The sequence below is a fragment of the Triticum aestivum genome, chromosome 1B, assembly GCF_018294505.1.
Source record: "Triticum aestivum cultivar Chinese Spring chromosome 1B, IWGSC CS RefSeq v2.1, whole genome shotgun sequence".
In the NCBI taxonomy this organism is placed as follows: Eukaryota; Viridiplantae; Streptophyta; class Magnoliopsida; order Poales; family Poaceae; genus Triticum; species Triticum aestivum.
This window is the reverse complement of record NC_057795.1, coordinates 235,544,731-235,616,819: the sequence shown is the minus strand read 5'-3', so window position 1 is coordinate 235,616,819 and position 72,089 is coordinate 235,544,731. Positions and strand designations below refer to the sequence as shown.

The 72,089-nt window shown below is 45.9% G+C and overlaps 1 protein-coding gene and 1 long non-coding RNA gene across 3 annotated transcripts; both read right to left on the bottom strand.

The window, feature by feature from the left end:
- Window positions 1–5,369: 5,369 nt before the first annotated feature.
- LOC123089802 (uncharacterized) lies at window positions 5,370–8,238 on the bottom strand. Of its 2 annotated transcripts, XR_006442379.1 has the most exons (3): window positions 7,614–8,211; window positions 6,401–7,541; window positions 5,370–5,868 (listed from the first exon to the last, which is right to left on the bottom strand). It is a non-coding gene; the product is annotated as an uncharacterized lncRNA (long non-coding RNA). The 2 variants fall into 2 exon arrangements; XR_006442378.1 differs by lacking the exon at window positions 5,370–5,868 and having other exon boundaries at window positions 6,919–7,524; window positions 7,614–8,238.
- Window positions 8,239–43,074: 34,836 nt separating this feature from the next.
- Window positions 43,075–48,942, bottom strand: LOC123117455 (uncharacterized). The gene is made up of 6 exons (XM_044538207.1): window positions 48,575–48,942; window positions 48,326–48,482; window positions 48,012–48,119; window positions 47,018–47,135; window positions 46,267–46,359; window positions 43,075–45,398 (listed from the first exon to the last, which is right to left on the bottom strand). The coding sequence occupies exons 1-6, from the start codon at window positions 48,613–48,615 to the stop codon at window positions 45,388–45,390; spliced, it is 528 nt and encodes a 175-aa protein (XP_044394142.1). The 5' UTR covers window positions 48,616–48,942; the 3' UTR covers window positions 43,075–45,387.
- Window positions 48,943–72,089: the final 23,147 nt, after the last annotated feature.

Below are 72,089 nucleotides of genomic sequence, written 5' to 3'. Positions count from 1 at the left end.
GATATCGTTGTTTGACTACTTTTCTAAGAAATATAATGTTCCAATAAATTGGTATCCAGATTTAATTTGACTACTTCTCTAAAAAAAACTTACTACATATAGTGTGTAGACACTTGAAATCTGGAAATCGCAAGATCCTCCTCATCCTCGAAAATCGTGAGATCCTCTTCATCCTTGGAACACCTCACCGGTATATCATCTACACACCATGGGTCGCGGTCGGCGGTTCCCAATCTGTAGGAAGAAAGGCGGCCATGGTGAGCTCGCCATGTACTTTAAGCGGCTCCACTCTTCACATCATGTCATGAAATATCATTGTCAATTGGGGGAAATCCATTAGAATCTCGACCATCTCATTTCTTCTTTCAGCCACATCTCGCATAAACCAAAGCTTCAGAATTAGAGTACTGCATGGATTTTTAAACTCAGTAAACTGTGTAGAAGTGGTACGATGAGAACAGAGCAGTAAGGTGATCACCTTAGAAAGTTCCTGACTAATGTCAGTTTTTTCATAACCAAAAGCACCAGGAATAGCACCATGTTCCTTCAAAAACTAAGGGGAGCAATGCATCACGCACACGCTGGAACCATTTCAACATAGGTAAGATTGAGATTTAATGGTGTCGGATGGAAATGATAAAACAACATCTGGAAATTTTGGTCATGCAGGAGCAGAAACCATGATAAATAAAAACACACATTTTATTATGAAAATTGAACCTCAGGATAATTCGTAGACAACCTGTCCTATAAGAAGAGGTGTATCCACAGAACGAAGGTCTCTATGTAAGCACATGCCATGACTGCAGCTCAATAAGTTCCATGCATTAAGCTAGTAATTTAGTCCTTACAAAAGTCAAACAAATTAACTTTCTTACTTGAAGCATAGTAAATTCTTTTTGGATACCCTGATATTCCAACTCTAGTATTGTATCTTGCATACATAGCAACAATAGTTTTTCAAATAAAGGTAAGCAATGGTAGAAAACATGGGTTGAAGCATACTATGTTCTTTTTGGATGCCCTGAAATTCCAACGCTAGTACTATATCCTGCATACAACTCTATATTGTGTCCTACATACATAACAACAACAGTTTTTCAAATAAAGTTAAGCAGTGGTAGAAAACATGGAATCAAGGCTGTATTGACCCACTGGAGCTTTGTAAATTGCTTTCCCATGGAACCAAGCAGAAGGGTGACATGGGTGGTTCATCAAATTATTCTGAAAGACAATTGTCAGAGAGTCAGAAAGCATTGCATGTGCACATGGGTTAATAATGAAAATCTGACTTATTTTTGGAAATTTCAAAAGCTCACACTTTGAATATCTTAAATAAGTGAGTGCACATGCAGCAAGGTGCACAAAATCAGCTCTTGTGACCTTTGTCCTATCTATGTATGCGATAAAAAATTACTGAGCGGTACCTCAAGAAAAACAGAAAATTATGCAATGTTGTACAATGTAGGTCAAGAGTGATGTTTGTACCTGGTGACTATTTTCTGGACATTATGTCCCATTATGTATAAATGAGTCTGGTTTTCAGATGACAAATGATATAATCACATTTTTAATAGCTCAAATATATCTATAGAAAAGCCTACAAAACAATAATCATATTGTACTAAGTTTACAAAAATTGGTTCAAAAGATTGTATGGTAAGAACAGCTTATAGGATTTATTCTACGTGGTTAATGACTTGAAGCACGCAATGAAAACTCCATACATTTTCTTGAAACAACAATTCAACAAACATTTGGTGCATGATCCTTTTATCATGAAACCATAACTGGACATGTAGTAAAAGTTCCCCAGTAATCAACTTTCTAAACTGCACATCATGTAACTTTGGTGAGTATGTCATAGTAAAAAAATCCTATTTTGAAGACAAATCTCAAGAGTTGATTTGTAGGCTTTCATGTTGGAGCTGCAGATAAGAATCAGCAAGAGAGCACGGCCGGCCCAGCAGAGCTGAGAGCGCACACTCTCCAAACCAGAGGGGCAGAAGTAGGCCAACATGGTGTTAGGCGGGAGTTGCGCTATAGAGCAAGGGAGACTGACCTTGGGCTGGTGGTGCGGGTGTAGCAGCAGCATCCGCGGCCTCACGGCACTCCGCCACGCGTTGTAGCAACGGGAGGGCGCTGGGCCGTCGTGCGCCTAGCCGTCGACGCCAATGGCGTCGTAAGGGGTGGTCCTAGAAGACCAGCGGCTCGCACCTGTGGCAGGATTCGCGCCGCAGCACCGGATCCCTCGTCTCGCGCGCCCGTCCGTCGTCGCTCGCTCGGCTCCGGCAAGCTCCTTCCTAGGTCGCGGCACCGCTCCTCCTTTGTCCCTTCTTCTCTCCCTCACCTCCTTGTCTCCTCTCTGCCCAACAGCCCTCGACGCCATGGATCCGCCCGGAAAACCACGCTCCGGCCTTCCTCGTCATCACCGGCGATAACTGCCGCGCCGTCCGCCTGCGGATCCGCCTCCCTAGGCCCTGCCGTGCACGGATCCGGCCCCTGCAATCTCCATCCACCGCCCCCGTTCTGCATCGCACCGCCGCGGCATCGCATTGACTTGGTCCTGACTAATACTAATAAAACCAGACGCTTGGACTCTAGACCGCGGGTTGAATATACAAGTTACAGGGTCCTCTTTGTAAAAACGAAACGTTTTCTTAAATTAGTCACGTATAAAAAGGACCGCGGGTTGATTGTCAAAAACCGCATGGACCTTTTTATAAAAACGCCGCGACGGTGAATCCGGAGACCCAATCCGTGCTTTATTATTAGGGAGAGACTAGATCAGGAGTGGCGCTCGTTGCTGCGCCCGTCTATTATTACAATAGAATGGTAGAACTTTCAATATTAAAAAAAGCAAATGGTTAAAACCTTTAATTATGATAAAACATATATGTTTTGAACAGATATTCTAGTAGCTTGGAGTTCTTTTTATAGATGGCTAGGTCTCTCTACCTTATTATTTCTGAAGTCTTTTTCTAATGAATGATTTTTCTTCATTGCAATTTATGGTTATGTATATCTAGCACTCTGCAAGAAAGCTTTTGGTATTGCAGAAGTTGTGATAAATGCAAGGATTTTCGGTTTCATATAAGATCGTAGAAAGAGCCATGATTCTGGATAAAACAACAACATTACTGTTGTTCATATAACCATAAATTGCATGTAAGGAAATATTGTAAAATAGAAGCGAACAAAGGATTTTTTTAAAAACATTAGCAAAGAATGAGATTTCAGATCAAAAAGTAGACCAATATGCCAAAGGAGAATGATTTTCTTGCCACTCTAGCTGAGTATCTAAGAACAAACGCATTGTCCTAAAACCTGAAAGCACATATAAAATGAAACTCTAAGGACATCTATAGGAGCAGAAATATGACGAACATCTCTTGCGCTAGGCCGAGTAGATGATTTGTTAAATGAATGAACAGTAGGATAAACAATATAAATGCAGTAGAACTAACTTATATTGCCTTATATTGCCATAGAAGAGAAAAACAACTAAACAAACACACTTACAAGTATGGGCATATGAATTGACAACGTTAATGAACCTTAATCGAGGCAACACAAGCAAGAGCATTAACAAAATAACAACCCACTCCCAGCCCATGTAAATCTACCATGGGCTATAAGTAATACATTTATCTTTTGTGTAAATTAAATATCATCCCTCCAGACCAGAGCTTATAGTGTCTACATCAACATAGTACATGGATGGAAAAGGGGGAAGATACTTCAATATTATTTCAAGTATATTAAAAGAAAACATATGACCGTCATATCATAATTTATTAAACTTGCAAGGCTACAAACCTCAAGTGTTATCCCTCTGGTTGTGTGCTAATCAAAGCTTCGAACCATATACCCGATAAGCTGCAAAATAACAAATTTCATGTTATAAAATTTGAAGTCTAAAATATCTGAATCTAGCTATTTTGTGGTTAGCACAGAGTCCAAGATGATTTTTTTAAACACTGAAGTAACAATCATCTGTGCATCGTTTGTATTTGGAGAAGGCATGAGTAATTATCCTGAAATCACATTCTTAAAAACCTAAAACCTTAGTAAGTAATGAAGCAAAATCCAACACACACATTGTTGAGAATTATCATATAAAAGATTATTATTTTTGTTAGGATATCTAAAACATCATTAAGTCAACAAAGAACTAAACCTAATGGGGACATGCAGCAAAGTCACATTATACCAGGCGAGTTTTTGTTATACAAAACAAAAACATCATCATCATCACGCACTGCAACCGACCCAAATTTCCACAAAATAAAGAGACTGGATAAAAAAATCGAGTTCATGAAAGATATGTAGCACATAATTGATTACAAAGACCTTCACCGTGGACTGCTGGAACCTTGCCATAGTCATCCCGCTGCTGGCCAGCACGACACCACATCCATCTCTTCCTCTCCATGCCACCCCTTTCAGCTACCATGAAAATCTTCTTGCAGCAGCGTGGTGGTGGGGAAGGCTACTGTGATGCTTGAGACATGCTAGGACTTGGACTCCCTACGGCGCCCCCATGAACAGCCTACCAATCATTTCAACAAATACAAAATCCTAGAAATCAGGGCAGAAAAAAGCAAGCTGGAGAAGGAGTTACCACGATGAGATCTTGCCTTCTTGCCTACCCTCGCGATGAGATCTTGCCTTCTTGCCTACCCTCGCGGCTGATGAGGCACCGGCACCTGCGAGGCTGCGACCCAGGGTGGGCTCCGTTGCGGCAACCTTGGCAGGGGCGTCATCATCATCACGGTAGACGCGCTACCAAAAGGGCTAAACAGGACCTATCGCAGCTCGCCGCCGCCATCGCCGCTGGATTTGGTTAGGGTTCGCGAGCACACCAATCGCTCACGGAATACTCTATCGCTTGGGTCGGCGGCTATGCTAGTTGGGCTGTTGGGCCTAATTAACCAGGTTGCTCCAAAAAAGTTACGAGCGTAGCTGCCCTCACGAAGCTGCCGGGACGGAAGCGTCAAGAAAAATTCACTGCGCATCCAACGGCTAGAGATGGCCATAACAAAAATCAGACGGCTCCAAAGGCTGATAGCGTGAGGGAGCTCCTAGGGTGCCCAATTATAATGTCTTAATATATATATATATATATATATATATATATATATATATATATATATATAGGGCTGAACTATTCTGTTACCCATATTAGAATATTACTAGCACAAATGCCCGTGCGTTGCAACGGGAGGCTACAAAACTTACCTCCAAGCATGCGAGCTGCAAGCCCAAGAGCCTCCAGCACCCTGATCGCAGTGGACCGGCATTGAAAATTCGCGCGATAGGTGAGGAAGAAAAGATGTGGCATCCACGTGTAGTGGGTCATCGACGGCTAAATCTCTACTATGAAATTTAAAAAGAAAACTAATATGTGATTGTGTTATTTCTAGTTCAGTCCATAAACTAATTTGGGTTTAATCTATCAAACTAAACCAATGATTAATTTTATGAAACAAATTCAGATAGAAGACGTTACATGTCAGCAATTTGGGGTTTAATATATCAACAGAATAAATGTCAGCAATTTGGGGTTTAATATATCAACATAATAAATGCTTTGTCCTCCAAATTTATATGTAGTAAGAGAATACCTATTGGATAACAGAATAGAAGGAGAAATAATCAACAGTGATGGTGAACAGTAACATAAGGAGCCTAGGGATGTGCATGTGAAGAACGGTGCAAACATGGTGATAACTGCATTGCCATTATCGCCAAGCAAAAGCAACTGGGGCAACAACCCATATTATAAACCCAAATATACCTGTGTGTCCCAATGGGAGAAGGAAAAAAAATCCTCATACGCACCATCCCCACAATCATGCTCACTATCTGAAGTATATCAAATATAATCAAGAAGTAGACATTAATTAATGCTAACAGACAGAACAAAGTAGATCACTATGCATGATACACATGATATCCGGTTGTATATATACAACCCCCAAATTTGAAATGTTAAAATGATTTTGAAACTCAAACAGTTTGACCATTGATCATATCAACTAATCCGCACAAAGAGTTTTACAGAAAGGCAATTAGCTATCACAAGAAAATTTGAAGGGCAAATCTCTGAAAAGAAAATACGTTAAACAGTACATCAAGAATATGATTATGAAATAAAAAAACTTCCGTACTATATACCTTACCAAATCAGGTGACAAAGGAACCCCTCCATATTAATATATTTTATTATACACCAAGATCTCCTAGCTCTGTAGCAACTAACTGCAGTTTTGCTTCAATGCATGAATAGAAAAATTATGTTGAAATACTACTAAGCATAAAACAGCATGATATATGTTGGCATATAGAAACTACAAAAGTAAGTTAACACATCACACAATAGTACGAGTAAGCTCACCAGGTCTCAACTCTCAGCATGCAAGCCGTAGCATCGGTGTTGTTACCGAGTGAATTTCTCCTTCCCGCACATTGTCACATACCTCTTTGAATAGATACTTAATATGAGAATCTTGTGAAATTATTTTCCTCGCGTGTTAGGATGGTGCAATGTTACGGTAACAGAGCTAACGACCCATGTGGTAGATTTAGCCTGCTGATCATAATATTTTTTGATATATAAGCAAGAATAGTGCTAAACTGCTCATATCTATCAGTTGTAACCAAAAGTCTACAAATGATGAATCAACATGTAAGTCTAGCATTGTTTCGATCATTATTAGTTTAACACTGAATAATATTAAATATATACAGAAAATTTAGCAACACAAAATTAGTTTCCTACATATACATGGGATGACATTTAGGTGGATAGTGAAATAACTATACAGAAAGGAGGAAACTTTATAGCAGCTCCGCATACTTATTGAGTAATCCCCTATCATCTGCCCTTTACATCGTCGTCCTTTTTCTCAACACTTTATCTCCCTGCCATGCGCTACGTCTGCACCAAACATGAGCAGCCACATTATAAGATGGATTCAGAATAGCTTACCATTGCAGCAAGAAAACATTTTCTTGCATCAGGAAAAGACCTTGATTTTATTGAAGTCGTACAGTGAGCAGTCAAGTAACATGCACTATAGCAGATCCTGTTCTGCCCCAACCAGGCAAGTCTCTTCAAGTACTAATGATGAATGTTCTTCTTTATTCCCCATGCAAATACCAAAATGGCAAATTGTTTAGGAGAATAACACTGTCAGTTGGAGAAGGTTGTTCTTTGCTTATTGGTCATCGGGACCCAACTTTTACACAGAAAACACATGAAACAGAAGATATACTGTACTAAGGTGAATGCATCAATCATGAGACAAACTAAAAAATTCATACACACACACACAAATTATGGTGCTGATACTGAGACGTTAGTGTGCGCCTACCTTAAATTGCATGTATCTTCCTATTCATTTCTTCAGTTCAAGGGATCCTACTGCTCGAGTGTCAGTGTGTCCAGCCCGCTTGAATGCCTCATCTCAATTTGTGGTGATTCTATCAGTCCCGAAGTAACTTGCCGTCAAGGGTTTCCTAGTTAATTTGGTCAACTGCTCAATTTGAAAAGGGGATTTGGCTTTACAAGGAGTAGCTGGGTGACTTTCAGGTGTGCAGCACAGTACCTTGTTCGTGCTTGGGGCTCAGGGAGGAGGCCGGCAGGAGCTTCGGGAGGGCGCCGGCAGCAGGAACTTGGGGAGGCCGACAGCCCGAGGTGAGGTCGAATTAAATTTCCGCCTCCACAGACATCCGCGTGCACCAGAGGCCACCGTTGCTGCAGATCTTCCCGGGACAGGCGGTCGTGTGACCGTGTCCAGCAGCTCTGCCTCGTCGTCATCCTCCTCCTCCCTGAAGTAATCGAGCTGGGATGCACGGAATTGTTGGAAGAGAGTAGGTGTGTGGCGGGCCTGCGAGACTCGGGGGTCGGGCGTTGAGGCGACGCAAGGCCGGCGGCGGCGACCAGGGCGGCGCGCGAGGCGGTGGTGGCGGCACGCAGCGGAGCGGCAGGTGGTGGCGGCGCGCTGGAAGTTGAGATAAGTACCTGCTCGCCGGCCCGCAACGACTCCGTCTTCTGCTCATCCTCCGGCGCGCTGGCAGTTGAGATAAGTTGAGGAAGCGGCGAGGGATGTGGAGCTCGACTGGGTCACAGTCAAAACACCGTAGTATGAAGGAAAAACCAATCGTTTCCGAATTTGAGTCTTTGATAGTTTTATTTTTTGATAGTCCAGCCGCTGATTCGTTGCAAGTAGAAAAACGGGTCCAGGCAAGCCCAGCAGGGAAGGGAGTTGGTGCGATCGTTCGACGCACACGACTTGATTTCATTAGTACCACCTCGTGTATATTACAATTGTTTCCATACAAATTGTAAAAGCGTATTATGACATGAGAAGAAAGTAAACCCGGAGACCCAATCCGTGCTTTATTATTAGGGAGAGATTATTACTAGCAAAAGAGCATGTGCGTTGCAACGGGACAGAAAAACACACACGCTCTTAACCTAATAACCACGACTTGAGACCTTGATACATATATGTTCTTTATTTTAAAATTGCGTCACATTTGTGTTCCCGATGGTGGTCTCAATGCTCACACAACGAAAACGCATTTAAATGTCATCAATCCTAAGGCGTCTCTCTCTCACACACATACACAGAAACACACACACACATGCGCGCGCGCTCGCACGCACACAATCATTGAGAATAAGATGAGAAAAATGTTGTTTTCCCCGTGAGGTTTTTTGGAGCTGTGCGTGCGTGGCTATCAATGTTTTTTTCCCTCTCAATCTGGTTTTAATGTGTGTTCATTTGCAATTTGGATCGCCGTCAGTGCGGAAAAAAAACCCAGATCGTGCACTAAAGATTATGTTTGCATCCAAATTAATAATTTAGAAATATTTAATAGCTAAAAGTAACAACATATTTGGATTCTACACATTTTTCTAATCAAATTTCATATATAATATGTTAAAATCGGAGTTACGATTTAAAAGATATGGATACTTTTGTTTTAGATAAATTGCGGATTGATTAACCGAAAGGTCAGGGGGTTTTCTGTTAAAACACAAAAAAATGATTCGTTTGACTTAAAAATGTAAGGCGGGTTGATTACCTAAAATCTCAGGGGGGGGGGGGTCTGAGAAAACTAAAAAACGGTTCGGTATGACTTAAAGATGAACTGCGGGTTGATTTTAACAAACTGCAGGGACTTTTTTACAAATAAGGGTGACGGACGACAGAAACCCGCCGTGCTTTATTATTAGGTAAAGACTAGCAAACATGTCCGTGCGTTGCAACGGAGGAGAAAAAAATTACACGCTATCCAAATAAGTTTGAATCAATACCCTGACATACGAGCGTCATCTATTTTAACACAGTGACTCGCCATGCTGCGAACATGTTTTATAATTTGCGAACAATTATAAAATTACTAATATTTTTTAAACAACAACAACAATAGGCTAGAGGTGAAAGTCATAAAATCTCGCGACTAACTCATGGCTCTGGCACATGGATAGCAAGCTTTCACACACCCCTGTCCATAGCTAGTTCTTTGGTGATACTCCAATCCTTCATGTCTCTCTTAACGGATTCCTTCCATGTTAAATTCGGTCTATCCCGACCTCTCTTGACATTAAAATCACTAATATTTTTTAAAAGTGCGAAAATTTTATGATTTCCCACACATTTTTTAATTCACAAACATTTTATGATTTCTCAAACATGTTTTTCAAAACTCACAATGTTTTGAAATTTGAAAATCTCGAATTGATTTAAAGAGGGGGGAAATATGCAGAACCTGGGGATAAAAAATTACACTCTAGCCAAATAAGTATGACTCAATACCTTGACATATGAGTGTTAAAAAAAATACCTTGACATATGAGCGTCCGCTTTTTTTTTGCGTCCTCTATTTTGACACGGTGACTCGCCATGTTGCCACTTATCTTTCTTCCCATCCTTGCTGATGATGGATCCAATGTCCACGTGATCGCAATATAGTCGACTTGGTAAATCCCAAGGCAATGAGCTCGCCACTGCACGACACACTTTAAAAACAAATCTCATCGACCACAAACTTGCAATTTTTTGAGTTTTTTCAATATTTTCTAAAATCTCATGGACATTTTTGTCAGATTCACGATTTTGTTTTGAATACACGATTATTTTTTCAAAAATCATGTACATGGTTTTATTTCCCGATATTTTTTTCCAAATTGTGCTTTTTTTAATAATTTGCGAACACTTTTGAAAATCAATTATATTTTTGAAACTGCAAAAAATTTATGATTTCCTACACATTTTTGAAAGCACAAACATTTTATGATTTCTCAAACATGTTTTTAAAAATTCGCAATCTTTTGAATTTTGGGAAAAAGGAAATGAGAAAAAAAAGCAGAAGACGAAATGTAAAAAAAAGAGGCGTCAGGCCCTGCAGGTCGGCCCACTTAACACGCAGTGGGTGGGTAGGGGAGGTGCCTGACAAAAAAGGTTGGGGAATATGCGGCACCTGGGGATCGAACCCTGACAAAAAATAGAGAGGCTTTAGACACTGCGCTGCCTCCATGAATTTGATATATATTCAGCATCATCATCTTATAAATAACTCAGCGCTGCGGCAAATTTGGTGGAACCGAATCGTTGTTTAACTTATGGGTTGCATTGGTGGGTAAATTTTATCAACTTATGGGGTAAATTAAATGACGTACCACCAGAAGCAATAGGTGCTTTATTAATAGGTAAAGACTAGCAAAAGAGCCCGTGCGTTGCAACGGGAAAAAATCACACATGATAGTTTTCAGTTAAAGCATTATCGACTTGGGCATCTTGAGTAGCATTGTATATCATTGGGGGAGGAAACATCATCAATGTTTATTCCTTTTATCAAGTCTGTCTTGTAGCCACTTTATATAGCCACACAGTCTTTTTTATTGTCGCGTTATAGCTACATACATCAACCCACATAACGTTCATTCTTTTTTACCGGGTCACTCTTATTGCCACATTATAGCCACACACACCTCAACACTGTACACAACCCGCATTCCTTCTTTACTGGGCATGTCATTGTCAAATTATTGCCACACCTCACTTTATGTTTTGTTTATTTCTAAAGAGTTGACCTACCACAATTTGCCTTCCTTGGCCCAACACCGGCCTACCCGGCCACCCTTTTTAGCCGGTCCACGCCCAACGAACCCTAGCGCAGCTTGACCCCCTCCTCCCTCCCTCGTGCCTAAGGGTGAGCATAAAAACCAAGAACCAAAGACCAGAGCTGAAAAACAGGAACCAAAGCGAAAAAACCGAGGACTGAAACTTTGATTGTTCAATCGGTTAGAGAACGACAAAAACCGAAATTATTTCGTTGAGATCAGTCGTTGGAATCTGCTGACGGAATTTCCAAATTAACTACAAGGAGCTTTTCCCCACCCTTTTTCTCAGCCACAAATGTAATACCCACACCACCTAGAATAAAAGAACCAAGAATTAAAGAACACAGCTCTCGCAACTGTCGCACGATTTTCTACCTTCCCGATAGTGGAAAATCCCTTCTTTTCTTTTCTTTAAAAATCGACCGGCCCAATTATTTTCTTTGCGGGACATTTTCCAGCAAATCCCAGCCAGCCCAAGGCCCAGCCGGGCCTCCACTTATCCCCGCCAGTAGAGAACCCTAGCCCGATTCTCATCGCTTTCACACTCGTCTGCCTCCCTCCTTCGATCCCTCGACCTCACCTAGCGCCGCCAGGACAGAAGCAGCACGCGACCGACCCCCTGAACCGGCCGGCCGCTGCCGCCGGCGAGGTCCTCCACCGCAGCCACCCACATCTCGTGCACGTTCTCCTCCTCCCTCTGCGCCCCATCGTCCCACTCTCACCCTTTCTCTGTTCTTCCTTGCTGTAGCGCTGAAGGAAGCCATGGCCGCCTCCTTTCAGTTCGCGCCGCCGCTGTCGGTTGCCCTCGCCGATGCATTCCCGGTTGCCCCGTCGCCGGCACCCCCCATCTCCGACGCTCCCCTCTGCTAGTCTTCTTGCTGCCCCCTGCAAGATTGCGCCGTCATGGTCCGTGGCGTCGACTCCGGCGAACTCCTCGCCCCCGGATGACTCTCCATTTTCTCCTCCATCTCCGTGCGTGCCTCCTGTCTCGCTGCCGCTGTCTGATGCGACGCCCGAGCGCATCAAAAAGGATTGCGGGCTGAATATTTTAAAATGCAGCGTGTGCTTTATAAAAACGAATCGTTTTTTGGATTACAGCCACTTAAAAAAGGGAGTGCGGGCTGATTAATAAAAACTATAGGGGCTTTTATGCAAAAGCGCTGCGACGGTGAACCCGGAGACCCAATCCGTGCTTTATTATTACTAGCAAAAGAGCCCGTGTGTTGCAACGGGGTAATAAAACCGACGAATTGTACTCATGTGACTTGAGCTTTGCTTGGTTTCACACGCTTATACTTCTTAGTTTTCTTGTAAAATAATATGGCGGTATTTATACTATTCTGGGTTGGTTATCCATCCGTCAGGTTATTCAGGGCGTAAATTTACGGAAAGAAGTATATTGTGACGGTGAATGCGACGGAGTCAATCCGTGCTTTATTATTTGGAAAAGAGAAATATGCCCGTGCGTTGCTACGGCTCTAGAATAAACCTATACATGGTCAAAATACAGGACAGCAACATGTCTTCTTTTAGTTTTTTTCAAACCATTAGAAATATGTTAGATTTTACTTAAGTTTAGTTCCCTTATTCCACCATAAAGCATTCCGGTTGAAAAGGAGATGGCGTCTGTCATTTACTTTCTAGAAAAACATAGAGTCGATAAACTTTCCTGTATCTTCAGCCATAGGTCCTTTACTCATATTTAAAAAATTGTAATATTTAATCCAAGCAAAATTATATGAATTACAGGACAAATTGTACTCATGTGACTTGAGCTTTGGTTGGTTTCATACGCTCATACTTCTTGGTTTTTTTGTAAAATAATACGGCGGTATTTATACTATTCAGGGTTGGTTATCCATCCGTCAGGTTATTCTTGTAGCTAGCTAGTAATCACCATGAGTTCAGTTGGCGTTCCAAGTAATCACCAAGCCAATCGATCCTGAGCATCCGGACGTTAGCTGCGAATGACAAACAGCTGGATGGGCTAATGAAGATTAAACCTCAATTTTGTACGCGGTAGTGCTGCAGACCTTCTGCAATGAGACTTCGATCAGAAGGACTTACCAGACAGGGGCACGGCGGATTTAGATATCCTACTGCAGCGGCAAGGAGTTGCTCCCGTGCCGCTCGAAGGTCGCCAGCTCGGGGCAGAGCAGGAGCTTAAAGGCAGGGACACACCAGACCTGAAGGACGGCAGTGGCAAGGGTGGCGCAGGTAGGCGACGTTGCTCGCGCTCGCGGCGGACGCCGGCGGCGCTCGATCTTGCCTAGAGCACGGAGGGGACAGGGGAGCAGGGGAAGAGGTAGGCAGTAAACCAGATAGGAATGGCACATGTATCGCATCTGCCCTCGGCGGAGCTCCGCTCTGTCGTCAACATCCGCGATGGACCCCACGAAGCCCATCATGTCGGCGTCCTTGAGGAACCGCCCCTGCTTGCCACGGCCGACCGCAATTTCAGAGAAATTGGAGACGGGGGATCGTCCGCGGTTCGGCAACGGGTACGGGGAGGAGTCCGGGGCAAAGACTGTTCCGCTCGACCGGCCGGAGGAGCGCAGCCGCTCCAGTGGCCGGAGATCGAGGGGGTGGCGGTGGTGTCCAACCCCCAACAGGCTGTGTTCTTTTTCTGACGGGACGAAAAAGGGGAATCCCTTCTCTGGAACCGCTGTCGTTGCTCGACTGTGCTCCAAGCCGCTGCCGCCACCGCCGTCGCCTGATTGCTCTCTCCCCGTCAACCCCCCCTCTCTCTCGATCCAGCGACGCGTGTTTAGATCGAAGCCCCCTGAATTCCACGACCGATCTGATTCTATCGATCGAGGCAGCTCTGTTTCGATTTGTATATGTACTTTTTAGGAGGAGTGTCCGTGTTTGTTTCTGATAGCCATCTATTTGTTTTATGCTCAACAGGCCCATTAGCCCTTGATCTGGCCCAGGGAGTCTAGCGACCCAGGGAGTCTAGCGGGGAAGAGAGCGGGTGCGATCGATTGGATGCACACGACGTGGTTGGCCATCTGAATTAGTACCACCTTGAATATATTTTAAAATTAAAATTGAAAGCGTAAAATCACGGAAAGAAGCGCATTGTGACGGTGAATCCGGAGACCCAATCCGTGCTTTATTATTAGGGAGAGATAATATATATATATATATATATATATATATATATATATATATATATATATATATATATATATATATATATAGGGAGAGACTAGCAAAAGGGCCCGTGCGTTGCAACGGGAGGTAGAATTTAAGCCTCTCATCAACGTGCCTATGTCAAACCGGTGTAGATGTCCCCGCATGGATTTGGTGACAACAATGAATGCTTCACAAGCACAATATCCTGTTTTGAGCCGGATACAGATCCATGAAAGACAAATATTTTATAAGAGGGGTTGGCCATGCATGAAATGCCCTTACTTAAGATCTAGCTTTACAGAGAACATCCTTTTTATCACTCTAACTATGCCAATATTATGGTGTTAATATGCGGGCAGTTTATTGTGCCTCTGTTGTGATCATTTTTCCAACCAACATAAACATGCCTTGTAAAACATTGATTTTGATGGATAGAGAGGATGCAACAACCTGGTGAAGAAAACATATAATAACATTTAAGGTTTTTCTTTCACAAAAAATAGGAAGAGAAATTTATCTCTACAGGCTGATTAACTGAACGGAAAGATAACTCAGGGCGTCCTGCCATTCTGTCTCAAGGATGGTTGTGACAGTCTCGCAGCAATTGGAACTCATGGACTGTTTTTTGTAAGCATGCCTTAGCTGCTTCCTGGAGACCTCATTTTTTCTTTCATATTCTTCTAGAGATAAGCAGGACCGAGTCTTCATCCTCCGCTTATTAATTTTTGACACAGCTCCTTGATGCCCAGCAAACCCGAAGACATATATAAATTGAGCGAATTTGGTGTAAAAAAGCGAGGTGGGACAATTCAATATGCGAGTCAACCTACTTTCGTGCAAATAACGGGATGTAGCCCAACGGTAGCAACGCTAGTTATTTAGCATGAAGGTTGTGTCTTCAATTCGTTGCATCGGCACTATTTTTGCTTCCCTGTGTCTTAAATGGGCCAGGATAGGTGGGCGGCTCCCGAGCTCGGCCCAGGCGACGCGAGCGATGGGCCGTGGGCGGCTCACGAGCTAGGCCCAGACGGCGCAAACACGAGTGATCGCTGTTGGTCTACACGAGCTAGCGTGCCACGTATCAAATTTTATTAGTACCATCTCGCGTATATGTTTTAAATTTAAACTGAAAGCATAAATTCACGCGAAAAAGCGTATTGTGACGGTGAACCCACGGAGTCAATTCGTGATTTATTATTAGGGAAAGACTAAAAAACATGTCCGTGCGTTGCAACGGAAGAAAAATAATAATTCAATTTTAGTATAAAAAAATGGTTCAAGACCCCACACAGGCACATGCCCGCCACCATTTCAACACGGCAGAGAAGCATTAATAGCATAAACCGTGAATATGAAGTATTACTAAAGCTTAATTTCCCAAATCCAGTTTAATAGTGCCAACAATAGTTACAAAGGCATGCATTGTTTTCCACTATAGAGATAGCTATAGAGTATCTACTTCTAGTGTAGATTTTCTAACTTGTAGTTGTATTTTTTACATGATCTTCCTTGGTCTTTGTACCCAAATATCGCTATGTTTCTGGGAAAAAGAAATCAAAAACTCAAATGTGTAGTTATGTCTTTTTCATGCAGAGCATACATGTTTTGATTGTTTGAACCAATTTTTTAAAAGATGTTTTGATTGTTTGCACCTAATTTTATTTTTAGAAAAGAGAAAATATACTCAAATTGTTGCTCCAAACAACAATTTTGTGAGTGCCCGTGAGTTTTATACAATTTTATGTGGGTGTTCGGCTCGGCTCCCATCCCCATCGACATATGTTAACGTTCATGTTCTTACAAACACTGATAGCCGGTGGCAATTGCTGACGTGAATGGTGGTATGTGAGCATGGCGTGGTGGTCTTGGCTCCCACTCGCCGCCGACCATGCTTCTTGATAGATTGGTCCTGGAGTATTCCTATGCCTATCCTCTTGAAGCTAGTGTTTATCATGTGTTGTTGGAGGAACAATCTGAGAAGCATGGCGTGCTTCCTCGTTGCATCACTCGTCGGCTGAGTCCACACATGGTTATTCCTCTTTTTATATTTTGCCAGCAACATACACGATGTGTTCTTTTAATCGAAATCAGTTGATGTACTTGCGGGAACTTCGGGAGTATTTTTTCCGTGATGGAAATAAATTGGTGAGTTTTTCCTTGTGTATACGACTTGCCCATCTACTATTTCTTTGTGTATATTCGTCATTTTACCAAACTTTTCCATCTTCTATAGATTCCTTTTCAGACTTGGAATGAACCGCGTTCAGCTAGCTCTAAGGCATAGTGATCCGTGTACATTTGTTCTGAATAAAATTCAAATTCTTCCATCATGACCAAATCCTATATGGTCCTGGATTAAGCACATTTAAATTTATCCAGGAGAAATATCCTCACTTCAAAACTCGACGGGAATTTTCCTCACTTGTTTTAGTTCTCTGTTTATTTCTAAATTAAAAAGTCATAAAAAATAGCAGAGAAAGAGAGGGAGGAGCAGCGCAACACCGGGTTGCCTAGGCGGCCTAGAAAAGGGCCCAGACCAATCCTGATTCTCAAAAAAAAGTAGACCGATCCCAAATTCATCTCCTCTCTCGATCCACCAACGAGCGCCCGCACCCCTTCGCTGCCTTAATCCCCGCGTCCTCAAGAAAAAAAGAAAAGGAGACGAACGGAACAGAGCGGTGACCACCAGGGAGCTCGGCGGCCACACCCAGGTTCGATTCGGTCCCTGAGGGAGTCCTAGACTAGGGGGTGTCCGGATAGCCGAACTATCATCATCGGCCGGACTCCAAGACTATGAAGATACAAGATTGAAGACTTCGTCCCGTGTCCGGATGGGACTTTCCTTGGCGTGGAAGGCAAGCTTGGCGATACGGACATGTAGATCTCCTACCATTGTAACCGACTCTGTGTAACCCTAGCCCTCTCCGGTGTCTATATAAACCGGATGGCTTTAATCCGTAGGACGAAGAACAATCATACCATAGGCTAGCTTCTAGGGTTTAGCCTCCTTGATCTCGTGGTAGATCTACTTCTGTAACACACATCATCAATATTAATCAAGCAGGACGTAGGGTTTAAAGAGGGCCCGAACCTGGGTAAAACATCGTGTCCCTTGTCTCATGTTACCATCCGCCTAGACGCACAGTTCGAGACCCCCTACCCGAGATCCGCCGGTTTTGACACCGACATTGGTGCTTTCATTGAGAGTTCCTCTGTGCCGTCGCAATCAGGAAGGATGCCTTTTCCCGTCTTTAAAGACGGCACCGTCGTCAAGGGAGCTTTAGCCGCCGGCCAAACTATCCGGCTAGGTGGTTTTCTTATGACCGCCTGTTCGGCCACCGCTCTGACAATGACCTCTCAGGTCATCAAAAGTGATCTTCACGTCAGCTCGGAATTCGCCGAGCAGCTAGATCCGATGGAGCTCTCCTCCGTAAACAAGCTCTTGGATCGCATCGCCGCCCTGGGAGTCGCTACAGACTACGATCAGATTGGGCTTAAAACCGATCTGAGAGAAATTAACTCTCCCCAGGCTACCCCCCACGTTGTTGTGGTAGAGGAACAATGCGACGACTCTTCTTCTATGTTAAAAACCAGCTATGTCCGGATTCCCGATCCCTCCATGCCGGATTCCCACGGAGGGACGGACGTCAATCAAATACTGAACCTAAAGTCAGGCATCGGACCAGATTTGTTGGAAAACATCCAACAACCCAAGCTTCCAAATCCGGAAACTTCTTGGCCTTTGAGCCTCAGATCGGGCGGGGTTCCAAATTTAATTCCACCCGCCCACCCAAACATAAGCAATCTATCTCAAATACGGCAAGAGCCCGATGAAACAGTACATCATTACTGGGCCAGATTCCTCCTGGTTATGAACAGGATAAAGGACTGCCGTGAAGAAAGCGCGATTTTAATTTTCTGCAACAATTGCACGGACAAGGGAATCATGAACGCCATAAGTCGTTGTGAAGTTACACGCTTCGCCGACCTAGCGACCATTATACAAAAATATTGTGCGATGGAGAGTGCCTGGAAAACCGAAACCAGGTTTTGGGACAATCCGGCCCAGAATACAACCCCAGTCCAAAACAAAAGGGTGTGTCATACTCAAGCACCTGGGTTAAAAACCAAAAGGCAAAAAAAACCTAAAGGGCACGGAACCGTACTGGAGGGATGGCTCAACGGACCCTGTCAAATCCACAGTACGGAGGGCGCTACTCCAACACATAGCCCTCAAGCATGTTGGATACTACGGCAGGTGGCTAAAAGTGGCGAAGGCTTTCTAGCCCCGGGCAACCAGCCCAACAGTACTAGTACGGTATTAACAGTCTTCGAGACTTTCGCATCAAATAACATGCGGAAACGAACAATCTGCAGCCTCGCCGAAGTCTACCAAGTACCAACAACAAATCCATGGAGCGACACGGCTATCACCTTCAATGCCAGCGATGAACCTAAATTCCGAACAGCTCGAGCACCAGCCGCATTGGTCCTCAGTCCGATAGTGGACGGCTTTCGTCTTACCAAGGTACTCATGGATGGCGGCAGCGGATTAAACCTCATCTACGAAGAAACCCTTCAAAAAATGAAAATTGACTGGAGCCGCATTGAGCGAAGCAGCACAACCTTCAGGGGAATAATCCCTAGTCGAGAAGTACGCTGCACAGGAAAAATCACACTAAACGTAGTGTTCGGCTCGCCGGACAATTACAGGTCCGAAGAGGTCACGTTCCAAGTGGCCTCATTCGGCAGCGGATATCACGCCTTGTTAGGGCGAGAGGCATTCACAATCTTCCAAGCTATACCTCATTACGGTTACATGAAGCTCAAAATGCCCGGGCCCAATGGAATAATCACTCTTGTCAGTGATCTAGATATAGCACTTCGCGCTAAAAATAAGACAGCCGCACTGGCCCTAGAGGCATTATCCGAAGCCCTAGCGGCAGAGGAACTCACTGCGCTGCACTCCACGGTGGACAGGGACGATGTGATACTCGATAAGAGGTCTAAGTCCACCTCTTTTAAACCAGCAGACGAAATAGTCAAATTCCAGGTCCATCCAACGGACCCCACAAAGACGGCCTCCATTGGGGCACAATTAAATCCTGATGTAGAAGCCGCACTACGAGAATTCCTACGGGAAAATTGGGACATTTTTGCCTGGCACCCTTCTTACATGCCAGGAATCCCACGCAGGCTGGCAGAGCACAGCCTAAATATCCTAAAAGGATTCAAGCTAGTCAAGCAGGCTCTTCGGCGATTTTCCGAACCCAAAAGACAGGCAATGGGAGAGGAGCTAGCCAAACTCTTAGAAGCCGGATTCATCAGAGATATAAAACATCCGTACTGGCTATCCAACCTGATAATGGTACCAAAAAAGGACAAATCCTGGCGCCTTTGTGTCGATTTCAAAGACCTTAACAAGGCCTGTCCAAAGGACCCTTTCCCTCTCACTCGCATCGACCAAATCATCGATGCTACCGCAGGGCACGATTCATTGTGCTTCCTCGACGCATACTCCGGATACCATCAAATCAAGATGGCGGAAAAAGACCAGGCTGCAACGGCATTCATTACTCCATACGGACCATTCTGCTTCAACACAATGCCCTTCGGACTCAAAAACGCCGGCGCAACATATCAGCGCATGATTCAGACATGTCTGGCTACCCAGATAGGCAAAACAGTAGAGGCATACGTAGACGATGTGGTCGTCAAGACCAAACACGTCGAAACTCTAGTAGACGACTTGAGGGTGACATTCGACAAACTCCGAGCATATGACATTAAGCTCAACCCGGAAAAATGTGTTTTCGGCGTACCAACCGGAAAGCTCTTGGGCTTCATTGTATCCGGTAGAGGAATTGAAGCAAACCCAGCCAAGATCCGAGCTCTGTCACAATTGGATATCCCAAAAGACCTCAAGCAAATACAAAAACTAACTGGATGCGTGGCGGCTCTAAGCCGCTTCATCTCCCGTTTGGGAGAAAAGGCACTGCCCCTCTATCGCCTCCTCCGGCACACCGAACACTTCGAATGGACGGATGCTGCCACGGCCGGACTCAAAGAAATTAAGGCCATATTGGCAACAAATTCGGTCCTGGCAGCGCCCAACCTGGGCGAACCGATGTTATTATATATCGCAGCAACACATCAAGTTGTCAGCGCGGTACTCGTCGTCGATCGAGAAACAGAAGGGCATAAATTCCCTCTTCAAAAACCAGTGTACTACGTATCCACTGTCTTAACTCCATGCAAGTCTCGGTACCCACATTATCAAAAGATAGCGTATGCGGTGTTCATGGCATCCCGGAAGCTGCGACACTACTTTCAAGAGTGTTCCATAACGGTGGCCTCCTAAGTACCTCTCAACGATATTATAAACAATCGCGACGCGACGGGCAGGATTGCAAAATGGGCCATTGAGCTCTTACCATTTGACATAACCTACAAACCACGGCGAGCTATAAAGTCGCAAGTTCTGGCTGACTTCATCGCCGAATGGACCGAAGCCGAACTCCCTAAAGAGTACGGCGCATACTCCAATTGCATCATGCATTTCGACGGCTCCAAAATGTTGGCTGGCTTGGGGGCTGGCGTCGTCTTGATGTCCCCAACCGGAGACACAGTCCAATACGTGTTTCAAATAATGTACATGGACTCCAACAATGCAGCCGAATACGAGGCCCTTCTACATGGCCTCCGGATGGCAATCTCCATGGGTATTCAATGCCTAGAGGTGCACGGGGATTCAAACCTCGCAATATCCAAAGTAAATGGAGACTTTGACGCCAAGGATCCGAAAATGGCAGCCTACCATAATGCCGTCTTAAAAATGTCAGCCCGGTTCGAAGGACTCGAATTCCACCATGTAGCCCGGGATAATAACCAGGCAGCAGACGTGTTGGCACGCATCGGCGCAAAACGCGACGCCGTCCCTCCAAACATCTTCCTGGAGCGGCTCTTTAAGCCATCCGTATTATGGGAAGAGGAGTCCGGAAACGACAACCCGGAACCAACTGCACCACCCAACACAGAACATTCTGACACAATCGGTGGCTCAGCCAATGAAATAACACCTTCAGCCCACGAGATAATGGCAGCAATTGCCCCGTGGACGGAACCATTCCTAGCCTACTTAATCAGGCAGGAACTCCCCGAAGACCAAAATGAGGCCCGCTGCATAGTTCGGCGATCTAAAGCCTACAAGGTCCATGAGGGAGAACTCTATAAGAAAAGCACAACCGGAGTCCTTCAAAGGTGTATCTCTGAAGAGGAAGCGCGAAATCTCCTGGCTGAAATTCACGCCAGACTCGGCGGGCACCACGCTGCAGCCCGGGCCCTTGTAGGCAAGGCCTTCCGTACAGGATTTTATTGGCCGACAGCCCGGGCAGATGCTCAGGACTTAGTCCAACGATGCGTTGGTTGCCAGCTCTTTGCTAATCAAAGCCACATGCCACCCACCGCCCTCAAAACTATACCCATCACTTGGCCGTTCGCGGTCTGGGGGCTTGACATGGTCGGACCCCTTAAAGGGGGAACCCACAAGCACAAATACTTATTGGTCATGGTGGACAAATTCACCAAATGGATAGAGGCCAAGCCGGTTAAAACGGCAGAATCAGGACCTGTGATAGACTTCATATCCGGGGTAGTACACCGTTTTGGCATCCCCCACAGCATCATCACTGATAACGGCACGAATTTCACGGCCGACGAGGTTAAACTCTGGTGCAAAAACATGGGCATCAAGCTCAACTACGCTTCAGTCTACCACCCTCAAACTAATGGTCAAGTGGAACAAGCAAATGGTCTAATCATGAGCGGCATTAAACCCAGATTAGTGCGGTCCCTCACGGAATCTAACACGCACTGGGTAGAGGAGCTTGACTCCGTACTCTGGGGGCTACGGACCACGCCAAACCGCACTACCGGACTCACACCATTTTTTATGGTATACGGCGCTGAGGCAGTTTTGCCCTGCGATATAATTCATGACTCACCTCGCGTGCGCATGTACGAGGAAAGAGAAGATGAGTTGGATCGGCAGGACAGTTTGGACGCCTTAGAGGAGGAGCGCGACATGGCAAAATCCCGTTCCGCATTCTATCAACAGCAGGCTCGAAGATATCAAAGCAGGGAAGTACGGGCCAAAACTTATAATGTTGGCGAGCTAGTTCTACGCCTGCCGGACAAGAAAAAGGACAAACTTAAGCCCAAATGGGAAGGTCCCTTCATCATCGACCAAGTCCTTACCGCGGTGCATACCGTCTACGCAACGCATCTGACAACCGACTCGAGCCAAACCCATGGAACGCAGCCCGTCTCCGAAGATTTTACGCCTAGCGCCGGACTCAGGGTTCGTCTCCTTCCTCCGTCCATCTTTCATATTTTTCACTGTCTTTGTTTTCCCTCCTTTTTCCTCCCCCTCTCAGTACAAGCCTCTTGAGGGCTGATCTACGCTTTGTTCGCACTCACTCGATGTGCTACTCGCACTCGTTATACCCGGGGGCTTCTTTAACAGAAGCTTATTTATACGGGCTTCATGCCCAACACATGTGTCACACTTCCGCATGTACCTTTTGATCACCATTATATGCATCGATATGACTTAAGTTTTGGCCAAGCCGGGTTGCCTGGCTCTTGTGCTTACCCCTACGTTCCCGATTGTTCGGCTAGGAGGTAAAGGGAGCACCTCTGTGATTGTTACTGCCGGGTCAGCCGGACGTGTACCTCAGACTGGGTGAAGCCGAAGGCTAACGTTCTTAAGGGAGTATTCGGTCGGTGACCTGAAAGATGATTTATTACTTACCTATTTATCTGCCCCCAGATGCTTTTTCTGCTATTTTCGCAGTCTCGACATGCACTTTAGGGCATGCCTCCCAGGGAAAGGAACCCTTAACGGAACTATTCTCCCTGGAAGATGTTTCTTACTAACCATGTAATATAACATAGCTAGTTGGGCACTTGTCTGATAAAGCAATTATGACCCCTACGCCTTGTCTCCATGCATGCCCCGGTTCTTTTATAACCGTAAGGGTATTCGGACACACTCCGGACTGTTGGGTCCCGAGGTTGAAGCGAAACGGTCCGCAAAGACAAACGATCTACAATCCGGCTAGAAGGCATTTTACATGTCATTTTAAAATTACATCGTCAAACTGACTGATTATACTCCTCTTCAATCCCATCTAACAGGCTGTCTAATTTACAGTCCTGTTGGGAATATTTCGCGGCCAACTCTACTTGGCCATACATCAGGCTCATAGGGATCTCCTTCCCATCGGGCCCCACAGGCCCGACCTCGGCCATGTGGTTTGGGTCAGCCTTCGGGTACCGCGTCTTCACCATGGCCCAGGCCTCCCTGGCGCCTTGACGGCAGGCCGATATCTTCCACAGACGGAGACGCCGCCGTACTCCCTGAAGCTTCTCAGCAAGCCCTCCAAGACCCTCGGGTAGGGAGATGGAAGGCCATAAGGCCTGAACGACGCCGCTCATCGCCTGCCGAACACGTTCGTGCAGTTGCAGCAGCTCGGGAAGAGGGTCTCCCGTGGAACCAGGCATCTCCTCCGCCGGACGACCCGTGAGCACACCTACAGACACATTTCTGTCAATCGACTTTCTCGCCGAACTCTTCTTTTCAAAAGAGTTTGCTCAAGCACTTACTATAAATGCCGCGACGAAGCCGCCGATTCTCCTTTACGGAGTTAGACAGCTGGACCCGGACATCTTTTAGTTCTTCGCCCAGCTGGGTGTTGGCATCTTGGAGTTTGTTCCTCTCCTGCTGCACCCTCATAAGCACCTTCTCGCCGGCCTTCAACTGGCGCAGCAGGTGTTGCTTGTCCGGATCTAGTCCGGCACCCTCTGCAATATTATTGTCAGACTATACACACACGCCGCACTTCATAAACTACTTCTCTTTTCAAAATATGAATTACCAGAGGGGGTCTCCGTGGCTCCCCCGGCAGCGGCTAGTGCAGTCTCAAGTTGGGCCTTGCATTCTTGAAGCTCCTGGGATAGGTGGGTATTCTTCTCGGTAAGATCCTGCATAACAAATGATCCTTAAATCAGTTAGTTTAACTATTTTAAGTCTCGGGGGCTACTGGCATATATAACTATTAAAATTCCTCACCCGTATGTCTTTTACATACTGCTCCGTGGCTCTGGTTAAACCATCTTGAGCAGCACGGAGGTGCGCGTCTCCCGCATTAAAGGCATTCAATGCCTCTAGGGAGAAACACGCATCACGAAGAACTGTCCGACGGCGCTTGTGATTCATGGCGCTCTCCACCTCAGACCTGGTGGCGGACAACCTGTCGGCATCCTTCGTTGGAGGAGCATCCGGCTCGCGCCTTGCGCTCGCCTCCCCCTCCAGACCAGGCGTTGGAGCCTGGCTGGCGGAGGCTTGGTTGGCACCCTCTCCGGACTCAGTCTGGCGAGCGCTCTTTCTCCTGGAAGAATCATGAGCATTAATATACCTTCCAGGAGTCTTTCCCTTAAAAGACAATGGTGCACCATACCTTTGCGGCGACGTTTCGATTCGCGCCGCACTCCTGTTCCGCCTGCTAGGCCGCACTAACCTCGTTTGGTCAGTCGCCGCGGTCTCGGCTTCCCGCCGTAAAGGCACCTCCTGCGAAGCACCATTGGTACACAGTGGTCAGAAATAAGCATTAAAAAAGTAACGGTGTCAAGACTTCGGTCGTACTCACCTGGGAAGACGGACATAAACCGGGGTAGTCAGCCGTAATGGCGACTAAAGCATTGTCTATGCTGAGCTGGTGGAACACCCCGTCAATCAATTCCACCTTTATGTCTGGATCCTCTTCAGAGGCCGGATCAAGGGATCTTCCCGGATCCTCGGGTTGTGGAGTTGGGCTTTCTATGCCCTCCACATCCCGGCGCAGTTCCTGCGTCGAAATCATAAAGTAAAACACTTATCTTTGAAAGCACGGATCAGATATATAAATGTCCGCTTACCCAGCTCCGAGGGTTATTCATGGAGAATCCATTCAATGGACTCATGCGGAGGAAGTCCTCCTTCTCCCCCTTGTAAAATCCCGGCCCCGTGCGGCCATGACGGGTGGCGTCATTCTCCCCGTTGAAATCCCACATGGGGTGGCCCCTATATTGGAGCGGCTGCACCCCTCGCATAATGCATGTGGCCATGACTCCAATCATGGTTAATCCGGAATGGGCTAGTAACCGTATCCGGCCCACCAGATAGTGGACACTCCTGTCATCTTCCCGTTGAGGGCTCCGTGGGCGCCAACTCAGGCGTTTCTTCAGAGGAGCGTTGCTAAACTCTGGGAGGCCGATCCGAACTGGATCCGGTAGCGGGGCGTCTTCCATATAGAACCACTCTGAAGGCCAGTCTTCGGATGCCTTCTTCGGGGTTCCGGATAGATATCCGGTCCCGGCGATGCGCCATATTTCGGCTCCGCCCACTTGATATATCGACCCCTCGTGAGAACGGGGTACGAGGCAAAATAGCCTCTTCCACAGCACAAAATGGGGCTCGATGCCCAAGAACAGCTCGCAAAGAGCTACAAAACCCGCGATGTGCAAAATGGAGGCAGGCGTGAGGTGGTGAAGTTGGAGTCCATAGAACTCCAGGAGCCCCCGGAGAAACGGATGTATGGGAAATCCGAGTCCCCTTATTAAGTAGGGGACGAAGCATACCCGCTCTCCTTTGGAGGGATTGGGGATGCTCTCCGCCTGCTTCCCACCCTTGTAGGTGGCCAGTCCGGCTCGAACCGGAACCATAAAGGCTGGGGGAAGGTATCCCTCTGCTTGGAGCATCACTAACTCGCTATGCGGGACTGAGCATCTCCTCCAATCTCCTGGCGGAGGACTGGGAGCGCGAGAAGAGGAGTCACGTCGACTATCCATGTTGGAATGGATTTTTTGTCAGATGCGCCTCGATGAGTACTTGCAGAAGGAGGATGGTGTGATTTGGATCTGGATCCTCGCCTCTCTTATAGGCAACTTATTCGTACAGCTAGGGGGTAAAACGTAAGAATACCCTGGCTTTTCGCATTCGTACAACACGTGGAAGAAGGCCATTATTGGACGTGGAAGCCAAGGAGCGCAACATTTATGAAGCAACCGGACACTATCCGGCAAACACATGGAACATGAAGGAGAACCCGCCTTGCAAACACCGAAGACAATATATGCGCCGGACTCGTCGTCATTGAAGCCTGGTTCGGGGGCTACTGAGGGAGTCCTGGACTAGGGGGTGTCCAGATAGCCGAACTATCATCATCGGCCGGACTCCAAGACTATGAAGATACAAGATTGAAGACTTCGTCCCGTGTCCGGATGGGACTTTCCTTGGCGTGGAAGGCAAGCTTGGCGATACGGACATGTAGATCTCCTATCATTGTAACCGACTCTGTGTAACCCTAGCCCTCTCCGGTGTCTATATAAACCGGATGGCTTTAGTCCGTAGGACGAAGAACAATCATACCATAGGCTAGCTTCTAGGGTTTAGCCTCCTTGATCTCGTGGTAGATCTACTCTTGTAACACACATCATCAATATTAATCAAGCAGGACGTAGGGTTTTACCTCCATCAGGAGGGCCCGAACCTGGGTAAAACATCGTGACCCTTGTCTCCTGTTACCATCCGCCTAGACGCACAGTTCGGGAACCCCTACCCGAGATCCGCCGGTTTTGACACCGACAGTCCCGCTACCTCCTCCTCTACCCATCTCCTTCCCCGCGCTCCCGCAGGAGAGAGCCAGGGGCTTGATCCCCTGCCCAAGCTCCACCCTCCATGGCCTCGTCACCGCATCAATCCGGGGCCCAGCCCGCCGGCGACCTCGACACCCAGGCAGTCCCCGTCTGCGCCCTCCTCCTCCTATTTCCCTCTCCGTCGCTCGTCTCTAACCTTTAAAGGCGTCATACCAGGTGTAGAAGCCAATTGTACAGGCTCAGTTACACTGGAAGTGGTCTTCGGATCCCCGGATAACTTCCGAAGCGAGGAGTTAATCTTCGACATAGTCCCGTTCCGCAGCGGCTATCATGCCTTGCTCGGACGTACCGCGTTCGCAAAGTTCAACGCGGTGCCACACTACGCATACCTCAAGCTCAAGATGCCAGGCCCTAGAGGAGTCATCACGGTCAACGGAAACACTGAACGCTCCCTCCGAATGGAGGAGCATACATCGGCTCTCGTGGCAGAAGTACAAAGCAGCCTTTTAAGGCAATTCTCGAGTCCGGCTGCCAAGCGGCCGGACACAGCTAAGCGTGCCCGGAGTAACCTACAACACGACCACCTAGCACGTTCCGAGCACGCGTAGCAGTGCGGCCCCAACCCCAGCCCCTGTAAAACATTAAGACAGATCCTTCGCGTACTCCATTACGCTCTGAAGATACCATGGGCATGGGGCAAGGGGCTCGACCACGATAAGCCCAGACTGCGGCTCAACCGCACCAGGGGCTCTTAAGTGTGTCGTTTCTTTTTCTTTTCCTTTTATTTTTTACCTACAGGACTCCGTTCGTCAGAGGCCCTGTCCGGCAGCAGACATGCCGAATCCACGATACAACAGCCAGGGAAGGAGAAAGACTACAACAAAAATCCAGGTGGTCTCCATTATGAGCATTAAATCTGTTTTATGCATTATTCCGTAGCCTACCCCTGGAGGGGGACATGTTAAACAGTCCCATCCCTTGCTTACCGCACCACTTGTATCGTCCTGCACTTACAGCAGTTTTTATTTGAATAAAGCAATGCAGCACATTTTTGCTTCTAATTGCATTTCTTTCTTACACATATGTTCATCTATGACATGTTGCATCCGTACGTTTTGGTACGGCTAAATACACCAGGGGCTTATGTTTCCCTTGTTATGGTGTGATAAGTCCGAACACTTTCACAAGTGCGGCACCCCGAACTTATAGCATTATATGCATCGGCTCCGAATCATGTTCTTGGGTCAATAGTTGGGTTTGCCCGGCTCCCATGTTTTGGTACCTTACGTTCCGTTTTATCGGCTAAGGTAGCACCGGGAGAACCACTGCGATTGCGCCCCAGTTGAGCTGGGTTAACGCCTCAGTGGAGAAAGCTAAAACTGACCGTCATGATGAGGCGAGAGCTGGTCGTTGTTCAAGAGGTTCTTTGCGGGTCCCTAAAGACTTATGCCGCCTCGAGCGAGGAGCCGGATTCTGTCCGGCCAAGGCGTGGATAGCGCCCCAAATTCGGCCTTCCGAAAACTAGGGGCTTCGCCGAAATTTAAAATTATAGAATTCTATGGCTAAGTGAGAGTGTTCAAGCATTATAAGTCCGGTTGCCTTGTTCGTTGTGTTGAGCGCCTCCCTAGATGGACCCAAAAATGGGAACAAGAGCACTCGAGTTTATCCCGAACACCCCAGCACTCGTGGCATGGGGGCTGAAGCCGACGACTTGCCATCTCTCGGATTTGATAAACAGCCGCACAGAAGGTAATATTTTAAATTAACAAGCGTTGCTTAGCGCATATGAACCAAGTTTTCAGCGCACAAGATAACAAAATGCGAGTCTACTCAAATATTACATCTTTGGAGCACTCACCCGCAATAGTGCGGGCGCCCTTCAGCACACTCCTATAATACATCTCGGGCGTGCGATGCTCCTTGCCCTCTGGTGGGGGGTCCGTCACAAGCTTCTGGGCATCCATCTTGCCCCAGTGCACCTTTGCGCGGGCAAGGGCCCGACGCGCACCCTCGATACTGGCGGAGTGCTTGATAACTTCAACCCACGGGCACGCGTCCACCAGCCGCCACACCAGGCCGAAGTAGCTCCCAGGCATAGCCTCCTTAGGCCACAACCGAACTATGAGGCCCTTCATGGCCTGTTCGGCCGCCTTGTGGAGCTCGACCAGCTGCTTCAGCTGGTCGCTAAGGGGCACCGGATGTCCGGCCTCAGCATATTGAGACCAGAAGACCTTCTCCGTTGAGCTCCCCTCCTCGGCCCGGTAGAATGCGGCAGCATCGGACACGCTGCGGGGAAGATCTGTGAACGCTCCTGGAGAGCTCCGAATTCGGGTAAGCGACAGGTAATTGACACTCACATGCTTACTTTGCATGAAAAATGCCTTACCTGCTGCTATTTTCTTCACCGCCTCTATCTCCTGGAGGGCCTTGTAGGCTTCGGCCTTAGCGGCTTTGGCACTCTCAAGAGCCGTTGCAAGCTCAGGCTCTCGAGTCTTCGAGTCACGCTCCAGGCTCTCGTGTTTCTTCACGAGATCCTGGAGCTCTTGCTGTACCTCCGCCACCCGCGCCTCCTGTTTCTCTCGCTCGGTGCGCTCCGCAGCCGCATTGCGTTCGGCCGCGGCCACCGCCTCCTTCAGGGTCGCCACCTCGTTCGTGGCCCCTGCAATACCCCAGTTATCCTTGTCATTTTTCTTGCAACCAAATCCTTTTTTGTAAAGTACAATTTTCGTAAGGTATTACTCACCTTCTTCTTCCTCGAGCTGCTTCTTGGCATGGCCGAGCTCGTTCTCGGACCGCTCGAGGTTTTCCTTCAAAGTTTTGACCTCCGCAGTCAGTGCGGCAGAGGTCAGCAGCACAGCCTGCAATCCCATATTGACATATTTTCATGACTCCTGCGATTATCTTTCTAAAGATCCTCAGTCCGGCTTTTCTTTCCGAACACCAAACCGAGCATCAGGGGCTACTGTCTATGCGGTACCATTTTACATATATTGAAATTCTTACCTCAAAGCCTGTTAGAAGGCTGCTGCAGGCTTCGGTCAGCCCGCTCTTGGCGAGCTGAACCTTCTGAATCACCGCACTCATAACAGTGCGGTGTTCCTCTTTGATGGAGGCGCCGTTGAGCGCCTCCAGCAAATTATCCGGCACCTCCGGTTGGACGGAGGCAGCCGGCGTCGCGGTCTTGCCCTTCTTCCGAAGGGGTCGCCCGCCGGACTCCGGAGCCACTATGGGTTCCGGGGCTGAGTCCGGTGCAAAGTCCGGGAGGTTGTCCTGCGACACCTCCGGGGCCCTCTCCTCCTGGTGGGTCCCTTCTTGGGATCCCACCTCGGCATCGTCCGCATCACGGGGGGTGGAGGCAGTCGGAAGAGAATCCATATCCGACGCCCCTAAGGACCCGCTCGACGAAGTGGGGAGATCATCCTTAGGCGGACTGCAGGGTTGTATGCGGCATTAGAAAGACATAATGTGGCGGAAATCGAAAACCTTGAAGTTATTCGGGAGTCCGGATACTTACGATCTCGCCAGAGGCTTGGCCCTTGGAGGCCAGTCCTCATCGTCGTCACTGGCGTTGGCGGAACAGTCCGGGGGAAGAGTTCTTCCCCTCTTGGACCCTTCGGCCTCCCTTGTTGGGGAGGCCTTCCGTTTCTTCCCTCCCCCTGTTGGGGGAGAGGCTTTCTTCTTCTCCTCCTCTCCTTGGTGGGAGGAGTCGGCCTCAGGTTCATCGTCCGATAGCACCTGAAAACGGGAACTCTTCTGAGTCCCCGTGGCCTTCTTCTTGGCCTTCTTCTCCGGCACCACGTGGGGTGCCGGAGCCAGCAGCCCCGTTAGGCGGGCGTCAGCTGGGTCCTCTGGCAATGGGGCCGGACAGATAGCCTGTGCGGCCTTCTTCAGCCAGTCCTGTCAAAGAAAAGGGAGTTTAGATCCCGCATAGAGTCAAACTATGAATAACAAGCGTCCCGTAAAGGACAGTATCACTTACCTCGTCAGCTGGACGCTGCGAGCTGAATCCACGATCTTCGGTAGCGGATGCGGGAGCCTCGGCGCCCTTGAACAGCACCTCCCAGACCTCTTCGTACGTAGTGTCGAAGAGCCCATTTAAAGTCTGGTGCTGCGCCGGATCGAACTCCCACATATTGAAGCCCCGTCGTTGGCACGGGAGAATCTGGCGGATGAGCATGACCTGGACTACATTGACGAGTTTGAGCTTCTTGTCCACCAGCTTTTGGACACATGCTTGGAGTCCGGTCAGCTCCTCCGAATCGCCCCAAATCCGGCCGCTCTCTTTCCAGGAGGTGAGCCGTGTGGGGATGCCGGATCTGAATTCGGGGGCCGCTGCCCATTCGGGATCACGCGGCTCGGTGATGTAGAACCACCCCGATTGCCACCCCTTAATGGTTTCCACGAAAGTACCCTCCAGCCACGTAACGTGGGACATCCTGCCCACCATGGCGCCTCCGCACTCCGCTTGGCTGCCCTTCACAACCTTCGGCTTGACACTGAAGGTCTTGAGCCACAAGCCGAAGTGAGGCTGGATGCAGGAAGGCCTCGCACACGACGATAAACGCCGAGATGTTGAGGATAAAATTCGGGGCCAGATCATGGAAATCTAGGCCGTAGTAGAACATGAGCCCCCGGACAAAGGGATGAAGTGGGAAGCCCAGTCCGCGGAGGAAATGGGGAAGGAATACTACCCTCTCATGGGGCCTAGGGGTGGGGATGAGCTCTCCCTTGTCGGGGAGCCGATGCGCGATGTCGCTGGACAAGTATCCGGCGCTGCGCAGCTTCTGGATATGCCCCTTCGTGACGGAGGAGGCCATCCACTTGCCTCCCGCTCCGGACATGTTTGGAGAAGGTTGAGGTGAGATGTGCGGGCTTGGGCGCTAGAGCTCGAGTTCGCAGAGATGGATAAGCCAAGGAGGAAGAAGGCGCAGGTAAAAAGGTTGGATCTTTATCCCCTTATATGGGCGGACGGAAACACGCGTCCCCACCGGCCTGGTAAAACTCGCTTATCCCCCAAGCGTCGCGATTGATGGCGCGGTTGGGTTACCCACGTCCATATTGATGGGAATCCCGGAATAAGGGGAACACGATCTCTGCTTCGACAAGACATGCCAAGGAAACCGCCTCGCTAATAGCGTTGAGATGGAACAATAAAAACAATTTGAAGGCTTGGTAGTGGTGTGATGTTACGCCATAAAATACGTCAGCAGATTGAACTTGTGTAATATTATTCTCTCTACGGTTGTATGTGAAATTTATTTTGCAGAGCCGGACACTATCCTGGTGTTCACAATCTTCTATAAATTATTCGGAGGAGGAACCCGCCTTGCAATGCCGAAGACAACATGCGCGCCGGACTCGTCGTCATTGAAGCCTGGTTCAGGGGCTACTGAGGGAGTTCCGGACTAGGGGGTGTCCGGATAGCCGAACTATCATTATCGGCCGGACTCCAAGACTATGAAGATACAAGATTGAAGACTTCGTCCCGTGTCCAGATGGGACTTTCCTTGGCGTGGAAGGCAAGCTTGGCGATACGGACATGTAGATCTCCTACCATTGTAACCGACTCTGTGTAACCCTAGCCCTCTCCGGTGTCTATATAAACCGGATGGCTTTAGTCCGTAGGACGAAGAACAATCATACCATAGGCTAGCTTCTAGGGTTTAGTCTCCTTGATCTTGTGGTAGATCTACTTCTGTAACACACATCATCAATATTAATCAAGCAGGACGTAGGGTTTTACCTCCATCAAGAGGGCCCGAACCTGGGTAAAAACATCGTGTCCCTCGTCTCCTGTTACCATCCGCCTAGACGCACAATTCGGGACCCCCTACCCGAGATCCGCCGGTTTTGACACCGACACTCTCTCTCTCCCTCGTTGCTTCGCAGAGGACCAACCATGGCGCTGCCATCCCTGCTTCGCAGGACCTTCACCGCGCCAACCCGGCCCCGCGGCCGCTGACCTCGTTGGTGAGCATTCAGTCGCCCCGTCGCGCCCCTACCATCTCCCTTGCCGTCTCTTTCTTCTCTGAATTCCCTTTCTATTTTCTTCAGGCAAGTGTAGCCTCCTTCAAGCTCCTCACCTCAAGCCCCGGCCTACGTGGATCCGTTCGCCCTTGCTTCGTTCCCGCTGGATCAGGCGCGATACAGCCGGGAAGAGCCCCGCCGCTGCGACCTCCTACCTTGTTGTCGGCCTGGTGTAGTTTTGTCCCCTCGCTCGGCTCGTCCGCCTCCCCTGCAAGATCCCTCTATTCTTTTCTTCCATAATTCCTTCGATTCTTGAGGCAGCATCTCCCGCTCGATTAATTCCTTCTTTTACCAACTCCTTCGACGCTGCTTGTTGTCGTCAACTCACAAACACATTTAAACTGATGAGACTCTCGACATGTAAACGATGTGGGACTATCTATTAGTCACAATTATTTTTTTAGAAAAACACCGGCTCGAACATCTGATGCAGACGGGCCGAGGCCCAAGTGGCAACACATCAGCCACATGAAACGATTGCAAGGCAAGGCGAGGCCCAAGTAAAAGCGCGACGTGGTTCCCCGAATTAGTACCACCTCGAATAACTTTTAAAATTCAAAGTGAAAGCGTAAAATCACAGGAAAAAGCGCATTGTGACGGTGAACCCACGGAGTCAATCCGTGCTTTATTATTAGGGAGAGACTAGCACAAATGCCCGTGCGTTGCATCGTGTGAAAATAAATATCATACATATCAACTCAGTAAGCATGTTATCTTCGGCAGCTTCTGGTAATGGTGCCATATAGTTCACAACCCGGATTAATATGACCATCCATATTGTTACTTCTCCTCTTCATCACCATCGCCGATGGTTGTCAATCATCCACCAATTAACGACAACCATGATCAATCTCAAGGTGAGCTTGGTCATCACACTTTAACACACTGTTTTTGCCAGTCCCCCCCTTTGTCACATTGTCAACCAATTCAAGATGAATGTGGTCAATTACATGGCGATGAGTTTGGTCATCGCACTGTAGCATGTCGTTCCCACGAGCACCTCGCTATACTAACTTATAGTTTCATGGACAATGATGGTGTTTGTTGCGGTGAAGAGAGTAATAAAGGATAGGCGGAGGCTGCGCCATGCGTGCATCAGCAGAAGCACATGGACCACATATACAAACCAATGCTAGATGCAAATTGCGCTCATGGATGATTTGCAACCAATTTCATTTTAATTCGGTGCTTAGGTATTTTATTCGGTGGTTAGAGCAACTCCAATGGGGCGATCCATTTCGTCCGCCATCGTCCGTTTGGGTCGATGCAGACACAAAAGGCGGCCCAACGCGGCGACCCAAACGGACGCGCGTCCATTTTTCGTCCACGGGCGACCCATTCTCGGGCCATTTTTGAGCCAAATTTGCGTCGGCGCGGGCACGCGACGGACGCGTGCACGCTCGCCTTCTCCTCCCCGCCCGCTGGTCGATGGCACACTGGCCTCCCCCATCCAACAACAATCCTCGCCTGCCTCCTTCGTCGTCGACGCCACTGCCCATTTTTGCCGGCGACTCTGCCAGCTACCGGCGCCTCCACATCCGCCCAACAACGCCGCCCACTCCCACGTCGCCTGTCGCCGTCGTCTTGCCGTCGGGGAGCCGACTGCTTCCCACCCCCGCACCCCCACCCCAACCACACAGCCGCCCCCGACCAAGAAGCTGCCTTGCCGCCCGGCCAGGGTCCTCACCGGCACGCTCGTCGGACGCCGGCCCACTCGTCGGACGCCGGTAGGGTAGCTAGCTGGTCCGTGCGCGCCGCGACTCCCTTCACCGGCCGTCTTCTTCGTCGACGCCCGCAAGTTGTTCGACAGTTCATGTGCAACTGCAAAATGATTTGGTTGAGCACATGTGGGCTCATGTTGGCAACCAATAGATGTATCTTTTTTTATTCGTTTGCAAAACTATGTGAGACATTTTTATTTTCATTCGGCTTGTAATAACTATGCTATTTTATTCGGTCCAAATTATGTTATTTAATTCAAACTATGCAAATTCATGGAAAAATTTAGGGGCCAGCCGGCCATGCCGGTACATATGGGTCGGCGCGTTGGGCGCGCTGCCGACGCATATCTAAAATAGGGCGGACGCCCGATTCAAACGGACAAAAAGTGAACGAAATCGCCGTCCGTTTGGATCGCCCCATTGAAGTTTCTCTTAAAACATTTAGTACCGGTGCATAAAACCTGAGCTTTTGTATTTTGAAGGAAATGAAGGCTAGTGTAGTAGGGGCCCTCCTCACAAAGTGCGCGTGGGAGCTGGATTATATCCCTTGCCCTTCTGACGGGGACGGGGCCTCGGCGGCCTTGGTCATCCCCGCACCGTTTCTCAACTCCGGTCCCTCCCTCGCCGGTGATCTGCACCAGCAGCAGCACGACCCCGCCGGTGTGCAGCTCACCCCCGCTCTTGTCCCGTCCCTTGTGACCTGGTCTCCTATCTTCCCTCCTCTCCTTCCTCATCCTTTCAGGATGCCCATTGGTTCCTTCTTTGACCAACTCTCTCAATGCTGCTTGTTGACGTCAACTCGTAAACATATTAAAACTGGCGAGATTGAGTACAAGAAGACGATGTGGGACTATCTATTAACCAGAACCTTCTCCCTTTGCACGTGATTTCTTTTGTCCGTCCCTAGGGTGACGGTTAGCGGGAGTCACGGAAAGGCGATCGTGATGCGATCCCTTGAGATCGCTAGGGTTCCCTCGCCTGGGAGTTCTCGGGCTGCAGTTCTGATCCAGCGCAAGGGCTCGGAGTCTTTTCCATACCCACAATCCCGTCCGATCCACCATAAGCAGTCTGTGCGTTAGGGTTCTTGTAGCAGGGAGTAGGGGGGGAGCGAGGATGGATGATGTGGAAGGGATGATGAGAGGGCTGAAGTTGTCGGCGGCGGAGAGGAAGGGACTGAAGATTGGGGAAGCGGAGAAGGGGAAGGCGATCGAGTGGTCTCCAGATGAACCCCAAGCAGTGGGTAAACTATTCTCGGAGAAGCCAGTGCGTGAAGGAGTAATTGGGCAGACGCTGGGAAGAATTTGGTGCCCGATCAAGGGATTGGGATGTAAGGAGTTGCGAACCAATGTGTTTCTATTCACCTTTAGGCAGGCATCGGGATGGAGGAGAGCCCTTGAAGAGGGTCCGTGGTGGTTTGATAAGGAGTTAATTGTTATGGAGGATTTTGACCCGGAAAAAACAGTGGATGAATATGAGTTCAATCTGATTCCTATGTGGGTTAGGGTTTTTGGCCTGCCCCTGGGACATATGAATAGGGCCATTGGGGAGAAGATCGGAGCGGATTTCCATGAAGTGGTTGAGGTGGATGTCGGGCATGATGGGAATGTTGTAGGAAAGTTCTTACGCTTGAAGGTTAGGTTGGATATCACGGAGCCGCTAATGAGGGGTTTTGTGTTGGAGAGGGAGAGGAACAAGGAAGGATCATCGGAGGACATCGCAGTTGGAACAGATACGCAGAAGAAGTATAGCAAGAGGAAGGATTTCTTATGGTGTAGGTTTGAATATGAATATTTACCGGACTTTTGTTATACATGTGGCGTCATAGGGCATGGAGAGAAGGAGTGTTGCAAAAAGCCAGTGCAGGGGGAAGCCCCTCAATATGGACCTTGGATGAGAGCAGAGGAGTCACATATGAGGATAGATGAAGGAGGAAGCATGAAGTGGCTGAGTAGCAGGTCCAATAGTGGTTCGAAATCAGCTAATACGGGTAGAGGAAGTGGAGGGGGTAAGCTGACTGGGGAAAGAAGACAGTACAATCTGGGTAGGGGCACAAGTGGATCAGGGAGTGACGCCTCACACTGGAGGAAGGGAACTGACTCATCAAGGAGCACAAAAATTAATGAGGATGGTGAGGAGATGGAAGTTAACAGCCCAGCAAAGGTAGTTGTGGGTGCGGAGCAGAAATAAACGTCGGATAGCCAAACGGTGAAACAACTTATATTTACAACAGAAGATCTAGCTGGGGGATCCATGGAGAAAATTATACATGAGAAAAAGGGGGAGTCGGAGGGCAAAAAAGATATGCAAATGGCAGTAGAGAGGACCAAGGATGGTATATTGAACAGTAAGAAGGAGGAGGTGAAAGATGGAAAGGAGGGAAAGGAAGGAAAGGGCCTGTAAAACAAAACTTTTAAGAGAAAGGTGCGCAGAGGAGGGGATGAAAACCAGCCAAGCCTGGGAGTGCAGTTGGGAAAAAGAGGTGGAGAAGAGATGGAGGTGGATGATGATCTTCTTGCAAAGAAGGGCCGGAGGCTGGAAGGGTTAGGACAGGTGGAAGAGCGGAAGAGGAGTGGAGGAGAACAGACGGAGGAAGAAAACACCATAAGCATATCGGCCGGGCTGCTCATGCAGCCCCGCCGGGAGCAATGAAAATCGTGAGCTGGAACTGCCGGGGGCTCGGGAACGGCCCGGCAGTTCGTTCTCTTCTCGATCTGGGAAGAGTGGAGGAGCCCGACATTTTGTTTTTGTGTGAAACTAGACTGGAGGAGAAGGAACTTGACCGCTTTAGATGGATGCTTGGACTCGTTCATATGTGTTCCTGGAAGGGGGAAGGGAGGAGTCGAGGGGTGACAATGTTTTGGAGAAAGGAGGTTGATGTGACTCTGCGTTCGTTTGGGAGGAGGCATATTGATGTAGATGTGAAGATGGAGGATGGGCTCGTGTGGAGGCTCACGGGCATGTATGGGGAATCGACTATGGAAAGAAAAAAAGAGACATGGAGAACACTACGGCTCCTAAAACAGCAACACCAAGGAGGGAGACCGTGGTTGTGTATTGGTGACTTCAATGAGATACTGACGAGTACAGAGAAAACAGGAGGTGCAGCTCGACCCCAACACTATCTAGATGGCTTCCGGGAGGCTATGCAAGTTTGTGAACTGGAGGACATTGGGTTCGAAGGAGATATGTACACATGGAGGAATCATAGCAAAGAATTACGTACATATATCTGCGAGAGGCTTGACAGAGCCATAGCAAATGAAGAGTGGTGCACGCATTTCCCGAACCATTCAGTCATCAATGGACCGCCTAGACATTCTGATCATCGACCTATTGTGGTTAACTCTGTAAGCACGGACAGGGAGTGGAAGCGTGGGGATGGGTTTTTTCGTTTTGAGGCTAGGTGGCTGCAGGAGGATGGATGTGAAGATGTAATCAGGGAAGCCTGGGAGAGCAGTAAGGAAGCGGGTGGTGGAGGGGTAGCCAAAGCGTTACGCAGGGTGGCAGGAGATGTCAGCAAATGGAGTAAGGAGGTGGTGGGGGAGTTGGAAGGAAGGCTTAGAAAGGCAAGGAAAGACCTGGAGGTTTGCATGCGAGAGGATGTGTCGGACCACAAGATCAGAGAAGAAGCTAGATTGAGATGTCTAGTTGATGAACTGGAGGAGAAGAAACATACAAAACTCAAGCAAAGAGCCCATATGTGGTGGCTTCGAGATGATAACCGTAACATCAAATACCTCGAGTCGGTGGCCTCAGCGAGGAAGAAGAAGAATAGAATTAAGGAGTTAAGAAGGGAGGATGGGACGATGGTGGAGGAAGGGAAGGATTTAACTAACTATGTTTGCTCATTTTTTCAGGATCTTTTTTCATCGTCTCAACCCCATCGGTTGCCAGAGCTCCTTGATAAGGTCCAGCCAAGGGTTACTCAGGCCATGAACAATATCCTGCTGGCTGAATTCACGAGGGAAGAGGTCAAGGCTGCACTTGACCACATTGGTGACCTCAAGGCACCGGGGCCGGATGGCATGCCTTCCATTGTGTTCAAACGGCACTGGCATTTCATGGGAGACCAAGTTGTGGATGAGGTACTGGAAGTCTTAAGAGGAGGAGACATGCCGGAAGGGTGGAACGACACCTATGTGGTGTTGATTCCCAAGGTGAAAAATCCGAAAAGAATAAAGGACCTACGTCCGATCAGCCTGTGTAATGTGTTGTACAAGCTTGTCTCTAAGGTCTTAGCCAACAGATTGAAGATGATCCTCCCTGAATTGATATCCGAAAACCAGAGTGCATTTGTCCCGGGAAGGCTGATCACAGATAATGTTCTCATTGCGTATGAGATCTCGCACTATGTCATGAATAAGAAGAGTGGCACCAATGGGTATACGACGGTGAAGGCTGACATGAGCAAGGCGTATGATCGGGTTGAGTGGAATTTTCTTGAAGCTATGATGTGCAGATTGGGTTTCAGGAGGGCATGGGTAGACCTAATCATGAAATGTGTTCGGTCAGTTCGCTACCAGATCAAAGTCAATTGGGAACTAACTCAACAGTTCTGTCCATCAAGGGGCTTAAGACAAGGGGACCCGGTGTCCCCCTATCTCTTTGTGTTGTGTGCGGAGGGGCTCTTGGCATTGCTACATGATGCAGAACAGAAAGGAACAATCAGCGGGATCAAGGTGTGCCCCCGAGCGCCCTGTGTATCCCACCTATTCTTCGCAGATGATTCGATGCTGTTGATCAAGGCAAACCAGCAGGAGGCAGAAGCTCTTCATGGAATACTGCAGCTATATGAGAATTGCTCTGGGCAATGCATCAATGTGGAGAAATCGGCGTTAATGTTTAGTCCAAATACTGATGGAGGAATGAGAACAGCAGTCAAAACCGCGCTCAACATCAATAGTGAGGACTGGAGCGAGAAGTATCTTGGGCTACCAGTACATGTGGGACGGTCCCGAAGGAAGACTTTTGATTACCTCAAAAAGAATATGTGTGGTAGAGTCTATGGTTGGCAAGAGAAACTGCTGGCAAAGGAGAGCAAGGAGGTTTTGGTGAAGGGTGTAGCACAAGCAATGCCTACCTTTGCAATGTCTTGCTTCGACTTAACAAAAACTTTCTGTTCGGAGCTAAATACGTTGCTGGGCAAATTCTGGTGGCACCAACAGGACAAGCAAAATCCTATGCACTGGCTGAGTTCGGATAAGCTAACGCAACCTAAAGCGCGAGGAGGGCTTGGGTTTCGAGATATGCATAGTTTCAACATCGCCATGTTATCGAGGCAAGGCTGGAGGTTGATCCAGGATCCGGGGAGTCTGTGTGCAAGGGTACTCAAAGCCCGGTACCACCCACACCAAAGTGCGTTGGAAGCGGTTCCTCATAATGGCATCTCTTACTCATGGCGTAGCATTCTGCTTGGTCTGGAACTTGTCAAGAAAGGACACATATGGAGGATCGGCAATGGGCGAGAGGTGGACATTTGGAAAGATCCCTGGATACCAAGGGCCTGGTCGAGGCAAGTGATCACACCTCGAGGGGCTAGTTTACTGACAAAATTTGACGAACTCATTGACCCAATCACCGGCCAGTGGGACGAAACTTTAGTAAGGGATACATTCTGTGCTGAGGATGCTCGACATGTTTTGCAAATCCCTCTGCGGGATGGTGTAGATGATTTCCTGGCATGGCATTTTGATAGCAAGGGAAACCACTCGGTTAGAAGTGCTTATAAACTTCATGTGGAGTTGTACAAACAGGAGCAAAACGGAGGCCCGGGAACAAGCTCAGCTAGTGCCGGACGACTAGAAGCAATTACAGATGATTCCTGGAAGAGAATCTGGAAATTGCCTTGCCCACGGAAACTCCAAATGTTTGTCTGGAGACTAAGGCATGAGTCATTGGTGGTATGTGCAAATCTGAAACGCAGGGGTCTGAAGCTTGATCAATCTAAATGCTTCTTCTGTGGTAGAGTAGAGGAAGATGGGGCGCATCTATTTATCAAATGTAAGCATGTTAAACCAGCTTGGAGGGAGCTTGGTCTGGAGGTGGAGAGGAGTATGCTAGAGGAGATCACAAGTGTTCACGCTATGCTTGATGCGCTTTGGGCCATGTCTGAAGACAAACGGGTAACAATCATCACTTTATGGTGGCAGTGGTGGCATATCCGAAATAAGACAAGGGAAGGAGAGCTAGCCCCATGACTTCCTGAAATTATAAGAAGAGTTTGATGCAGTACTTTGGAATACGGGGAGATCTTCTCTGCAAAAGGAAAGGGAACGAGGACGGGGAAGTGGCAGCCGCCCAAACCAGATGAGATCAAAATCAATTTTGATGGGGCCTTTATACCTGGCAGCTTCTTCTGCGGCTAGGGGGCGGTTGCCAGGGATGCTTCTGGACAGGTCATTGCTGCAAGAGCAGGAAGGAATGAACAAGCCCAAGATGCCTTCGGTGCAGAAATTCAAGCGATGGCTGGAGCGGTTGCCCTTGCAGCTGACATTGGCGCGGTCCGGGTGACTTTTGAGACTGATTCCCAGCTGTTGGCTGAGGCGATGGATATACAGGAGATCGACTCGTCGCCGTATGCAGTCATCATAGAGGACATCAAATTCCAGTTGAAACTTTGGTTTGCACGGCATAGGGTGAACCTTTGTTCGCGTAATGAAAATGCAGTAGCGCATGAGCTTGGCCAGATAGGCCGTAGATGTTTATTGGGTGCATGTATGGATTGGGAGACGATTGTACCGCCCTCAGTGGCTGCTTGTGTGTTGGGTGATATGCCCACGCACCGTTAAGTTATAAAGCATTGCTTTGCCTTCAAAAAAAGAACCTTCTCCCTTTTCACAAACACCGGCAGAAATCGCAGCGGACAGAGAGGAAACATAGACGGGCCGAATCCTGCAGAACCGGGCTACACAGGGAGCATGCGAGGGATAGCAAAACATGCAGTGGGCAAGGATTAGCGGGCAATGCTCATATTGGGCCAACGGGCCAAAAGACTGTGGATCTGGGCGTTCACGCGGACGGAGCTGGGCCAGGGCGCCGGGGGCAGGCCCATGCGCACGAAGCACGGGGCGGCTGGGGAGCGAGTGCGTCGCTCGTTCCCGAGCGAAACGACAATAAGCGGCGGCGCGATGCATTATGCACAGGACGTTGGTTCCCGAATTAGTACCACCTCACGTACATATATATATTTTAAATTTAAAGTGAAAGCGTAAACTCATGAAAAGAAGCGTATTGTGACGGTGAACCCACGGAGCCAAATGACTAGTTGACGGGAAAGACTAGTTGACCCGTTGCGCCAAATGACGCAGAGAGCCGCTAAAGACATGTTGTCGATGAAAATAGTTTCATTTTGCAAGAACCTATTTGATATCGGTAGTAGAAAGCTCATTTTTTAAATCGTATAACATGTACAGACCAGCTAAGGAAGCATTATTTTAGTTGAAAATATGGTTATCATGGACCCGTCGCGACCAATGGCTCAGAGGCACGCTCAATTCATGTGCGCGATGAAAAAAAATCATGATTGATCCCCTTTAATAAGAAACATGTTGGATTGTTGTCTACGATGAGATGTATGTACACATTTTAATTTCATAGCACAAAATACTTGCTACCATATTCGCAAAGATCCATTTGAAATCATGTACGCAAATGGATCCATTTGAAATCATGTACGCAAATGGATCCATTTGAAATCATGTACGCAAATGACACGGAGACCCACTAACATGTGTGCTTTAAAAAACATGTATCAATAGACTTGTTCATGGGCAGGCATATATGCCAACTTTAACTTCATAAGCAAGTACTGTGAACAAAATTACCCATTGCACCAAATGACACAAGGTTCCAGTTCAAACCCAGAGTTATCTGCAAAATAGTGTTTTCCAATGTATCAATTGTTTGTATCTTCGTAATGCTTAAAGGTATGAACGATTCTTTTAAAATATGCAATGTCATTTTCAGCCTACTAATATCAAGATGTAATTAGGCAAGAGAAAGAATGATTGTAATTATCTTCCTTATTCAAACAGTTGAGAACTTGAAGCAAAATGGAACTACAGCCCAATTTAACAAAGAACTTAAAGCCATTATTTTTCTCAACTTAGGCGTATATGATCTGAACAGAGAATTATTTGCATATCAAAGCCTTTATTTGGTGATAAAGTTTCTCCCCTATGTAACTTATCCTTCACAATATTAACATGGATAAGTAATACTCCCTCCATCACAAAATATATGACATTTTTGCATGCTATCATTTACACGAAGGATCTCCCAGAACCTGTGGAATAAAACTGGGTACAGAACCTTTTTTTAGAGCAAGAGTGCCATCGCCAAAAAGGGCACAGAGACCCGTTGAATCCATATGTACATTGAAAAGAAAATTCATAGTTTAGTTGTGGGCAAGCTCCATATGTACATTGAAAAGAAAATTCATAGTTCAGTTGTGGGCAAGCACATATGGTAACAAATTTAACCCCTCTTAACAAAAAAAAGAACAAAGGTTTGCTGTTTACAATAAGAATGTTGGCTTCTTGTCTACAATAAGACATATAATAACATTACTCATTGCGCCAAATGGGGCAAGGTCCCATTTCAAATCAAGAGTTATGTGAAAATAAATAAATGCTTGATAATTTGGCAATGATATCCTTTTAATAATCAAAATTACAAGAAACATAGCCTCAAACTATGTAATAGCAAAATGCAGGTATTCTCTCTATACAATTTTGCTATGTTAGCTGGAACTTAGGAATCCATGACACACTTTGTCCTTGATGCGTTGTTGGTAAACTCTAATAGTGCAAACATGAAATGACAAATCAATTCTGGATTCTCGTGTAAGGTGGTTGATTGGAGTAGCAAGCTTTCTCCAGGGCACCACAGACAACTTGAATATTCTAGATGTGTTTTCCAAGTTGTAGAATCCGCATCAGGTAATCATGTGAGTCTATATAACCAAGTCTAGAGGAACACATTCATCAACAAAGGTACCTAGTGAGAAATCGGATAACAAAAGAAATACTTTCAACCAAGTCTAGAGGAACACATAGTATGCCCAGGAACTTTTCACTGAAGTAGTAATGCAATTATTCATAGCATGTTTGTTCTAGAACCTAGCTATTCTTTCGGCAATTTCGAAGACATAATTATACAGAAAAGGGATACACTCCTACTCAACCTCAGGAAAGAACCATCAGTGTTATTCAGTGTTTAGCCTTTGTACAGTAATAACATGTGCGTATTCATCTTATTTTTCTTCTACCTTACCAAATAAACTGGCCTCAATCTTACAGAAATTATTTTTTAATCTAGTTAGTTGCTCAAATGTATGAACTAAAATTTAAGTTTCCAGCAATATAGAGGTCATCTTAAAAACATCAGCATACTAAATGAGGATGGAAACAACAACACACAACCCGCTCACACAACCAAAAAATAAGCAGCGCATGATAAAGGAACACACAAACGCAACACTGAGTAAGTCCGAATGAGAGGACGACCAATCAGTCAAAACATACATATATATAGGATGCACTGAAATCGGTAAACTATTATTAAGCGAAAAGAGTTGTCTAAATTTCAGAAAAAATGACAACAACATGAACATGTACAATTCTAAGAGAAATGAAAACCCAATTTCTCGTACTTTTTTAGCTTTTGGCCATGGGCATGGTTTTCATGCATTCAGCAACACTAAGAGACAAATACGTGAGCGCACATGCTTTGGTATTACGAAACTACTCATTTCGGTTATAGATAATGGTATTAGGAAACTACAATCATTTCGGTTATACACAATGCAGACCATAAGTTGGCCACTATACTTGCAAAGAAAGACAAAATTTAAAATGTGGAGAACAAAGTAAAGAGGTAATACATGGTATTGCAAGCAAGAAAACAGGAAGTAGTGGTACTAATTCAGCTTATATACATAGCAATTAGCAAATGTAGCTTATGTAGAGCAGTGGTGAATCCATTATGAACAATAATTTAGATTTATGCATATAGTAATGCCAATTTTTGACAAAATATGTAATTCATACGATTTCCCTCCCCAACTGTTATAGATGAGCATACTCCTACATAGGATTATTTACAAATTATCTAAATTAGATCCACAGTAATAAAACCTAGAAGCAACCTCAGCAACAAAGAAGATATTAGAAATACAGACTGCAAGTTAAACAAAGCCATGCGCATCAAATTTTACATCTAGTTCTGAAATTTTTATCATTCCATATTAGTCCAAATAGTTAGTTATTTTAGACAAACTAACTCTGCTAATGGATTAAAAACACATAACCTTTTCACGAAAGAATATAAGGTTTAGTGGTTTAAACATTTACTTCCTCAAATATCCAATACTAATTGATCCAAACGACAAGTGCTATCTTTCAATCCCCCCTTCCTAGTCAAGTGGTAGACCATCACACTGGAACTGCTATAGGGCTTATAGCCTCATGCTAAAGACAAGCAAAAATTGTTCTTAGTAAATTCTCAGCAAAAAACTGTGACATGCCGCCTGGGCACTTCTAATGAGGGGCGGGCTCCAAACCCCAGGCCCCAATTCCATTTCTGAAATTGAGTTCAGTAGCATGTCGTCATCCTCATGAGCACTCCCGTCCAGGTACATAAAGAAGGAAAACAGTGTCACTTACATTAGGATATACCTACAGGATCCATGTGTAGAGGAAGTGAGGCACTTGAAATTGTCCCAAAAGACATAACTTGAAGAGCGGCAAGAAGCAGTTGTTTTTCAAGATCAAAGGGCCAAACATAGAACTACACATGCAACAAAAACTACACTCCCATGTATTGCCAACACTGCACATACATAGCTAAAATAACTAATCTGGACGAGTCTATCATATGGCCGTAATAATATAAGGATTCATGAGAGTTAAAGATATTTATACCTTCCAAAAATATAGGCGCCAGGTAGCTAAGAAAAAACTAAAATGTTACACGGCATGATGCCTCTACTCCCTCGAAAAATGGATGGTGTACCATGAAATTCAATAGAATGTCCAATTAACTTTTGTTAAAATCATGATTGTGTTTCTTTAGTTGTTCTGAGCATACTAAAACAAGATAAATTTTGCAGACAAACTTTGACACCTGAAGGCCTACACATGAGCTTGTCAAGTCCACTTGGTAAGCTGGAAAGTTCTTACAAATGCTGAACTATTCATCAAATTGCATCTCTCCTATTCTACTCAAATAATATTCTATATATATCATTGGTTTAAGAAGCTAGGCACCCAATTGGCCCCTACTGTATCTTTTTGTGTATACCATTGGTCTATTTTATTTTAGATCATTATCACCATTAATACTTGCTCCAAACATCACAACTGAAAATGAAGAAATCGGAGAAAATCAGAGAAGGGCGACCTCACTGTCCATGGCTAAGAAAACTTGTCAGGGAAAAGCGTTGTTGGCGCTAAAAATTGAGGCGGCTGAGCCATGGCATGGTTCATATGATGGTTGGGTTTGATGGGCATGGCACGCAGGAGACGGCATGGTACAGTAAGGCACCTGCAGGGTTGGGAGCAGGCCGCACTGTCAACCACACTCTGAGTCTTGGTTGCTCGATCCATCCCATTTGTGGTCGTCGGTACTGATAGAAAGCTAGATAAAAATTGTAAACAAAAATAAGTAAAAGCCCCACTTCTGGACAAAGTAAAATAAGCACCTCTGCTACTGTAATGTACATCCATGCAACCCAAACTCTAAGAAATACTCATACCAACACTGATTAACAGTTCTTGAAAGAACATTCCAGATTTTTAAACAGCGACAGTCCATTAAATATTAATGATATCTAGAAGTTGTAAGCCCATGATACTCCTACTATCTCACTACTAACTATATCCGAGCATTTATTCATAGATCATGCATAGTCATACTATTTTATGTACAGAACCATGCTATATCTTTGTTAAATCAATGCCAATGCATGCACATGCACAAGTCTGAACTAAACAACATATATGATGCATGAATTAAATGTAAACCAGCCAAGCCCCATGTGAAAGAAAACACTGAATTTGTAGCTTGATGTGTGAGAGAATTAACTGACCAATAGTTATGTACATTCAGCAAGATATAGATGACAGCATTCAGGAATATTTGTATGCTTTTTCTACCTGTGAAATATTTGTATTGTTTGACCATGATGTATTTTGTCTAAGTAGACAATGATATACTGAACTTACTGACAAGTGTCAAATTCTTGGTTTATTAGACATCTAACTAAGGAATACACAGGGACAGTTCAGAACATTACCACTGCAATGCGCATGTTCTGCATTTAGACAACAAGTGCGGATCATCAGTCCCAACACCAGGACGCTCGATTTCGCACGGGACTCCTTTTCCTTATCTAAATCCCGTCCGAAGCTTCCCTAAAGAGAAAGAAAGAGCATCACTGCTGTAGCTACCCAGGGTACTATATACAGATGGATGGAAGCAAGACTAAAAATAAAAATAATAGAGCAGATAGTTTATTTAGTATAACACTTTTTTTTCTTTTTGAAGGATTTAGAACAGCTGTTAGGACCAATGGAACTCCATTTTGCAGATCAGGTGTTTGAGCTGATATACCAAGTTAAACTATCCATGTTTAGGGTCATCCCATCAGGGCATTTGAAAAACTGCTATGAAGAAGAGTTAACTTCTTTAATCAACCTTGTAGAGTGATGTATTTATCAAGGAACGGAACAACATTCAGAGCTGTACGAATATGCAGAAAACTACACAAATACACAAGCAATCAAGTTGTTGTAAAGCAAAACTCGGATTGGGAAAGACAAGTTCAATGATTATGTAAAGTTACAGGAGTTTAGTTATCTACCCAAAAGAGTGAATTAATATGTAGTATAAAGACAAACTTATGGATAGGAAGGCCCATCTTGAAAATCCTACAATTGAAAGGAGGGAGACACATCAAGCAAAGGAACAAAAACCTCCTTTATAAAGGGGACAGGAGCTCCAGGACAAATTGATCCCTTTCTTGACAAGGAAAGAGCAAGGTACCAAACAAACTAAGAATGGCACCAAAAAATCTTTCTATGACTCTAGTCAGGTCAGAGAGCATCTCCTGAGCAGGAACAATAATCCCATTTGCAGTAACTTATCCGAGGCACACAACAAATTTAAAAGCTTAAAAAATTCTATATGGAAGCCTAGCTAGATCTGAGCATTTGGTCGACAGTAATAAACAAAAAAAATTGCTCATTGACTGGAACCAACAGCACAACCGGAAGGGTGAAGAAGCTCACCCAACAACACAACCGGAGCATAGACTGGGCCCTATCACCCTGCATCCCTGGAGCCTCCGCTAGCACACTCATTTTCGCCTGGGTCTCATGTACATCAGTCAACTCTCCCTGATACAATAAAATTTGGTTAGCTTCAGCACGCCACTTGTATGCTGAGCACTAACGCAAATACACATAATTAAAGGCACAAAAATATCCAAAGATGTAGATATAGCTAATTATTAAGCGGGAACAGAAGGGTCGTTTCTGAACGAAGCTGAAGCTGGACAACACAACGTACTGATAGGCACGTAGATCTGGGTGAGAACAGTTACCTTGTTGTGCTCCGCCACGAGCCACGACTCGAATGCCGAGAAGAGCAGCGATGTTGCAATGCCTCCAAGCACACGGCCTATCATCAGAATCCTGTACTGCGGCGAGTGCTTCGTGATGCAGCTGAGGATGTAGGTGATGCACGCCCTCTTCCTTCCCCTGCGAACGACCACCCAAACCCTCATCAGCCATCGGGGCATACCGACGAAATCAACGCAACTCCGCCAAGGAAGGAAGGGGCAACCACGCACTGCTTGTCGGCGAGCGACCCGACGATGGTGCCGAAGAGCATGGAGGAGCCAAAGCCGGCGATGAAGAGGCGGCCGATGTCGCCCTTGTCGAACCCGTACTGGCTGTAGAGGTAGTACACGTAGGGCCCCTGCAGCCCTGCTGCGCCTCCACCCCGACCCGGCCGCCAGCATGGGGCCCAAGTGACGGGAGATGGTCTGCCGTGATGACGAATGAGGGAGGATGGAGGAGGAGGGAGGAGGGGGTAGGCCGGACGTGCGGGGAAGGAGAGGAGGCGGCAGAGGCGAGCGGGGGGAAGGGGGCGGCGGCATGGGGGAGGATAGGAGCGAGCGGGGAGGAGAATGAGGCGGAGTGGGCACGAAAAGGGTTGGCGGCTAGGGTTTCTACGCGCGTGCGCACGCCGTGCGGCCGCCCGCACCCAAAAAACTGGCACCCAGCCAATCCGATCCAGCGCGAGGGCCACAAGTCATTCCCCGGCCAGGATCTACCGCACGGTGAAAATGCACAAGTCAATCCGGAGCGAAGATCCAACGAGCAGGAACCAAAAAAAGACCACGCTGACCACGATTGAACGGCCATGGAAGGAAGCGATCGGGGGGAGCCCTGTGTATGCGAGTTGGCTAGTCTCTGTTTTGTTTTAAATCTCTACTACCTAAAAGAAATGGAGCGTTTCGTTTCCCCTCTTACGTCGTTGTCCTTCGTCTGCCCTCCTCCCGCACGTCCCTCCTCCACCGATTTTTTTCGTTTACCCTTCCCTGGTTTTTTCGTCAATGTGTCCACTCAACCGGTTCAACCCCTCCCTCAACCCCCTCAGCTTTTTCTCCACTAACCCTATTTTCCTCCCGAAACACATCTCATCATCTCTCTCGGGGCGGCGGCGGCGGCAGCGGCAATCCATGATGCAGATGACAACGAGCTCTTGCAGGTCAGCACCTCTTCTCAACTCTCTCTTGACGTACGCCCAGTCATCTCTTCTCCCTTTCTACGACCATTGGCGATGGTGTCACCAGGGAACAAGGGGCGATGGCGGCTCGCTGTGCGAGAGCCAATTGAGAGAGGCCTCGAACGATCAGTAGTCACCTACTCTTGTCCCGCTCTCCAGGGAACAAGACCAGTGGAGGCAGGGCCAGGAAGAGTCTCCTCTCCATATCATCATCTTCTCCCATGTCCTCCACCATGGACCTTCCAGCAGCGGCGACAACTCCTTAATCCCCCCTTGCAGCAAGAAGGGTCGCAACACCGGCAACCACAGATGGGGTAGCGGACAGCCTCTCTGGCTCCTATACGCCCAAGGTTTCCTAAAGGAGCAGCTTGACTGCCCATGTGATCAGGTCTAATGTCAAGTGTGTTTGCTTTTTCTTTAATTTTGTTCCTTTCCTACAAGGACAATCCTACCCTCGGCAAGCTCCCATAGCACACAATGCGATCTGTGACAGTTTGGTACTTCTATTCCTTTGGCTGTAGTCTGAATCATCATTTCTTAGAAAATCATGCCTTGCAAAGGTGTTACTCCAAGGGGACCTGCTTCAGTTTTATCCAACTACAATCAATTTGTTGGCTAGGCGTGCATGATGCTCAAATTGTGGCATTCAAGATGCATATGCAGTTGTGATTGTAGTGTGATTGAATGCCTATCTCCAGTTACAGGGAGTGAATTGCTCTGATTAATTAGTTGTGTTATAGTGCATATTGTTTCTTTATCCTTGCTACTGGGATGCTATGTTAAATATCTGTGTGCTCTTCAGTTGTCGCTAACATAAGCCTGCCACACTATTTTTTCAAGGATATATATGGAAGAGCTCCCCGATGGTTAATGCATGGATTTTACGAAGAGAATGTTTGTGCATTATAAATACAGTTTCTTAATTCATAGTTGTTCGCTTGGAAAGGTTTTCGATGAAGACAAACTCTGAAGGTATATAACACATACCCTCTTTTCCATTTCCTTTCTGAAATTCAGAAACAGTTTTCACTTGCCTACAGCAGGTTCTCAGATCAAAGTGTACATGAATGCTGGTTGGCAGCTCATATTCCCCTGTAAATTTTTATGTAAAGGTATTGACGTTGTGTTCCATTGTGAACATGATAGTGCAGCCCGGCCCAAACTAAGTGCAAGCACTACTGGAATTCAAGGTGCCAATATACAAAAGTGAAAAATCTAATTAATCTCATCCCTTCTACTTGAAAAGAACATACTTATTACTGGATGTCAGTACAGCGGCAACTCGTGTGGAGCGGCAGCTCGCTTACTCTCTGCAACTCCCTATATTGAGCCGGTGTGCATTATTTGCTGCTGCCGGTCGTGTAGGCGGCAGCATACATGGTGATTCTCTGCTGTAACAACTTGTAATGCAAGGTCTTTGCCGGGGAAGATTCAGGGCATCTGGGAACGATTGCTTTTGCTTGCCCTTGATCTATTATAGATAAATACACACTGCCAAAATATTTTTATTTGCAGGAGTACTCTTGTGCCAGAGTTGCAACTAACAAGACCTTCCGATGTACTTTCTTCATCCAAAGTTCTACTGATTCTTTTGCGGGTGCCAAAGGTATACTGGATTTTCCTTTTTTACTTTCACATCTTCAAATCAGTTGCTTGTGAATTGATGCGTATGGTGTGGCATGACTCTATGGTGCACTTTAGTGCACTGTTGGTATTATAACCACTAGAAATATAGCTATATTGCCAAGATAGTTGAAATAGGAATTGAAAGATTGGACGCTGCTTTGTGTCATAGCTGAAAAAAGGGGAAATGATAGTTGTTGTGTACTCATTTGACAAATTATGAGCTTGCATCTTTTATTTCGGTTCTGTAGCACAATGCGAAAACCATGCTAAATAAATCACAATGATTAAATATAAAATATTTATCCCGTTGCAACACACGGGCAATTACCTAGTTAGGGAAAAAATTTACATCATCTATTGGAGATGCTATTAGAATCCCACTTAAGATTAACGATGTATGTCTTGTACTGCTCCAGCCTCGACGTCTTACGGCTCGCCGGAGCTGCTCCAACGACGGAACCATCCATCACAATAGAGCAGTGCCATGGACGCCGTCTACAGATTCCTCAAATCTTCCTCCACACCTCCGACGGCCACCTCTGCATCAACTTCTTCAGCGACCAAGCCAATGATGTTGAGGTCGACACGACTATGGCAAAGAGGTTGTACACTTGTCGCATCACTTATTACTCTACATTCATGTCGATCCATTAGGGCTATTTTGATTCAAAGGAAAAACTAAAGGAAAAACATAGCAATAGGAAATTTTCCTATGGCACTCTACTATTCAATTATTCATGCATTTTATTGAAAGGAATGGAGAAAAACATCCACCTGGGCCTACTTTTCAGAATCCTGTGCATGAAAACAAGACCAAGTGCATTAGTGGCAGAATAACATTCTAACTGTACATGCTTTCATATGGTTTCACTTTAATTTCACCATGTTTTTTGCATTCCTCTGCTCTTCCCATTCCTGTGAACCAAACACCCAAGTTGACAGAAATCCCGTGTTTACAAATGCTCTTTTTCGCACGTGCATTCCTATCCTATTCTGGTGTTTTTCCTATCCTTGTGTTTTCTGAATCCTGCAAACGAAAGGAGCCCTTATAGAATTACTTCAGTTATAGGTAGGTGTCGAAGAAAACTTTGTGTGGTTTGTCCTGCTCCTACCGCGACGTCGTCCACCTCACCTGAGCTGCTCCATCGACAGAAGCATCCACCAAACCAGACATCACGACTCCCGACCGTCTTTTGCCGCCTCAGATCTCCTTCCCTGCCGCCGGCACCCACCGCAACTGTGCATCACCATCATTGACTCAGCAGATGAACCTGAGGAGTACACGGGTCCACAAGAGAGGTCGCACCCTTTTGTTTCTGCTTATGTTATGCATTGCTTAATATTACCTGCTACTTTATCGTCCTGTTCACCTCTTAGACTCCAAGTCAGGTCCAAATTAATGTTCAAACTTGAGTTTTAAAATTACTTGTGGGGCACATATCGAGGCGGCAATGAATACTATCTCTGTCTATTAACTGGTTCACCTAGGGTATGCCTATGTTGTTCATTGTACGATCGAAAGTATGTCTAGAGGAGGGTGATTAGACTACTTGACCAAATAAAAACTTAATCTTTTCCCAATTTTAGTTCTTGGTAGATTTTAGCAACTTAGCACAAGTCAAGCAATCTCAATACAATTCAAGCAAGCATGCAAAGAGTATATGGGCAACGGAAAGTAAAGCATGCAACTTGCAAGAAAGTAAATGGGAGGAGTTTGGAGGGAGCAAATGCAAAGTTGACACGGAGATTTTTGGCGTGGTTCCGATAGGTGGTGCTATCGTACATCCACGTTGATGGAGACTTCAACCCATGAAGGGTAATGGTTGCACGACTCCACAGAGGGCTCCACCCGCGAAGGGTCCATGAAGAAGCAACCTTGTCTATCCCACCATGGCCATCGCCCACGAAGGACTTGTCTCACTAGGGTAGATCTTCACGAAGTAAGTAATCTCCTTGCCCTTACCAACTCCTTAGTTCAACTCCACAATCTTGACGGAGGCTCCCAAGTGACACCTAACCAATCTAGGAGACACCACTCTCCAAAAGGTAATAGATGGTGTGTTAATGATGAACTCCTTGCTCTTGTGCTTCAAATGATAGTCTCCCCAACACTCAACTCTCCCTCTCACGGATTTGGCTATGGTGGAAAGATAATTTGAGTGAAAAGAAACTTGGGGAAGGCTAGAGATCAAGATTCTTGTGGTAGGATTTGAATATCTTGGTCTCAACACATGAGTAGGTGGTTCTCTCTTAGAAATGAGTAGTGGAAGTGTAGGATATGTTCTGATGGCTCTCCTCTCGAACGAGGAATGGGTGGAGGGGTATATATAGCCTCCACATAAAATCTAACCGTTACACACGGATTCCCAATCTCGGTGGTACCAAATCATAAAACTCGGTCAGACCGATCCAGGTAAAAATATGAATGTTAGAGTTTTGGTGGGACCGACTTAGTCATCTCGGTGAGACCGATGTGCTAGGGTTAGGGCATAATGTAATCTCGGTCTGACCGATCGCATAAACTCGGTGGGACCGATTTCAACAATAGGCACAAAGAGGGTTGGTCGGGCTAACTCAATGGGACCGATTGACTCACTTCAGTGGAACCGTAGTGTTACGAAAAGGAAACTGGGAGTTTGCAATGCAGACTCGGTGGGACCTATTTGCTCATTTCGGTGTGACCGAAGTGTTACAAAAAGGAAACAGGGAGTTTGCAATCCCATCTCGGTGAGACCGAGATCCCTATCGGTGAGACCTAAGTAACTAGGGTTTGTGGCAGTGGCTGTGTCAAATGAAACTCGATGGCGCCGGATAGATCAAATCGGTGGGGCCAAATTTGACTTTTAGGTTTAGGACATATGTGGATGTGAGAAAGTGGTTGAGGGTTTTGGAGCATATCACTAAGCATTTTGAGCAAGTAAGCCATTAAGAAACACCTCATCCCCTTTTAATAGTATTGGCTTTCCTATGGACTCAATGTGATCTTGGATCACCAAAATGAAAATGTAGAGTCTTGAGCTTGTTGCCAATATGTGTCCTTAGCATTTTGAGGGGTCCACATCTCTAGTCCATGCCATGCCAATCATTGAACTTTCTAAAATGATCATCTTGAAATAGCATTAGTTCAATGAACTATATGTTGTTAAGAATTACCAAAACCACCCAGGGATTAGTTGCACTTTCAATATCCCCCTTTTTGGTAATTGATGACAACATATAGATCAAAGCTTCGAAAAATGATAATAAGAATGAAGTACATTGTTGCTTTGAGAAGTATGTGATAAGTAAGAGCTCCCCCTAAATTTGTGCATTGTTTAAAGTTTGCTTTGGACTGCAAATGCACAACTGTTAGGATCATGGGTTACTCTTCCATGTCACATACAACTTGGTGGAGCGCTCAAAATGATAAGAAATAAGAACAAGCACTCATCACCAAGGCAAAGTGAATGATCATACAATAGATAGATAATGTCATCATTCAAGCACAAGCATAAAGTATGATATGATCAAGCACATGATCATACAAAGTATCTCACACACAGGCATAAAGTATCTCAACCAAGCAAGCAAGCAAATAAGTAGCAAAAGGAAGCAAATATTTCTCTCTCCGAAGCCTATGATTTATACACTTTCTCCCCCTTTGGCAACAAGTTACCAAAAAGCTCGAAAATGCATAGTGCTATGCGTCTCTCTAGATTTGATCTTTGGAAGGAGGGGTTGAGATGACTCCAAGGACGAAAGCATCAGTTGAAGATGTTTGAAGCTGGAGGGTTGCCACTGGAGGGGCAACTGGAGTTGTGGGAGCTGTCCCTGCAGGTGCTGAAGCTGGTGTTCTTGTTTCTGGCACTGGCACTGCTGCAGACCTCTGTCCTCTAGGTACTCTGTGGAACACTTGCGTAGTTGCTTCGCCCTTCCTCTCCTCTGCTTCTTCCTGGAGCTCTTCAACTGTTGTTTGTATCTTAGTCACTTTCAAGTCCAGATCATAGAATTTTGTTTCAATGATCCTCTCCAAGCTCTCTTGGTTCTGAGTCAGGGTGGCCAGTCCTTTCTCAATCCTCAAGGTTGCTTGAATCAGATATCCAAGCTGGTCTTGCTTTCACTTTAGAAACACTTCTGAAGCTTCTGCGACACTGGGCATCCTTGTTGCTTTCTCTGCTTTGGCTTTCTCTCTCTTTTTTTGTGCCTCTAGGGAAGTGGGATCTTTAGCTGTCATGACAATAGTGTTGTCCTCAAAGTCTGGCTGCAAACAAAAATGCTCTTTGTCCAACAGGTACACTCCCTTGGGCATCTTGGAATTGATCAGCATTTGAATGTGTGGTGCATACCCACGTGATATTTTTTGGTCAGCTGTTGTCCACTTGATTGTCTCAACAATCAAGCTCATAACATTGAACTTTTGTGGCACACCATCAAACAACTGTACAAGTTGATGGAATGGCCTCTGATCATCCCGTGATCTCTAGATTTGGGCAACAGAGTCTGCCTCAATATGGTGTTTATGGTGGCCAAACCTGACAACAAGTAGTAGACTGGCCCAAACTTATGTGTCTCCAAGGGTTTATCTGGAATCTCCTTATACATATTGGCCATGGAGTTATGATCCTTCTTCTTCTCAGCATAGACATCAATGTCATTCTCTTCTTCTTCAGGTGCATTTATGAGCTTGGCCCACTAATCAAATGTAGATTGGTGCCTCTGACCTTCAGTCATCCACACAATCCTTCCATCAGGATAAAAATGAGCTGTTGAGTAGAATTGCATAATGAGCTCATCATTCCAATTTGTCAACTCTTGACCAACAAAGTCATCAATACCATTGGACTTAAAGCTTTCATGCACTCCTGGGAAATGATCTGCATTTGCATCAATTTATTTCCAATCAACCCATCTCATGTCACTTACAATGGGTTTCTTGTCCAGCAAAACTGTCTCATAAAAATCTTGTTGCTCTTTGGTGTGGAACCTGTAGTCCACTACAGCCCTCCTCCTCACAGCATATGGATCTACTTGTCTCCATCTTCTGAGACCTACATCCTTTCTCTCCTTCATGTTTTGAGCTACTGGGTGAATGTCATTATGGTCTGGAATCTTAGGTTTGAGCTTCCTGAGCACTAGAGCTTCAGCATCTTCTGCAGCTTCAGGCACTGGGCCTTGTTCTTCTCTGAAGCAGGTATGTTCCTGGTGCTTCTCTTTGGAGCTGTCTTGGTGGCTTGAGCTGGAGCTTTGGGGGTTGTCTTGGGCTTTGAAGGAACTGCCCCAGACTTGATGGCATCCCCCATCAGCTTCTGTGACTTAGCAGGAGGTGCTTGTGCAGCAACCTCTTCTTCCTCTTGCTCCTCACTAGCAGAGTCTCTCCTCATAGATGGATTTCCAAGCACTCTAGTAGTGGTTTTCCTGACTCTCTTCTTGCCTTCTTCACCTGATCTTTGCTCAAGTGTGAATGTCATGGTCTTTTGAGTTGCTCCCCTGGCCTTAGACATAGGAACTCTCCTGCCAGGGGCCTTCACATTCTTTCCTGGCTTGGTGGAAGCAGCATCACCATATTCTTTCTTTAGCACTTTCTTCTTTGAGCTAACTTCCTCAATCTCAAAGTCTTCATCTTCAGAGTCTAATGTTTTCTTCTTTCTCTTCCTAGTCTGAGCCTTAGGCAGGTTGCTTGGAGTGCTCCTGCTTCCTTCATCATAGCTTCCAGAGGGACTAGTGCCCTCACTCAAGTCCATCCGTTCCTCTGACTTGTTCTGACTGTCACTTTGATCAGATATTCTGCACAACAAACTGAGAACTAACCCTGTGAATAGTTGTAGATGAGATAGAGTAGATGAGCATCACAAAGTGCAGAGTTTTTGCAAAAAGAATGAGTCAAAACTTAGTTTTAGTTTTCTACAGGAAGCATTTCGGAGCTATCGATTTGTAAAACTCGGTGACACCGAAGCAACTTTGGAGTCTAAACATGTGGAATCGGTCTGACCGAGACATAGTTCGGTGACTCCGAGTTTGTTAGGGTTTCACAAAGTCCTGGTACCGGTTACATCGATTCGCAACTTTTGGTCAGACCGAAATCACATATGCACTGGCCTAAGCCAAATCGGTGGAACTGATTCCTACAATTCGGTCGGTCTGAGATGAGTCCGGCGGAAACCTAACCCTAAATCTTCAACTCAAATCTAATCTAGAGGATGTTTTCTGTGGATGGATCAATCCTATACTTGGAAAGAAACATGGCATTGCCTTTGTGCTATGAATCAGAGTTAAAAGAAAGCACAAAGAGTTGAGATCATATCCTAGCTTGGTGATGATCTTGCTACGGCGGCAACGGAGGGGAGGATTTCCGTTAATGGCGGTGGAGACCAACGGCGGGAGATCGCTGGCGACAAGAAGATGATCCGGAGACCTAGGCGGTAGAGCAGGACACGTGCGAGCAAAGAGGTTTTGGAGAAATTCCAAATTCTGACCCGTCAGTACATATATCCTGGCACTATTGGTGTGACCGATTGGAACAACTCAGTGGCACCGAGATGCAGAATCGCAAGCACTTACTGCAACTCGGTGATACCGAAAAGTTCTAATCGATTGCACAAAGATTGAAAACTTTATCAACCCAGTGAACTCGTTGTGACCAAAATGGAGGATTCGGTTAGATGGAAATACACAAAGAGGTTTTGGAAGTTTTAAGTCTATGACAGAAAGGGACTCCGAGTGCTCCTCACACAGAGGGTTTGAATTTGACTTAGATCAAACTTTGTGATGTAGCATGAATAGAGTTTGAGAAGAGAAAGGCATAGATAGCTAGAGGGAGTTCTTAGGCATTCTTGTCCGTCCATTTGGCAAAAGGAGAAAACCCAAACAATCAAAGCAACAAATGCATGTCCTTGGATGAGAAAAGTATGCAACCAACATGCTCACACAATAAAATAGCAAATGAAATATGTGGCAAAGCATGCACAATCACTCTAGCATGTATCAAGCAATTAGCGATGGCTAGGTCATCTATATATGAGTATTCTGACTTAGGAGTCAAATGAGAACATTTGATCATAGGTCATACTCATCGTTTAAGCACAAGTGGGGTTACCACTTTTATATAAAGCATTGTTGTCTTCACACCATTACAATTGCTTTAGCTCAATTCTTAGAGTAAAGCTCCCCCTAGATGTGATATCCCCCCTAAGAGGGATGAACTAACCTTGGGTTTTGTCGATGATGACTTCATGTAGATATCATAGATGTGGATGCTCATTGCTGATGTAGATCATTTGAAGAAATCCATTGGGGGGAGTTGCACTTTCAATACCTACATGGGTTAGTCCCACAAGGAACAAACAAGGATATCCATAGACATAGAGTGAAGCACACACATGATGATGTCCATGATAGCATTATGCTACCTTGTCCCTTGTCTTACTAACAAGAGGGTTTGTGACTCCTTGAACTAGTGCAAGATGTGGAAGTTGTTTGCACTTGTCCTTGCCAAAATGAATATGAGTGAAGTATGTTGGCGGAGTCACCCTCAAGAACTCTCTAGTTCTTCTTCTTCGGGATCCACATCATCTTGATGGGAATCCTTGGGGTTGACGATGTACTTGATGAAGTAGAACTTGATGTAGTCTTGGGAACCAACTTGACCAAGGCCTTTGGAGCATCTTTAAATGCATCAATCTCCTCTTGAAGCTTGTCCTAGCCTTTTTGCTTGTGGTCTTGTGGTGGAAGATCATCTTGAGCTTGTGTCCCCTTGAAGGAAGTAGGGTCATACTTCTCTTGTTGAGGAACAAACTTTGTCTTGGGGTATTGATCTTCTTCCCACTCAACTCCATTGGCATTGAACTTTCGTTCAAAACCAACACGTTGATTCTTCCGTGCCTTCCTTGCTTGCGTACAATTTCCTCAAATTGCTTACTTCCGGCATGGCTTTTGTAAACACCTTTCTCTATAATTCCCTTCAATAAGCTATTTTCTTGCTCAATTGTAACTTGGCTAAGAGAGTCATTAGTGGAATCAAGAGAACTACTAGAAGCAACAATATTGGATTTAGCATGATTATTTTTACTACTAGAAGAAGAATCTTTCTTGTTCTTGTTGCTAAATTTTACTTGTGGCATGTAAGTAGACAAGATTAAATGCTTGGCAATGTAAGAAGAACTTTTCTTTCGAAGATCATCATTGATGGCCTTTAAGAACCCATGCTCTTGCTCAACATTGAGCTTTTCAAAGCGTAACTTCTCATGAGTTTTTAAAAGTTCTCGATGATCTCCTAAAGTAGTTTCATGAGCTAACTTAAGAGTGTTTAGTTCTTTAGTTAGACGCTCAATCTCCTTCTTATCATTGTCATTCGTTTTATCTTGATTAACATGATTAATTAACGTTTCAACATAGTATTCATCACTAGAGTTGTCAACAAGTACATCATCATCACCTAGCAAATCATCTTCATCACTGTTGAAATCTATATACTCGGGGTTTGATACCTTGGGGCCTTTAGCCATGAAGCATCGTCCAATTCCTTCATTTGGTGAGTCAAATATGTCATATGAGTTGGTTGACACAAGTGCTAGACCGGCAACACCTTCATCTTGAGTATATTCGGAGTCGGAGTGATAGCTTCTCTTGGAGTGGTGGTTGGAGTCGGAACCGGATACCCATTCACCAACATGAGCTTGATGTCTTCGTTTTGTGTAGCTCCTTGATTATTTGTCCTTCCTTTCTAAATCCTTGCATCTTCGAGAGGTTCTTCCTTCATAGCGATCATCTCTACTTGTAACATCCCAAATTTTCAATTTGGAATGTTATACATTAGATCATCATTGCATATCATATTTTGTTGCATTTGGCTTGATCCTAGAAATTCTACGCAACTCAAGGACCCACGGAGAGAGTTGGGGATTTCGTTATTTTCATATTTGAGTTTTTCTCAAATTTTGATAAGAGGATCTTTTGATTTTAATTATTTTATCTTCGTATATTTCTTTTCTAAAATATAAGAGAGAGGGAATAAAATGACTTTCCCAAAATAAAGAAATATTGGAGGTTTAATATTAAATTCAAATAAGATTTTATTTCAGAGTTTTATCACTATTTTATTTGAATTAGGAAAAATACGCGTTTTTCAAAATTGCATTTTAGGCCCAAATAAATGTTCACCTTGTCCGCTTATTCTTAGAGGACGGGGAAAATTTATTTTGGCATTTTTGGAGTCCGTTTAGTATTTCTTTTCTTTCTTTTTCTGCACATTGGAATTATTTAAAAAAAATGGAAACCGACTTTGGGCCGTACCCGGCCAGGACACCTCGGGCCGGCTCTTATAAGTCACGACCCCGGCGCCCCAGCCCACCCCAGCCGCCCCGAACCCTAACCCTAACCCTAAACCGCCGCCGCCGCCGCCGCCTCACGCCGCCGTCGCCCCGCCGCCCGACGCCACCGTCGCCTCGCCCCATCGCCGACGCTGCCGTCTGCCGCCACCACCCCGCCGTCGCCGGAGGTAGCCCCGCCGCCGCTGCGGTTTTCCTCGGAAAACCGTATGTTTTTTTAGAAACCCCGGTTTATTTTTTTAGATCAGCTCGTCGGTTTTTCTCGGTTTAGTTTATTTAATGGACGTTCGTCCGTACATTCATTTTAACAAACGTTTTTTACCGTTTAGCCATAGACAGCGAACGTTCGTTTGTTAGCCTGTTCATCAGTTTTTCTTTTTCTTGGGTTTTCGCGATTATTTTCGATCGTGATTTTTGATCCGATTTTCGTTTTAGTTTATCTTTTCGCTCGTTTATCGGAATTAGGCGATTCATGCGCCTAGAGTTTCGTCTCGAAACCCTCTTTATGTTTAACCAACTTAAACAAGTTTTTGCTACTGTAAAATTTGACTTAGGTCCAGATTAGTAGGCGAAGCTTGTTTCTTTCGCCGTTTGAGTTTCGTTGTTTCATTTGATTTGATTCTTTTCTTAAACCGGAGTTCTTAAGTTGAACTTTCTGGTTAGATCTCTTATTTGAGTTTTACCCGTGCATTAGATGAGTGCTTATTGTATGCTTGTTTGTTTGCGATAGAGTACCCGGAGTGCGCAGCGTGCTACTTCGAGTCTCTAGGTTTCACGGATCATCGGCAAGGCAAGTAACACTTTGATCATACCTCTTTACTACCCAGTTTTATTGCATTAGATCAGTCCTCAAACAATTGCATGGTTAGGATCTGATTAATATGTGGGTTTTGGGAAGTAGATGAGGTAGTACCTATTGTCCTTTATTTTCAAACCTTTGGGAGTTACTTCTACGTTTGCTTATATTGCTATGCTATGCTCGTAGACGTGGATTGGGTGAGTGTATCCATGACAGTTGTGAGTATTGTTAATTAATGGTTAACTTAAGGTGGCAACTTTAATTTACATCTGGGTGGATTGAGGCACCTGGGGAACCCAGTGTTGCCTGTATTTTTTTGGAAATCCCGGGGTACCGTGTGATTCTCCTATGGACTGCCACCAAGGCTCAAAGGGATCATGAGATTATTCATGCTAGAAACTTCCGTGTGCAGCCACAAGCTACTATGGGCTCTAGCATAGTTGAGTATGTTGCGTGACCTCTTTCAGTGGTAGACTAGTAGATGTAGGGGATGTAGGTTGGTACTGTCTACCCAGAGTAAAGAGTTAATACTTCTGAAAGAATGTGTCTCGGTCATCCGTTTCTCAAACACCATGTAGTGCGAGAAATCCAACGGAGGAGATCAAGTCTTGCGGGGAAAAGTGTGCAAACCTCTGCAGAGTGTATAAACTAATCATGGTTAGCCATGTCCCCGGTTATGGACGTTTTGAGTATCTAGTACTTGGATTATCATGTGAATCTCATCATGTTACTTAATTTAAATTGCTGGGTTTAATGTTGAAGCTTAATTGGGATTGAGTTGGAGGAACCTTCTCAATGTTTAACAACCACCATGATAGTTAAATAAAATTTATTCCTTTGTTGTAGGGAAAAATTGGCTTTATACAAAACTGTAACCATAGAGCTTTCCTCCAGCCATAAATGCATGTAGTGATAGCAATATTCTATCCATTACTCTCTGTCTGTTACATTGCCAGCATATTCCATGTGCTGACCCATTTTCGGGTTGCAACGTTCATGTTGCAGACTTTTCAGACGACGAGTAAGGTGCCTTAGGTCGTGATCTTTCACTCAGTGATGCTGTTGGAGTTGATGGACTCGCTTTATCTTCCAAGCCTTCCGCTGTTATCGTTATTAGATGGCCTTAAGCCATATTTATTGTAGTAAGTTCTGTTTTGAGACATTCGATGTAATAAGTGTGTGATTGCTACTCTGTTATAAATCCTTCAAGTACTGTGCGTGTCAGCATTACCGATCCAGGGATGACACTGATGGACAGAGATCAGACTGTCTGAGGTCTGGTCGCTACACTACTCCTTCTCTCTCTTGGAGGTGATTCTTCCCTTTTGATTCTCCTTTTAGGTGAGTCTTCTCTTCTTTTGTAGGGAGTCGTACACTCATTGGATTAGTGTCTGGGTCTTCCACAATTGTAGCAATTTCGCTCATGACTAGAAGATCTTTTGTCATTGTAGGACCTTGACTTGGAACTTCTTTCCTTGCTTCTACTCTTGTAGAATTTGTTGAAGTTCTTCACCATTAATCTCAATTCTTCATTGAAGGCTTGTTTCTCATTTGATGATGTAGGAGCATCACATGAGGCTTTGTAAGCACCACTAGATTTGTTGGTTTTTTTAGAACTTGGGACAGTGAGGGCAGCCCCCCACTGACTTTGTATTACATTTCAAGACACAGAGTTACAAGGGATAGAAATTACATGGGGGTGTGAGGAGGCAGGGTGTCCCTATACAACAAAGGTACAAGGCTCATGCAGCTAGATTAGGTCAACCACTTGATCAACGAAAGGCACCAAGGCCTGATTGGTCCTGTGTCTCATCATTCCAAAGTCCATTTTGAATCTCTGGGTCCACCCCTCGACGGTCGATGCCACACCTTTGAACAGTTTATTGTTACGTTCCTTCCATATACTCCAGGAGGCTATGATGAAGACATCCATGAACATCGGTCTGCCCCACGTGCTTTTTGCTGCATGCAAAAGTTGCACCCTGTTGCCATGCGGTGGCCACGCGATCCCCAGCTTCCCCCAACATGTTTGACTAAATCCACAGTGGAAGAAAAGATGTTCTACCGTTTCCTCGGGAGGATTGTGGCACAGAAGGCACGCATAATTATCATCCCTCAGCTTCATCTGCTTCCTCTTGAGCAGTCCCCGAGTGTTCGGCCTATCCGCCAGAAGCAGCCACACAAAAACTTTCCACTTGTTGGTGCACTTGGATTTCCAGATCCACTTGAACGCATCGTCCGCTTCCATGTCCCGGAAACAGTGCAGATAGTATTTACTGGAGGTGAGCTCCTCCGCACCCCAAATCAGCCGCCAGGCATCGTTTACTTCCGCGAGCTCCACCGAAGCCAGGGATGTTTGTAAGTCATCGAGCTCCTCTCTAGCTTGCATGGAAAGTGGCAGATGGAAGTTTTGGCCAAGCGTAGACGATGTCAGGAGGAACTTGACAGAGATGTCTTCGTGCTTGGCGAAGGAGAAGAGACGGGGATGACTATTAGCAAGAATATCCTCACGCCAGGCATCCTTCGAGAACAGTGTTGAACCCCCATCCCCAAGCTCAACCGATGTGACTGCTCTGTAGGCTGGCGCCAGATTCAGTATGTCTTTCCACCAGAACGATCCACACGGAGGAGAAGCATGCGGGATCAAGCCTTCATAGTATGTGTCCCAAACAAGATTAACCCACGGAATGTCCATGCGGTTATAAAATTCGTGGAGCTGTTTGAGCAGCAGGCCCTGGTTTTGGATCCTCAAGTCAAGCACCCCGAGCCCTCCCTTGTGCTTGGGCCTGCAAACTAACTCCCAGGCTGCCATGGAGATAGCTTTCAGTCCATCGTCAGTGTTCTTTGCCCAGAGGCAATAACGCCTCAGATTATCCAGGTTATCTAATTTTTTTGGCGGTATCCTGATGGAACACATCGCATAGATTGCAAGGGAGGAAATCACAGAGTTCACCAGAGTAAGCTTCGAACCAAGGTTGAGCAGAGAGGCTGCCATAGAGAGTTTGCGCTCGATCGATGACACCAGCGGCACGAGGTCCATGACAGTCGGCCTGGCCGTTCCCATGGGTAACCCTAGATAGGTAAACGACATGGACCCAATGGAGCAGACAAAGACCTGCGCCAGGCAAGAGGTGGTGTCGGCGGCTGTGTTGACTGTGATCAAAGTTGATTTCTGAAAATTTATGTGCAGTCCTACAGACGACGCGTAGTCTTGCAGGATGGCTTTGATGGTTTGAGCTTGGCTCTTCTCCGCGGGCAACACAAGAATTGTGTCATCGGCGTACTGTATCACAGGATAATCATCCCCCCGGGCTGGGATTGGTAGCTGGAGGCTACCAGCTCTACATGCGTCATTGACTGTAGCCTGCAACAGATCTGCAGCGAGTACAAAAATTAGAGGAGAGAGCGGGTCTCCTTGGCGCACCCCACGCAAACAGAAGAAAGGCCTGCCCGATGTCCCATTGAGTAAAACTGAGGATTTGGCCGTCGAGAACAAGCACTTGATCCATCCAAGCCACCGATCATCAAAACCCATGCATTTCATAATTTCTAGCATCGGAGCATGTTCGATCGTGTCGAAGGCTTTAGCGAAATCCAGCTTCAAGATTGCAATCTCACGCCCCGAGGCCTGACACTGATGAATGAATTCGTACGCCCACGCAACACAATCTTGAATCGAACGGCCTTTCAGGAACCCATACTGGTTGCGGTGTATGATCTTGAGGACGACTTGTTGTAGATGGTTGGTGAGCAGCTTGGTTAGAACTTGAGGCAACAGTTCAACAGGGTGATTGGTCGATAGTCATTCGCAGTTTCTGGCGATTGGGTTTTAGGGATAAGAGTTATAAACCCTGCGTTCAGACTCTCAAGGTTCAGAGTACTTGCATGAAATTTGAAACATAACTGGTAGAAATCTCCCTTAATAATGTGACATCACGACTTGATGAAACTGCCACTGAAGCCGTCCGGGCCCGGGGCACAATCGGCCGGCATTTCCTTGATCACCTCGTCAATTTCCTTGTGGGCGAAAGGAGCCAACAAGCTTTCTTGCAGTCCAATAGATGGAGGAGATGCTGTTTCAGGATCAATCTGAAATTGGTTTCGGGAACAGACAGTCTTCTTTTTTCCTCTAGGCCGTCAATCTTCAAGAGGGTCTTGTTGCAATTATCAATGAGCATCGAGAGCTTAGAGTTTTTATTGCTCCACTGCTTGAGGTCACATCGAAGTGTTTTTAGCTTCTTGCACAGCACCGTGGCTGCGTTCGGGGCATAACAACGTTTGGCCCACGATCGTTTGACAATGTCAAAGAAACCCGACAGTTTGTCCTTGAGTGACATCTCATGAGTAACAATTCTTCCAATGACTTCGGTTGGCTTAAGATCTTTGTAATTTGGCATCATTTGGATCAATTTGCACACGGTATCATATTTTCCATCCAAGGCTCTCAAAATCTTCTTGACGATGAATTTGTCGATCATCTCTTCACTTCCTAAGCCGGCAATCTCATTTGTGGTGAGAGCAAGCCTAGAGTACATTTCAGCGACACCTTCACCATCCTTCATTTTGAACTTGTCAAGTTGACTTTGAAGCACATCCAACTTGGATTCCTAGACAGAGTCGGTGCCTTCATGCATATCAATCAAAGTATCCTAAATATCCTTTGCATTCTCAAGACGGCTGATTTTGTTGAATTCTTCGGGGCACAGTCCGTTGAAGAGGATATCGCAAGCTTGAGAATTGTAGTGCAACATCTTCAATCTTCCGCGGTAGCTTCACGATTTGGTTCTCTCCCATCAAAGAATTCACCTTGCAAACCAATACACACAATAGCCCAAACGACAGGGTTATGTCCAAGAATATGCATTTTCATCTTATGTTTCCAACTAGCAAAATTAGTACCATCAAAGTAAGGACCTCTACGGTGGTAATTTCCCTCACTAGATGCCATACTCTCCTAGGTTGTGAAACCAGGGCTATGATCACCAAATCTATGGAAATCAAGGCAAATGGAGACCAAAGCTCAGATACCACTTGTAGGATCGAAAGTATGTCTAGAGGGGAGGTGATTAGACTACTTGACCAAATAAAAACTTAACCTTTTCCCAATTTTAGTCCTTGGCAGATTTTAGCAACTTAGCACAAGTCAAGCAATCTCAATACAATTCAAGCAAGCATGCAAAGAGTATATGGGCCGCGGAAAGTAAAGCATGCAACTTGCTAGAAAGTAAACGGGAGGAGTTTGGAGGGAGCAAACGCAATGTCGACACGGAGATTTTTGGCGTGGTTCCGATAGGTGGTGCTATCGTGCATCCACGTTGATGGAGACTTCAACCCATGAAGGGTAACGGTTGCGCGAGTCCACAGAGGGCTTCACCCATGAAGGGTCCATGAAGAAGCAACCTTGTCTATCCCACAATGGCCATCGCCCACGAAGGACTTGCCTCACTAGGGTAGATCTTCACAAAGTAGGCGATCTCCTTGCCCTTACAAACTCCTTGGTTCAACTCCACAATCTTGACGGAGGCTCCCAAGTGACACCTAACAAATCTAGGAGACACCACTCTCCAAAAGGTAATAGATGGCGCGTTGATGATGAACTCCTTGCTATTATGCTTCAAATGATAGTCTCCCCAACACTCAACTCTCTCACACACAGATTTGGCTATGGTGGAAAGATTATTTGAGTGGAAAGCAACTTGGGGATGGCTGGAGATCAATATTCTTGTGGTAGGATTGGAATATCTTGGTGTCAACACATGAGTAGGTGGTTCTCTCTCAGAAAATGAGTAGTGGAAGTGTAGGTATGTTCTGATGGCTCTCCTCTCGAATGAGGAATGGGTGGAGGGGTATATATAGCCTCCACACAAAATCTAACCATTACACATAGATTCCCAAACTCGGTGGGACCGAAACATAAAACTCGGTCAGACCGATCCAGGTAAAAATATGAACGTTAGAGTTTTCGGTGGGACCAACTTAGTCATCTCGATGAGACCAATGTGCTAGGGTTAGGGCATAACGTAATCTTGGTGTGACCGATCGCATAAACTCGGTGGGACCGATTTTAGCAATAGGCACAGAGAGGGTTGGTCAGGCAAACTCGGTGGGACTGATTCGCCGAAGTGTTATGAAAAGGAAATAGGGAGTTTGCAATGCAGACTCGGTGGGACCAATTTTCTCATTTCGGTGTGACTGAAATGTTACAAAAAGGAAACAGGGAGTTTGCAATCCCATCTCGGTGAGACCGAGATCCCAATCGGTGAAACCGAAGTAACTAGGATTTGTGGCAGTGGTTATGTTAAATGAAACTCGGTGGCCGAATTTGACTTTTAGGTTTAGGACATATGTGGATGTGAGAAAGTGGTTGAGGGTTTTGGAGCATATCACTAAGCATTTTGAGCATGTAAGTGAAAGTGCAACTATCCCTAGGTGGTTTTGGTAATTCCTAACATATAGCTCATTGAACTAATGCTATTTCAAGTTGAATATTTCAGGAAAGCTCAACGATTGGCATGGCATGGATGAGAAAAGTGGACCCCTCAAAATGCTAAGGACAAAAGGATTGGCTCAAGCTCAAAGCTCAAGACTCTACATTTTATATTTTAGTGATCCAAGATCACATTGAGTCTATAGGAAAAGCCAATCTATCAAGGAGGGATGAGGTGTTGCTTAATGGCTTAGTTGCTCAAAATGCTTAGTGATATGCTCCAAAGCCCTCAACTACTTTCTCATATCCACATATGACCTAAACCAAAAGTCAAACTCGGCCCCACCGATTCTTTCTATCCGGCGCCACCGAGTTTAGATGTCATAGCCACTGCCACAAACCCTAGAAAAATCAGTCTCACCAATAGGGATCTCGGTCTCACCGAGATGGGATTGTAATCTCTCTATTTCCCTTCGTAACATTTCGGTACCATCGAGATGAGCGATCGGTCCCATCGAGATTGCAATGTAAACTCTCTGTTTCCTTTTCGTAACATTTGGGTCTCACCGAAATGAGCAAACCGGTCCCACCGAGTTTACCTGACCAACTCTCTAGTTAGCTTATTACCAAAATCGGTCCCATCGAGTTTGTGTAATCGTTCTCATCGAGATTACGTTATGCCCTAACCCTAACCATATCGGTCCTACCGAGTTGCATGTCGGTCCCACCGAAAATCCTAACGGTCACTAGATTTGCTGAATCGGTCCGACCGAGTTTCTCAATTCGGTCCCACCGAGTTTGGCAAGTTGTGTGTAACGGTTAGATTTTGTGTGGAGGCTATATATACCCCTCCACCTCCTCTTCATTCGTGGAGAGAGCCATCAGAACAAACCTACACTTCCAACTTGCATTTTCTGAGAGAGAACCACCTACACTTGTGTTGAGGCCAAGATATTCCATTCCTACCATATGAATCTTGATCTCTAGCCTTCCCCAAGTTGCTTTCCACTCAAATCTTCTTTCCACCAAATCCAAATCCCGTGAGAGAGAGTTGAGTGTTGGGGAGACTATCATTTGAAGCACAAGAGCAAGGAGTTCATCATCAACACACCATTTGTTACTGCTTGGAGAGTGGTGTCTCCTAGATTGGCTAGGTGTCATTTGGGAGCCTCCGACAAGATTGTGGAGTTGAACCAAGGAGTTTGTAAGGGCAAGGAGATCGCCTAATTCGTGAAGTTCTATCGCTAGTGAGGCAAGTCCTTCGTGGGCGACGGCCATGGTGGGCAATGTTGCTTCTTCGTGGACCCTTCGTGGGTGGAGCCCTCCGTGGACTCGCGCAACCGTTACCCTTCGTGGGTTGAAGTCTCCATCAACGTGGATGTATGATAGCACCACCTATCGGAACCACGACAAAAACATCCGTGTCTCCAATTGCGTTTGAATTCTCCGAACCCTTCCCTTTACATTCTTGCAAGTTGCATGCTTTACTTTCTGCTGCTCATATACTCTTTGCATGCTTGCTTGAATTGTGTTAAGATTGCTTGAATTGTGCTAAGTTAGCTAAAATCTGCCAAAGACTAAAATTGGGAAAAGGATAAGTTTTTATTTGGTCAAGTAGTCTAATCACCCCCCCTCTAGACATACTTTCGATCCTACAAGTGGTATCAGAGCCTTGGTCTCCATTTGCTTTGATTTCCATAGCTTTTGGTAGTCATAGCCTTGGTTTCACAACCTAGGAGAGTATGGCGTCTAGCGAGGGAAACTATCACCATAGAGGTCCTTACTTTGATGGTACTAATTTTTCTAGTTGGAAGCATAAGATGAAAATGCATATTCTTGGACATAACCCCGCCGTTTGGGCTATTGTGTGTATTGGCTTGCAAGGTGAATTCTTTCATGGGAGAGAACTGAACCGTGAAGCTACCGCGGAAGAGTTGAAGATGCTGCAATACAATGCTCAAGCTTGTGATATCCTCTTCAACGGATTGTGCCCCGAAGAATTCAACAAAATCAGCTGTCTTGAGAATGCAAAGGAAATTTGGGATAGATTGATTGATATGCACGAGGGTACCGACTCCGTCAAGGAATCCTAGTTGGATGTGCTTCAAAGTCATCTTGACAAGTTCAAAATGAAGGATGGTGAAGGTGTCGCTGAAATGTACTCTAGGCTTGCTCTTATCACAAATGAGATTGCTGGCTTAGGAAGTGAAGAGATGACCGACAAATTCATCATCAAGAAGATCTAAGAGCTTTGGACGGAAAATATGATACCATGTGCACATTGATCCAAATGATGCCCAATTACAAAGATCTCGAGCCAACGGAAGTCATTGGAAGAATTGTTGCTCACGAGATGTCACTCAAGGATAAGGAGGAGCTCCACAACAAGTCAAGTGGTGCTTACAAAGCCTCATGTGAAGCCCCCACATTAGTGAGAAACAGACCTTCAATGAAGAATTGAGCCTAATGGTGAAGAACTTCAACAAGTTTTACAAGAGTAGAAGCAAAGAGAGAAGCTCCAAGTCAAGGTCCTACAATGACAAACGATCTTCTAGTCGAGAGCGTAATTGCTACAATTGTGGAAGACCCGAACACTATTCCAATGAGTGTATGACATCCTACAAAAGAAGAGACGAATCACATAAGAGGAGAAGTAGAAGAGAGGAATCACCACCAAGAGAGAGAAGGAGTAGAGATGATCGTTATGAACGAAGAACATCCCAGAGAAGCAAGGATTCAGAAAGGAAGGACAAGTCATCAAGGAGCTACACAAAATGAAGACATCAAGCTCATGTTGGTGAATGGGTATCCGTCTCCGACTCCGACAATCACTCCAAGAGAAGCTATCACTCCGACTCCGAATATACTCAAGATGAAGGTGTTGCCGGTCTAGCACTTGTGTCAACCAACTCCTACGACATATTTGATTCACCAAATGAAGGACTTGGAAGATGCTTCATGGCTAAAGGCCCAAAGGTATCACACCCCGAGTATGTTGATTTCAATAGTGATGAAGATGACTTGCTAGGTGATGATGATTTACTTGTTGACAACTCTAGTGATGAATACTATGATGAAACGTCAATTAATCATGCTAATCAAGATAAAACGAATGACAATGATAAGGAGAAGATTGAGCTTCTAACTAAAGAACTAAACACTCTTAAGTTAGCTCATGAAACTATCTTAGAAGACCATCGAGAACTTTTAAGGACTCGTGAGAAGTTACGCTTTGAAAAGCTCAACCTCGAGCAAGAGCATGAGTTCTTAAAGGCAATCAATGATGATCTTCGTAAGAAAAGTTCTTCTTACATTGCCAAGTGTTTACTCTTATCTACTTACATGCCTCAAGTCAAGTCTAGTAACAAGAACAAGAAGGATTCTTCCTCTAGTAGTAACAATAATCATGCTAAATCCAATGTTGTTGCTTCTAGTAGTTCTCTTGATTCCACTAATGATTCTCTTAGCCAAGTTACACTTGAGCAAGAAAATAGCTTATTGAAGGGAATTATAGAGAAAGGTGTTTACAAGAGCCTTGCCGGGAGTAAGCAATTCGAGGAAATTGTACGCAAGCAAGGAAGGCACCGGAAGAACCAAGGTGTTGGTTTTGAACGAAAGTTCAATGCCAATGGAGTTGAGTGGGAAGGAGATCAATACCCAAAGACGAAGTTTGTTCCTCAACAAGAGAAGTATGACCCTACTTCCTTCAAAGGGACACAAGCTCAAGATGATCTTCCACCACAAGACCACAAGCAAAAAGGCAAGGATAAGCTTCAAGAGGAGATTGATGCATTTGAAGAAGCTCCTAAGGCCTTGGTAAAGTGGGTTCCCAAGACTACATCAAGTTCTACTTCATCAAGTACGACTACAACTCCAAGGATTCTCATCAAGATGATGTGGATCCCGAAGAAGAAGAACTAGAGAGTTCTTGAGGGTGACTCCGCCAACATATTTCACTCATACCATTTTGGCAAGAACAAGTGCAATCAACTTCCACATATTGCACTAGTTCAAGGAGTCACAAACCCTCTTGTTGGTAAGACAAGGGACAAGGTAACCTAATGTTTTCATAGACATCATCTTGTGTGTGCAACACTCTATGTCTATGGATATCCTTGTTTGTTCCTTGTGGGACTAACCCGTGTAGGTATTGAAGGTGCAACTCACTCCAAAGGATTGATCCAAATGATCTACATCAACATTGAGCATCCACATCTTCAACACCTACATGAAGTCATCATCGACAAAACCCAAGGTTAGTTCATCCCTCTTAAGGGGGGATCTCACATATAGGGGGAGCTTTACTCTAAGAATTGAGTCAAAGCAACTCTAATGCTATGAACACAACAATGCTTTATGTAAAAGTGGTAACCCCACTTGAGCTTAAATGATGAGTATGACCTATGATCAAATGTTCTCA

What these genes read in the sequence shown, in the direction of transcription:
- LOC123117455 (XM_044538207.1), bottom strand. Translation starts at nt 48,615, where the DNA reads ATGCTCTTCGGCACCATCGTCGGGTCGCTCGCCGACAAGCA. An exon ending in GGGTCGCTCGCCGACAAGCA is followed by an intron (nt 48,483 to 48,574) that starts GTGCGTGGTTGC and finishes GGTCGTTCGCAG; the next exon opens with GGGAAGGAAGAGGGCGTGCA. An exon ending in TGCTCCGGTTGTGTTGTTGG is followed by an intron (nt 47,136 to 48,011) that starts GTGAGCTTCTTC and finishes CTTTCTCTTTAG; the next exon opens with GGAAGCTTCGGACGGGATTT.